Consider the following 72,089-nt stretch of genomic DNA (forward strand, 5'->3'; position numbering starts at 1 on the left):
AGTCAGTATTACCCTCCAAAGGAAATGTGCAGAATATATAACCACCATGCGCAGGAGCTTGACGTGACCAGCCGATTAATTAGAACCGGGCCAGTTCTACCGCCCGTCTGGAGGTGAAGTAAGGGCCGAAGTGGTGTGTTGGGCCAAAGAGACACTGTTCCTGGAACCAGTGCCCTCCAACCACCAGAATCCCGTCTCCACCGACACAGGGCTGGCAACCAGCAATCCGGGTTGAGTGGACGTAATATCCCCGTGTCCACAACGGGGGTTTGAGAGAAACGCCTTAGCGTGACCCAGCACCAACCACGAGGAGGTGGCCCTTCACGGGTGCCACTATAATATATGGCTGTTAACAAATAAATGTATCTTTATTTATTAATGTAAATAGTATAATCGCTATAATATTCTTTGACTTTTCAATTAACTGCTATTAATATTTATAAATGGAATTGTTGTACAATTTTGTTTTATAAATTGTGATGTTTGTGATGTATGCATATAGTAGTGCTATGTACTTATGACGAACATTCATTGGAGTATTGTTTCCTTGGTTTGATAAGGCGTGTATTAATGGTTTCCTGAAATATATTAGCAGCCGTAGTTTGATGGAAAAACCGGTAATGCAATGTTTGCTTTGTTGGTTGAAGTAAAATGTTTTATCTATGGATGGATTTTGGTTTTAAAACCAGAGCAAGTAATAAATGCATGGAATTATTACGACCTAGCTAATATACAAGATGGTTATATACTTATTACAATATGCTGACTTCAGTGTCGCTTAAGTAGTCACAGTTTACGGACAGTATATTTACTAGAAAGGTTATTTGGAATCCACATCACCAATTCGCCTGGTTGAGATTATGTTATTAATAAAAAGTGATTGCAGTTGTTTCTTTACAAAGAAAGTTTAGGTGACAAGTTTCAGAATGTATAAATAAATATTACGTTCAATACATTGCCATTAGAGTGTTGAAGGAGTTAAGTTTTACGCTGCACTCAATAATGTTCTAACTATGGAGCGGCGGACTGTAGCAAATAATCGGTCTGGACCGAATGATCAGTGATCAACAACATGAGCATCGATGAGCAATTTAGAGACTGATGATGTGTTAACCAAGTCCAGCGAGCCTGACCACCCGATCCCGTTCGGTCGCATAAGACAAGCGCGGTTACTGATGGCCACTCAAACTGGCCTATAGTGATGTTCTGTACTTGATTGTTTTGTATACCTGTATGTGGGCTACCCACCGCCCCCTACCTGTATACGCATATTACAATGCATCGAAACTTCTACTTCTCATTAGAGACTAACGGGATCGGGTGGTCAGACTCGCTATCTATAGTTGACACATGTCATAGTATCCTAACTGCATAGATAGACGCTCATGCTGTTAATCCACATGATAATCTGATCCGTCGATATTTTCAGAATGTTCAAAGCTAGAATATCACTTAGAAGTGAATAGCATAGAACTAAACTCACTAACTATTTTAGGGTATTTTGCTGTTTGGATGTATGCCAGGGTTGATGAAGTTGTAGGATTTTGGTAACAGAATAAAGCTGGATTCAAGTGTTGGTTAAATGTCACTAACCTGGATAACTTTTCCCTTGACAGTTAAGTAGGTGTTGGAGAAGTGTTGAGGGCAGGGCATCCCGGTGACGTTGGTAACTGATTACATCTGTAAAATCGAAATCGCATTTGTATTAGGATCTAGAAACGTCATATGTTTATATATTTTATGGTTGTTAATATGAACGAGACAACATATATTAGATGGATTAGGTAAAATACACATGTGTTTATGTATTGTGTCAACCAAGTCAGCAAGCCAGACCACTCGATCCCGTTAGTCGGGTGGGAGAACCTTAAGCCTATAATGATTAAGTCAGAGCTATGATTCAGAGAATCATTTAAGAGAACAACCCGACTACCCGCAGTCAGCGATGAATCGTCGTACCCATATTTGAAGCTACTTGCACCACAAACCCGAGCGTTTGTGATACATGTATATATGTTTGTATATCCGCCTTCTGACACCATGCTTAATTTGTCCCGCTTGGTTTCTTTATACAAGTTCGTCCAGAGTAGGTAGGTAGGTAAGTTATTATTTAACGTCACATCGGCAATATTTCAACCATATCGTGACGAGACACTTGACGTGCAAGAAATAGAATATATATAGAAATAATAAAACCTGTCGACGAGGACGTGAAACAATAAAATATCCATAGTACAACTAAAACTAAGGTACTGAGGAGTTCAAACCCCAGTAAGCACTATTTGGATACAATTTAAAACAAACTATGGATCGCCAACACCAAATTTAGATCCACCAAACTATGGGACAGTTCTGTCAGAAGGTGAATGCTTATTAAATCAGGGAATGAAACGAACAGCAATATCGTACCGACATCTTTGTTACGCTCGATACATCGGTAAAGTTCCGTCGTAACCCCATGACGCAGTAGGAGGCAGCTAAGCTATTTGATAGAATTAAAATGTACAGGGTAAAGTAATATTTTGGTGAAAACTATTGATATATCATTACCAGGAAATATTTGGGGAACAAAGAATAGAAATTATCCAGACCTTGTGATTGCACCGCGAGTGGAAAATAAGCTATTAGCTCTCAACAGCTCTATAATGTACACAAGGAGTTGTCGCTTTGTAAGGGAGCTACAAGCAAAAATCCACATGATATAAATGGCGACTAATTGTACTCCTGCTTTATAATGGGTACTGTGCTCTGATAAGCTATCAAAGCTTCAAAGGATGGTCTGTTTTAACTTCTGCATGAGCGCGCCATGTTTTCAGCAAAATGAATTGTCAACGGTTTTTCATTAATAGAAAGCGTTCAGGAAGCTTCACTCACCACCACCGATTTTTCGATTAAATTGGTGCAAGCTTTGCTCTCTGGATCTGGAACAAGTGAATTATGTTTTTAAATATGTATAACCATTCATAATTACTAACAGAATATATGAAATTATATAGCCAGGGGAAATATTTACCAACAAAATTGTTCGGTGATTAACCGTCTCGTATTGAACGTATCCTAGATCACTGATTCCTCTATATGCAGCCCACTCGTCTGATTGTATACCTTCTATATGCCTCTCAATTAATTAGGAGCAATGTCTAGAGCATCGCGGTGCTCCACAGGGACTAGGAAGAAATCCGGGTTTCTCTGCAAATCCCCAAACGCCAAGTTCCTCCACGATTATATTTGGGATGACCGAATTTGGCCCGTCAATCTCCAACTTGATTACCAATTAGCACTGGATTCCTCTATCGCAACAATGCAGACCTCTGTAAAGAATTATAATAATCGCAAATTGTTTCTCTACTGGTGCCTTTACGCATGCCAGCCGGAATTGTAGTCTGCTGGTATCAGTAAAGTTGCCTAAATGCTTAAATTGCTAGCCTCAAACCACGTTTCCCCTTTCTTAAAGGACTACACAATTATGACCCTTTTTGTTTTTGTTATTGCATTCCGAAGTACGTTACTGGAATTTACGTATGGTGCACAGGTATTTTTAGAGTTGGTTATGGGATCAGAACAGTGACGACGTTACCCAAGATCAAATGGGAATGAGAAGCTTGATCTATAGTCTGACAATATTTAATTGCCAGGAAGTTTTGGAACTAACACAAAGAAATTTTCGCCACTAAATTACTACCACTCTCATCACCAAAGATTATTGGAAGTGCTCCAGAACATCAGTTACGAAATCAGAGTTATCCACAAGGTTGGGTCTCAAGAATAAATCATCACTATCCGAGGGATGGAAAAGTCCCTGCCGCTTTTGTTTCACTCATCAAATGAATCGCGGGATTGATGAATCGCCTCTTATTAGACGTCCTGCACTGTAAATGTCTCTACTATCAATTCTCAATTTAAATAATGATGGAAAAATAGCAGCTTACATGTGGGAAACTAGAAACTTACAAACCATGCAGCATATGCAAGAACAGACAACAATGATCGCGCTTAAATCAGGATCTAATTGACAGTCATGGATTACTAAGTTTCGATTTGATTTAAATCTTTTATCTGGCAGCACAAGCTATAATAAAACAACATACAGAACAATTAAATGTATTCACATTTTAATGCGATCTCCATGATCACAGCAATACTTATTATGAAATCGACAATAAGTTTTTATTATCCCAGTCTCATTCATAAGTAACATAAGCTCAAAACGATAATATTCACTTCGTGGCATCGTCCTTTGTAGCACAGAGGTAACACCAGTGGACTGTATCAAGTCAACAGCACGGTTCAATTCAACCTTAGTTAGATATGTTCATTTTGCATGATAGAATGTTTCCTTGCACATTATAATTAGTTGATACTTATTACTATATATATTCTCTCCCAGTTTCCGGAGCAGCAGAGCAAGAAGGGGTCTGTAGTGCAGGGGAATTGAGGTTAGATCAGTTAATTGGAGTGAAAGAAATGGGCAGCATCGAAATCTTTGATAAAAATCTTTTATGCCAAAAGCTTCGAGAATCCCCTTTAAATGCTTAAAAATGAAATCAATAAGCGCTCTTTTTTGAAATTAATACTCTATTCAAAGCATGGAGTAGGGATACAAAAACTCCAAGTTACGGGCGGAAATCTTTCTCCCAAATTAGGACTGTATAGGCAGATTCGTTGCCTCTGTTCATTAGTACAGGTTGTCAGGCTTTCGATCCATATCAATGTAAAACTCTACGAGGCAACCGCACTTGCATAATGTGCAGTCTGTCAAGTTTTAAAACCTGGCTAAGGCCGCTTCACTATCTGCTTGTCGTCCGCCTAAGTCAGACGACAATGACCTGGACCGTGGTTGAGCTTGGGCTGGAGCTTGAAGAGCTGGGGATACAATCATTTTGAACTTTTAAATTGATAATAACCACTTTGTTCTAGTAATAAAAATCTCCAGGCATCGGTTTGTCTTTCCTCAGCTATGATACACATGTCCCCACAGTATCTCTATCAAGCATGCTGTTGAGAGGTACGGTTTTTAAGAATTGACGCCTGTTGTTCAACGCCACAGCAATGTTAAAATATATAGCAGATGAAATATATACATTATGAGCTTATTGAGTTTTCTTATTGACAAATCTAATGACTTTGATAATTCTGTTGTCTTTAAATTTTGGCATTACTGAGGAGATAATCTATTCAAACTAGAGGCCAATTTGCGTGAGCCTACCATTTGGTTCGGTTTGCCGACATCAAAAGTTCCCTTAGAGAATAACAAAGGGACTCGAACTCAGAAATGCGGTCAGAATAACAGCCGTTATCTCTTTACATCCTCCTCACCATCCGCCGGAAAATAAAATCGCTGAAAATATAACGGTAGCAAGTTCCAGGACTACGCAAATACCAATTGCGCACAATGGCTTTCAGTATATGTATTATGAATTGAGAAATAGTTTTAGTCACGACTACTGGCTGAAATATTGCGCGATGTGGCTTAACTCACTCCTCACTCATATGAATCGTTCTCGTTTCAATTATCACTAACTTCCGAAAACCTCCTGATAAACACTAGATGAGCACGTGTATATATATAAAGCCAAAATTGGCAAATATTATCAGGAAAAACTGTTTCATGGAATGGCCTGGAGTCACGACGACCCAGCACGATACAGTCAGGTGGTTTGCTAGTGGAATATCCTGGGTGACAACTGCGACGTTCCAGGTATGAGACTCTTGCCTCCACCAGTGTCGAATCGGATGCTGGTAATGGTGCTTATTTTGGAAATATCGATTATAGCAACAAAACGCTTTCAAAAATAAAGAAACGTTCATTTTTCAAAGAGGTGCCTGTTTGAGTAAGGCTGAATATCGCCGATGTTCAGGTGGGAGTGAGTTAATATTTAACGTCACGTCAAGCGTATCTCAGCAATACCCTGACGAAAACAGTTTGAAGGAATAAAACCGAATCAATGATGGACGGTAAAGATACTAAGAGTATAATGAATTAATGAATATAAAACTAGCATGTAAAACTAAAACAGTATAAAACGGTCTATGGATCGCCAACAACTTCTGGAGTAGATCACACCATGGAGCCGATATTCCCAAAGGAATATAAGAAATGTTTGGATACACATATAAAGAAAGGATAAAATGGTGATCTCTAAGAGAAAGGTTAGAAATACCAACAAAAGTAACAAATGTAATAGTGAGATTTCCCGGGCGCAGTGGTAGAGTTGGTCAGAAGAAGATGATTTGTTCGTAATATTTTAATAATAAAAGTGCTGTTATTATATTATATATTGTTTATGATAATGTAGGTTATTTATAAAATACCAATATTTTAAACCTATCCTATCTCACAGTTCTCTCTCTGTACGACACTGATGGAACGAATGTAAACTTCTCCCTGAAGAAGACTCTGTCGTAACCACGGTAACGCTTATGAAGAGCAACCTCCTCGTGGTGGGTGGTGGAGGTAACGCCAATGGCTCTTCGCCTGTGTGGACCAGGGTCCGAATAGGTCCACAACACCCATTGCTGAATTCGTAAAGAGGCGACCAAATTACTGGGCAACCGTTTGCATCCCTGTGTCGGCAGGAAGGGAATCTGGTGGTTGAGGATGTGGAACCAGCAATAGTGTTCTATAATCCAGCACCTTCGACCTAACTTTAAGACGGGCGTTATTGAATACGACCCCAATTCTACCAATCGGCTGGTCACGCACTGTACCACAATGCATGGAGATATCTGTACCAAAGCGATGGTATTACTTCAACGCTGCGAACATGTCAAAATATTGTACGCACTATTCTACCAAACTTTCAGAATTAGCCCTCATGAACCCATTGCACAGAAGTGATGGCTCCATGGTATAATCTAAAGTGATGCTGACCTCCGATTTCTGTACGTCTCCAATTGATTGTCATGGACAGAACCATCTGATCTTTAATCTGGTGAGGCAGCTACAGCATTTCATCATCAAATTCAGCACAGGTATAACATCCCCTTATCCTGGTCTTTGCGGCTCGGGACCATACAATATAAGATCGTCCTTGATTGACACTCCACGGTGTGGGTGGGGATGCAGACCACATTACCACAACATGGCACAATACCCGGTTCAAAACGAGAACCTTATGGCGTTGACAATTTCTCCGATCTGACGAGAGTACACCCCGACCTGACTACTGGCCGCTTCCTGATTGGCGGGGCTTGTGACAAACAAACTTTGCAATTGAACCGCTTTTGCAATCTCAAATTTATCGCTGGTATCTGCAGAGGTTGCCAATGTCACAAAGCTCGATCTAAAACTCTCTCCTGATAAAGGCGATATTGCCGGAAACACCAATCCCAATCTTCTCAAAATACAAGTTTATGAAATATCAAGGTCGCTGTCTCAGCACAAAATTATAATTCGTGTAGAGGCGTTATGCAGGACGACTCGGTACCTATCTGACATGACTGAAGAACAAATTGTCAAGGAACTCTCTCAGCAATCCGTCACAGCCGTCAGAGCGATTTGCAGCTTCAAAAGGATGAATTCTTGTTCTAGCCAACGAACACCTATCTCTTCGCGTTCAACGCGACGGCAATTTCCTGACTCTGATTAAGGGCTGGTTATTGTGGCATTGGTGTGGGCGGAGGTGCTAATCCCAATCCACTCCGGTGCTGCAACTGCTAAAGTTTGGACATGGATCCCAGAGTCCTGTATCGTTCCTCTCTATATCATATTTACCGCTGTGGTGACAAGCATAAGGGGCAACGACTGTACTAAAGACAGTGAAGTGCACAAACTGCAGTGGTAACCATATGGCCTCTTCCAAGTTCTGCCAGTATGGAAACGCAGATCCGAGATACTGAAGATAAAACACAAAGAAATATCTCCTTTCACGAAGCAAAGAGAGGGTTGCCAAGTCTAACTGCAGCCCTTCAACCATCACCTACTCTACTGCCGAATGTCTCGTCCTGCCATGTATACTGCAACTATCATGTCAGACCGACCTGACATGGGTCGTCTTCAGCTAACTCAAGCTCAGCACAGCTCAGCTATCTCATTGCATATACCAGCATACCAGGTCGAAAACTTCTGAATCCACAAACACCGGTCGTGCCGGAAACCAGAGACAGAAACTGCGCGGAAAAAAGGCTAGAGACTAAAACAACTCGAACAACCGCCAAACCACGAAACCAAAGGTACACCTCTCCTCAGGGTTCTATCAAGGGTCCTGCTCTTTGGCCACTCGGATATGGAAGTAACTTCGTCTCCACAGACACCAGCAGGTTCATCGACACTTTCTCACGCGTTGCGTGACATGTCTCATGAATCCCACTGAAACTTCATTATCAGTAAGATTTGGGGACTTGAATGAGTTGCAATGAATTACCAGTAATTCAAGACTTCAAATCTGCGTTTTGTCTCCAGGCTCTACCTAAAAAGGACGTACGGGTACGGCGTCATCGGTACGGTTCCTACCGCTCTTTTTCTATATCCGGTGCTTAAAGCTACAGGAGGGCGCCTATCCGCAATTTGAGGGCCAGGAACTTCCCTCCATGGCAGCCACCAATACGCACTTAACACCAACCAGAGCTGTTGTCACTGCTTTCCGACATGGGTTTTGCGCTGTATTTTTCCTCTCCTCCCCTCAGCATTAACCTATCAGGTCTTCGGAAAAAGCTTGTACGAATTCAGCTCCCGAAACCCTGCATAATCATGGGCAGGCTTCAGCTGGCGCTCACCCAACCCTATGGGAAATGGCTGATACAATTATTAAAGGGGAAAGATCCTTAAAGAGTTTCTCCAATAATGCTGGTGTGCGTCTATAACCGATGGATCAAACGCACTATCTCCATCCTGCCACTGGATCATACTCTGCTATCGATCTATATCGCTTACAGATTCTAATCTTTTAAATGAGTTCAGAATGAATCGGTCCACTTGACGACTTTTGCGGAAAGCGACCACTTCCAACAGAATTCTTGCTCCTCTCGACCCCACGGATGAACCACCATCCAACAAGATGGAAGTTTACTAAGACCAGCTGGCCTGTATTCCAAACTTCATGTTCAGAAAAACTTGATGACGGACAACTTCAGGAATGTTCTGACCCCCATGGAACCGGCACCGGGCGTCCTAAATTACCTTCGGAGATAAAGGCTATTCCTGAAGTCCTCTGCAGAGCTGCACATACATGAAGCATGGTTTGATACAAGCTGCAAGCAAGCGCTGGAAAAATACGGAAGAAGGCTGAAAAATATTTCCAGTAACATCCGACAGTGCATAACCTGAATGCGGTAAAATGTGGCAAATGCCAGAGCCAGGCATACCTTCAAAACAAACTGAAGCACTTCCGCTCATGGAGGAAATCGCCAACGTTTAAAGTCCAACACACCCATATCCAGGGTTCGGAACGCGATTCAAAAGATAAAGGGCAAGGATTAAAGTCAGGAGTTCACCACCTGAAAGATGGCATTTCACTTCTAACAAATAAAATCTGAAATTGCAGGCAAACTTGGCGAAACTTTGGCAAACCGCTTTCCTCACTCATCCCAGGTATAACCCTCAGTTCAGGAAATATCCAGAGCCAACAAGAAGAAGCCAGTCAATTTTTAACTCTATTAATGGGAGGATTACAGCAAAGAGCTTGTTTTTCCCTTTCACGCGAATTACGTGCTGCCACAGACCGGCTCGCGACTTACCACGGCGGGGAGCTGGTGAAATCCATTATCAGCTTCTGAAACTACCTCCTGACATGGTGGTAAAGGTGAGTGAGTGAGTTAATGTTTAACGTCACATCAATATCTTTGGCTTCCATATCGACGACGAGGAACGGTTGATATTGAAAATTGAAATATGTGTATATTATAAAAGGCTTTGCCAGCTTGAAGGAACGGTAAAGGCTAACTAGAATATCGCATATTCCGAGATAAAACTAGTAATGAAGCGGGTATACAAAACCATATCAAAATGAGCCAACACAATATAAAAATGAAACACTTAAGATCACCAACAGCTGACGGCTGGTCCACCATACACTAAGGTCAGCATGGGACTTACAGGTACCTTTGCTACCTGCATGGACCCTGATCAGATTTACACCTACATCCCTTCAATACTTCTGGTGATTGTAGGATAATTTAGCCAAAATCTAAATGAACGAAAATGCTACGTTTAAGAGCTTGGTATGTACAGAAATTCTACTTTTTGAAGTTTGGGACTTACGTACCCTCTCAGGAGGACAATAATTTTACCTTCGCTTCAACCCCTTTGAAGGTGCAGCCACCTAACAATCTAAGTTTACTAATCCTAAACTTTGAAATCATTAAAATACATCTATCTACAGAGACATGTTAATCAAGATTCATCAATGAAGTCAATTTCTTTTTAAAAACTAATAACTAAAATGAGAATTTAACAGTAGTAAAAGATCCTTAAGTGTTTGTGTACTGAAATGCTTTATCCTTATGATGGAGAGTTCAGCAAGAATCCGAAAACGGGATAATGCTAGACGGTAAAATATCTCATCCACAAAGGGATACCTAAAATGGAGGATCTTCACCACTGCGCATAAAGTATTTATGGAGTATAACATGTATTGCCAATGCGACATCAAATATATAATGATACCTCTTAAGAAATCCTGGTTACTGGCAGCTAGAGTAAATTGTAAACCGATAGTTTGGTTTAATTTAAATATATAGTTATTGATACCTACTTGGGCATCCGCTACTTCTGCATCAGATCACGGATGTAAGTTCTAATGCAAAAGCCTTGTAATCAAGAGTAAGGAATGTGAAGTGGTGTCACAGATTTGTTGAGTGCTACCTTAGCAGCAAGATCGACCATTGTATTCCCAAATGCCAACGTGGCTGGAATTGTAACCAACAAAGACGATGTCGCACTGTCCCAGTAGCAAGATCATTATATAATTCGATTATTTCAATTAAAGTGGATGTTTGCAAGAGAGAGATTTTTAATAGCCTGAAGGCAAGAAGAGAGTCAGAAAAAATTATATACTGTTTATGTTTGGGATGTAATCTTGAATATATTTAAGAGCTGTTAAGATGGCGCTTTGCTTCTTGCTGTAAATATGGGCGCAGCAATCCGGTATTCTAGAAGATATTGTTCTGGATCAATGACAGTGGCACATGCAGCCGCACCACCATCCATGGACCCATCCGTAAATAACGATTTGTATGTATTATATTTATTTCATCAATTGACTAAGTTCTTGTTTATACTGCCAATTTAATTTGTTTCCTGATTTTTTAAATGCTTGGATTATGAGTGTTAGGTCTAACTTGTGGCTAACCAATTCTCCAAGAGGAGGAAAGTGAACGAAAGGAGATATAATCTCCAAGCTCAATTCCGGCAGCAGCAATAAATGGTTGGAATTCTGTGTCCAAAAGAATGGAATCAGTGAAGAAGATTTCTTGTTGTATAAATCCTCATATAGAGAAGTTGAGAACACAGTTATATGCAGGGGTTAGACTTATTAGCATATAACTTTGTTGCTGTACTATGGAGACAGTTTAATTCGGCGAATTTGTTTTAAGAGGAAGGCTCGTCAGCTTCAACTTCAAGACTGTCAATAGGTACAGTTCAGGAAAGATCCAAGACCTTAGTCTTAGACCTTGATAGTGAATACAGAGATCCAAGCACTTTGAGATTAACACTACAAAGCTCCACCATAAGATGAAGTGGGGAACCATAATCAAAGCTTAGGAACAGGATCAGCGATCTATACAAATTATAGGAGAGTTTGACTAAATGCCTCCCACTTCGAGTTAGAGACCCAACTTTCAAAGAGATCAAAGCTTTCAGACATTTTGTTTTGGGATATTTGATATGAGGTAGAAGATAGCAAGATGATAGTCAAATATGATAATTCTAAGAATTTAACTTCTTTAACTATACTTTAATGGAATTACCCGATAAATGTAAGTCCTGAGTCTTTATATGGGTTTTATACTTACGACAGAAATGGATGCAGTTAGTTTTAGACTTAGAAACTTAAAGAAGCCATTTTGTTCGGACCAATCATTGATTTTATTGAGACAGACTTGCTACTCTCTCAATTGTGCGCATATTTTACCTCGACATGAAACATTAAAATCATCTGACAAATAACGACCCATCAATAGAGTCGTTTAAAACTTGAGATAAAGCTGTTGAGTTTTATACTAAACAACGTTACCGACATTATGCTGCCTTATTGAGTACACCCTGAGTCTTGATCGTAAAATTCGAACAAGGTGGATCCCACTCCCGAACCTGGAAATACCTGTTTGACAAAAACTGTGATATGAAAGGTGGCAAACGGCCTCTCAAATATGTTATTATGATCTGTTAAAATTCCATGTTACCAGAACGGTATCATAAAAGCTTTCTCTATAAGTCAAAAATATAGATACGGTGTATTTTGTTTATTAGTCGAAACCATTCTTCACAAAGTTTCCAGTCTAACAAAATAGTCAATGGAAATACTTCTGTTTTCCCTAAGCTTACATTGGATGGCATCGAAGTAAATCAGTTCATTTGTTTCTAAGTACCATATTAATCTGTTATTGACCATTCGTTCCATGGTCTTACAAAACACAGCTAGTAAGCGATATTGACCTATAGTTAGAAAGGATCACTGTGATCATGACCAGGTTTCGAGTATAGGAGATAACTGACAACATTAAGCCATGATGAAGGAAAATTTCCCGTTGTCCAGATGTAATCGAAGATATTTTATCAAAGTTTCTAAACAGGAATCCAATGCATCTTTAAGTAACTCGTCGCCTGAAAACCAGAGTGTTTCTAAGTCACAAAAGCTTCTTTTCGAGGAATTCGATCTTGAAGTTTAGGACAACAATATCTTTTTCATTTTTTTCAATCGGAATTCTTTCACAAATTTGCACTTGCATGTGACGTATTAAACAGGATCAAGAAATATCAAATTATATGCTCAATCTATTGGAAATAAATAAGAAATCCAAAGAAAAGATGATTTGTTGGAGATGAACGCTTGACAAAAGAAAATCGTGATTTTTCTCAAAACCAAAGTGTTCACAAGTGTCAAAAACACACAGCTAAAGGAAAACTCAACTTTTATTATATTTATATCCGATATTTTGATTGTTATTTCCTTTTTTACCTTGTTATTTTTTTGTCGTTTTAAAACCTGTGCACAACTTTCATAAGAGCTATATTTGATTAGATATAGAAGAAATAAGAACAGAGTTAAAATGTTCCATCTCCATGATGACAATCAGCTTTAAAATTGATTTAATCTCGATGTCCGTGATCAAATTGTGCTTACCCATTGGTCAATTGACAACTTAGAACACTCGAAAATTAACAACAATAGCTGATTTTTTCATGGAGATAGAACAAAGTTTGTGTTTTGAAAAACCCACTTTACAGCTAAGATAGCACTGTAAAAGTTACTAGAGTAATAGATTATGCTCTAAAACCTACCCTGAGCATGCTAACTCTAATTTTGTCAAAGTGGACTTAGAACACTCTGGTTTTCAGGCGACGAACTGATGATAGTGAATATTATCCCAGAACCTGTAGCTTTGATATCATGAGCCTGCCCAAGGCGGTATGCAGCTCATGAATGGAAGAACCTCATTATAGTCCTCCTCATTATCTGAAGCAAAATTGAGTTTCTTTTTTTTTTCTGCGTGTTCTTTAGTTTTGAAATTTCGGTGTAAAATTTGATGAAGATGAATGTTGAGCTAACTTCTCCCAATTTATTTGCTATATCGAGATTTACTGGTTAAGAGTGTGTCACCATCCTTCAGATGATGAACACCAGATCTTGAACCTTACCTTTTATCCTTTGCACCATATTCCAAACTTTGGACATAGGTGTTCGAGAATTAAGTTTGGATACATAGTCCCGCCAAGACTGCCGTTTGTTTTGTTTGAAGGTACGACGTGCCTTCATTCCATAGTATTGAATTTATTCAAGTTATGGACAGTTGGGTGATGGCGAAAATATTTCTCTGCCTTTTTCCTCAGCTTTTCTAGCATGTTTACAATCTAGACTAAACCATGGTTTCCGCACTTGTGGACTCGTAGAGGACTTTGGTATCTAATGATCAACTATATCATTTTAAAGCGTCAGAAAATACCTGAAGAGGATCAGCTACATCACTGAAAAAGAGTTTTCAGTTTTGGTTACACATAGTTTCATACAAGGACCAGTTAGCCTTGGAAAAATTCCATCTTGTGTAAGATGGAGAATCAGCTAAGGTTTATTTCTGAAAGTATAGTTGGGGAAGTGGTCACTTCCACAAAGGTCATTATGGACTGACCAATCAAATTCATTGAAGGTTAGGAGTCTAATGAAACCAAGTCAAAAGAAGAGTAAGTGCCGGTTGCAGGATGGAGGTAGTCTGAGAATCATCATTATATATACAGAGATCATTATCTGAGAGGAAATCTTCTATTATTTTACCTTTAGTGTTAGTGTTTGTACTACCCCCAGATCGAGGTTAGCGTGTTTGGGTCACCCACAATAACACAGGGTTTCCGGAAGTTGATTATAAGAGCGATTGGAGATCAGCAAGATGGTGCTGACGAAGGCGGAATATATAGTGAGACATAATGCCAAAAGCCACGTGAAAAGTAATCCGCACACTGCGGCGGAGGCGGATTGAAGTGTGGAAAGGACTATGGATAATACCCTATCCCAACAAGGTTGAAGGTCCTCCGTGGTGACTGTCACCAGGAGGAGAAAAGATGATATCCAATGAACTGCAGTAAATTAAAATTGTCCCACCTGCTTCAGGTAGAGTTTCTGTAAGCAAGAAAGCTGATGGTTGTAAATCCTGAATCAATAGCTGTAATTCATTTGAAGTTGGTCTTTAGTCCTCTACAATTCCATTATGGACAATACTATTGAAGAAACTATGTCTTTGGTGGGTTGATTGGGGATCTACCCCTTGTATTTTTTTGGGCGACAAGCTATGGAGCCCTGTACTGGATGTTTTTTCAGACACATCTATGTCTTCGAGAGATCAAACTTATTGTAAATTTGGATTTTTGTCTTGTGTCCCTTTTGAGTACTCTTACTTATATGGTATTTTTGACGATTCGTTTATTGGTTTGTTTTTTCTGTTTTGACACTTGCTTCCATTAATTCCAGATGGAAGTTTAGAAGAAGACTTTGATGATGATTGTTCCTGGGGAAGATGGCCGAGATTTAACTTCTAACTCTAGCAGTTGTTGTGGATGTTGATAGAACAGTTTGTGTTGACTGGTCAGGAGAGCAAAGAGCTTCAAGTGCATCAAGAGTCAACCCATGTCAAATTAGTCTGGCATTGTGTTGACAGAAGTGGACACAGTACAGGAGTTACATTTTGATGTGTTCCGGATCTCATGAAAAACTGAAGCATAGGACTCATTTGGTTCTGAGTGTCTGAACAACAAGATTTTTGGCATCAGCATCAAACTAAGATTCCTTGTGAATTTAATTTTATTAATTGCCATTTGTTGTTTCCAGATTGGACATTCTTTTGAAAAAGAGGAATGAGTACCAGAGCAGTTAGTGCATTGTTTGAAGGTGTTATCACAATCTTCAGTAACATGGGTTTTGAGCTGCGCAGTGGCACATGTAGTAATAGAATTTGTGCAGTTCATTTTACACCATGACAATACTTTTGACATTTGAAACATCTCAATGGGTTGGGAATATAAATATCAACGTTGAGATGACAATACCCTACTTTAATTGATTTTGGAGCAGTTGGATAAGAAAAATGGAATAGGTAAGTGTTTGTTGGTTTTAGTCTCAGAGTTTTCCGTGTTGTGAATCGTTTCACAAATGTCACTCCTTGTTCTTTCATTTCAGAGACGATGTCAATTCCACTCATATCTGCAAATAGTTGATCAGTCTCTGGCTTGATTCCTTTGCTTGTGTTCAAAGGTTCATGTGTGGAGATACCGAAACCGGTATTCCAACAAACAGCTGAGAGTTGATTCACATCAAATTTGTTGATTGCGGTTTCCTGCTGCATTCGATGAGGCAAAGAGGCACGAGGAGGCGCAATCGTTTGACATATTAACGGACCCACCTGCAATACCATGTGTACACCCTTTGACACTGCAAAAAGGGGTTTTAATTTTAAAGGAGATTTGTCCAACAGTCTCGAGAACTGTAAAAATCGTAAGCCCGTTATTCACCGGTCAGGGGTAGACGGTCGTTGGTCGTCATCATCACTGTCAATTGACGTTTGTTTTCTAGGTTTTTGGGGTTTGGTAGTCCATAGTAAGCGTAGAAGGTTCATCATTCGAGAGCTCCCCACCCGCCGTGTTGGGTATCATAAAGAACAATGCTCAAAACAAGTGGATATCCGACTTGCAGCACCTAAGGATACTCGGATGATATACTCCAGAAGAAAAACTAAAGATTTCAAGGTTATTCCACTGAATTGGCCCATGAGCCGCCGCCTTCTGGGCATACGACTCTAGAGCAAGGAACAATCGTTCTAGGCTTTAAAGTCAATTCAAAAATTGTGAAATCGTTTTGTTTACCAAAGCCCAAAACAGGATCGATTTAAATAAATCAAATTTGTGCAATAGAAAATAGAAATGCACAAGGGCTTGGCATGACCAGCCGATTGGTTGGGGCCGGGCCCATTCAACCTCCCGTCTAGGTGAAGTAAGGGCCGAAGTGGTGTTAGTGTTGGGCAAAGAAAGGAACTGTTTCCTGGCTCCGAAGTGCCCTCAACCACCAGAATCCCGTCCTCCACCGACACAGGGGCGCAACCCACGGCAAACGGGTTGGTGGACCAGAGAAATATCCCAGGGTCCACAACGGGGTTGAAGGAACCTTAGCGTTACCCAGCACCCACCACGCGAGGGTGGCCCTTCATGGGTACCTCTCCGGACGCAGGCTTGGGGAAACACTCCTAAATATGTTTGATGACATCTGGACATCCGGACGCTTCCCCTTCGTGGCACAATGCCATCATCATCCCTATGCCAAAACCGAGTCGCGACCATGCTGATCCCTCAAACTACTGTCCTATATCACTAACTAGCTGTGTTTGCAAAACCATGGAGCGCATGGTCAACAATCGATTAATCTGGTGCCGGGGACCAATAACCTCCTCCAGTGACCTCCAATGTGGTTTCCGAAAAAAGCGAAGTACCATTGACCATCTGGTGCGTCTGGAAGCATTCATCAAAAATCCATTGTCAACAAACAACATGCACAGTATCTATCTTTTCGACTTAGAAAAGCATATGATACAACATGGAAACATGGTATCCTAAAAGATTTACACGAGTTTGGATTGAGGGGTAGGACTACCTCAATTCATATCTCGGTTTCTAAATAACAGACAATTCCAAGTTCGGGTGGGTTCCACACTGTCTGACTACTTCCACCAAGATCAGGGCGTCCCCAAGGCAGCATCCTGTCTGTCACACTTTTAGCATCAAAATTAACAGCCTCACTAACGTTCTGAACAGTTGCATTGATGGGTCCCTTTTTCGTCGATGACTTCAATATTTCATGTCGTGGTAAGAACATGCATGCAATAGAAAGGCAGCTACAACTCTGCCTTAACAAAATCCAAAATGGGCCAATGAAAATGGTTTTAGGTTTTCAAAATCCAAAACGAATTGTATTCACTTTTGTCGTAAATACAAACCACACAAAGGATCCAGACCTAACTTTAGATGGTGCTCCCATCAAAGTAGTAGAAGAGGCCAAATTCCTTGGACTCATATTCGACCGCCACCTGGCATTCTTACCACACATAAAATATGTGAAAACAAAGTGCCTGAAGGCTTTAGACTTGCTAAAGTAGTTTCAAATACAGAGTGGGGAGGGATCAGACCACCCTCCTTCACTTGTACAGATCATTAGTCCGCAGTAAACTGGATTATGGCTCCATTGTCTGCAGTGGAGCCTGCAAAAGCAATTTAAGAAAAATTAGGCTCTATCCACCACCAGGACTAAGGCTCTGCCTGGGAGCTTTAGGACCTCTCCGGTAGACAGTCTATATGCGGAGGCCAATGAACCTTCCTTGAACAACGCCGCATTAAACTCTCACTGCAGTATATCACTAAATTACGTTCAAATGGGTCCAATCCAGCATACAATTGTGTTTTAACCCGCTCTATGAAAACTTATTTCCTAAACTGCCAAGCCTGGTTCCACCACTTGGAATAAGGATCAAACCAAACATATCTGCAGCTAAAATTGATCTCAACATCATTGCGCCTTACCGACTTCTGTCCTCACCACCATGGCAAATGGGTGAAACCACAGATTGATCTTACCCTCACCAAACTCAAAAGTCTGAAACAAATCCCTTGGTGTTCCAACAGGAATACAACCAGTTACGTTCGAAGTATAACACTCCACAGATCCATCTTCACAGACGGATCAAGGACGATGGCCAAGTTGCCAGCGCTACAGTCATTGGAGCCAAGACTGTCTCCTCTAGGATCCCCGACAACAGTTCCATTTTCACCGCTGAAGCCAAAGCTATCTTCTCAGCTTTGACCTACATTCAACAGCAAAATCAGTCCCAAAACTTCATCGTATTTACAGATTCATTATCCTGCCTTCAAGCACTTCTAAACGTGACTTCAAGTCACCCAATCATCCTGGACATATTAGAACTGTACAACGACCTTTCTACTAGCCAATATGACATCATCCTCTGCTGGTTGCCGGGTCACGTCGGCATAGCAGGTAACACTAAGGCCGATGCTGCAGCAAAGCAGCTCTTGAAAAGCCCTATCCCCACTGCTAATCCCGTACAGTGATTTCAAACCCACTATCAAAAGCTATACTCGGCGCTTGATGCAAAAGGTGGGACACTCAAGTAGGAAGAAAACTCCATGAATTGAAGCCAACAATCGGTTATACCTACTTGGGTTGCCAGTCAAGACGTGATGAAGTAATTTTACGACGATGTCGTATTGGCCACAGTCGGTTTACACATGACTATCTGCTAAAACAGATGGGGATGGACCCCATATGTCTCTCCTGCGATGAGAGCTCTCACCGTCAAGCATATTCTGCTTGACTGTGTGGATTTTACATCTGCAAAGGGACTCGCATTATCACGCAACCAATCTGAAAGATCTGTTTCTCCAGCGTGAGCGCTCATCTGATACTAAACTACCTGAGGGAAGTCGATCTATATCATAAAATGTAACTGTGTAATGTCAATAACGAATGTACCTGCTTTTTCAATCTAGTGCTATGACATTCTCTGTTCTAAAATGACAACGTAATGAATGTATGTCTTTGAAACAGAAACCACTTTGTACTTACAATGTATATGAATGCAGACTTGTTCTCGTCACTATATGGCTGGAATAATGCCGATGTGACGTAAAGCCCAACTCAACTCAACTCATCTGACAAGAAAACCAGCAACCTGTGAAGCTCGGTATCACAAGCCTTTTCTTGAAGCGTCCGCTCGTCACGCTGAATACCTGGGTTCAATTCCTACACAGATGCCATATATGAAGCCCATTTCTGGTGTCCCCGCAGTGATATTGCTGGAATAGTGTTAAGCGGCATAAACCTATACTCACTCACTCACTCCTTAGAGATTCCATTTTAGACGATGGCGTGAGGCGAATGCGCTTCCGAGTCCACATTCCACAATCACGGGACTAGCTATTATGATTTAAACTTATGTGATACCTGAAAAAATACAGGAAGTGGCTTCTGCACCGATTGACATCTTATGCCAAGATGAAGGAGTTGGAACACCTCAGATGCTTGCCATGTTGATAAACGCAAGGAGTTTACCGTATTCTTGCAGGTCATCGATTTCCCGCCCCCTGTCTCTGGTACACAGTGGGAAATAGCGTCATCATAAAATGACTCATATCGTCATTGATCTTATATGAAGCTTTTACGACACATTGAAGTTTATTGGAAACAGGAACAATCTCAATATGCATAATTCCATCAGTTGTTCATGCCGAGTTGATTTATATATCTGCTAACTTACACTTGGAGCTGAGGTACTATCGTCTTTTTGTAGTGGATAGCTCACACATGATAGTATCTATCGCTTGTTTAGGACGAACAGATCTGGCTTCGCGTCAGCTTTGTTGGAACACGCCATGATCTGTATGATACTGACGGTCGGTCGTCGACCCTGATAAACAACACTACCATATGCCAGCCAAGCAATGAGAGCAGATAGAAGTTAGTGATGTCTCAAGATACGTAAAATGAGCTGTTTCCGTTTGGTAAATGCCTATGAAAGTTCACTCTACATACCTACCAACCCGTACCGGTTTGTTTTCAAGGGTATTAGTCATGTGACTGATTATCCTTATAGTTGTCCCTAGTATGGTGACCGGCCTTCGTTGTTGGCGATCTATAGCCCGGTTTTATATTGTGTTGTCTTTTAGTTCTAAGGTTACATGCTTTCGGCCATGCGAATTTACACTTTTCAGAAGGATACTCGAAATACGTGTTCTAGACAGTTCCCAAATATAACATATCAAACATTTCACCATATTCTAAATGTCATTGTGTATGAACAGCTACATGTGTTCTTGGAGCATGTTAACGGTAGTGCAGGAAACTATTACTTGTTCGCGAACATCTGGATTAACAGTGATCCATACAACTACCTCATTTATGTCCATACCTACAACAGTAGCCTCACTGACAACATCAACCTCACTGACGTCAAGGATCACAGCAGACATGTCATGGAATCACATATTAACAACATCAACACCACTGACGTCAACGATCATAGCTACCTCACTGACGCCTACATCGACATCCTACCGAATGGTGTCGATGAGCCACTTCCATTAAGGGAATGGGATGTTCACGGGGCGGGGAACGAAATTTAAGAACACACTACTTTTGTTTTAAAATGTTTTGTATTAGTACATGATTAAATCAAAGCGATATATGTAGTTACAAAATTTCTAAAAACAAATTTCTGGGTTATCTGTTGATCTAGTTTAATTATACATTTGTAAATAGAAATGGTCCTAGTCCTAAGGTTCATTTAACTAACCGAATCCTAACATAACATAAAAAAAAAACACGCTGAAAAGATGGTTAAGTGATATAACGCCTGTGTGAACATAACCCAGTTAGTTGGGTGTAAACCAGCGAGTGGTTAAGTGATGTTACGCCTGTGTGAACATAACCCAGATAGTTGGGTGTAAATCAGCGAGTCGTTAAGTGATGTAACGCCTGTGTCAACATAACCCAGATAGTTGGGTGTAAATCAGCGAATGGTTAAGTGATGTAACGCCTGTGTGAACATAACCCAGTTAATTGGTTTAAATCAGCGAATGGTTAAGTGATGTAACGCGTGTGTCAACATATCACAGTTAGGTGGGTTTAAATCAGCGAATGGTTAAGTGATGTAACGCGTGTGTCAACATAACCCAGTTAATTGGTTTTAAATCAGCGAATGGTTAAGTGATGTAACGGCTGTGTCAACATATCCCAGTCATATCATGGTGGGTGAGCTTAATGTGGGATGAAATCCCGGAGTCATGCAGACTCGTGTAAACCCACAAGGGCGGTGTGGCTATGGCAAACCCAGACAGATAACCGGCGCGCCATTGAAACACGCAGTTACAGGTTTCTGAAATTATGCAGCCAAAACTCTGTACAATAGTTGAGTTGATTTGAGTTGAATTGAAGTTTTACTTCCTATCATAAAAATTAATCTAAGGGGAATATAACACAGATGCACTTGTGTGTTTAATGAACATGATTTCATCGCTGGAAGGGGTATTATTGCTAATTCTCAATAAATATGTATTTGATCGACATAAAAGGCGAATTGATATCAAGTATTTACATCTGAATTGCTCCAGAAACAGTTATATGAGACCATTACATTTAATTCAACGCTAAAATACATGAATATCAAATGCAGTGTGTCTGTAAATGTCCCACTGATTTGATTTCTTAATTATAAAGTTCTGAAAAGCAGTCGTATTATTGCAATGTTAATATAATGATTTTCAGCGTAGTGTGTGCAGGATGTGAGGGCGTGCGAATGCATTGGACTGTTTTGCTAGAAGTTTTCAATCTCTGAAAAGGAACGGGTTCAGTTCTGTCAAAAACATTTGATATTTCACTGAGCATGGGCATCAACTGACCTATTCTCATGTCCCTTTATTTATTTCTTCTCGGGTAGGCGCAATAACAAGGTAACCTGTCCAGGAAATTTAGGTTAAGTTTCACAATGGTTGGTAGGGACGATCTAATATCGTTCAATGACGATATAATAGCCAATTCCCTTCCACTGATTTACTCACCTGAACTTGAAATCAAGGAGGCATGACTCGCGAGGCCACCGCAACTGTTTCATATTTAGATCTATGCTTAAGGATTCCCACAAGGCCGTATGGCGAAAAGGGATGAATTCAACTTTCCAAATTCCCTTCATGTCAGCAATGTTCCAACAGCTCGAGCCTTTGGTGTTTTGAGGTCAACTCGAGCATGCTCCTTTCACCAGGATTTCAAAGAGCGACAAACACAACTCTTGCTCATTCTGTTGTCAAGCTCACAACAGTCAAGGCATCGGTAAAACTTTCGAAATTTTGTGAGCTAATGGTAAAGTGGTTAAAGCCTGTGTGATGGTAACCAAGTTAGATGGGCGTAAACCAGCGAGAGGTTAAGTGAATTAACGCCTGTGTGAACATAACCCAGTCAGGTGGGCGTAAATCAGCGAGTGGTTAAGTGATGCAATGCCTGTGTGTACATAACCCAGTCAGGTGGGCGTAAATCAGCGAATGGTTAAGTGATGCAATGCCTGTGTGTACATAACCCAGATAGTTGGGCGTACATCAGCGAGTGGTTAAGTGATGTAACGCCTGTGTGAACATAGCCCAGTAAGTTGGTTTAAATCAGCGAATGGTTAAGTGATGTAACGCCTGTGTGAACATAACCCAGTTAATTTTTTAAATCAGCGAATGGTTAAGTGATGTAACGCCTGTGTCAACATAACCCAGTTAACTGGTTTAAATCAGCGAATAGTTAGTGATGTAACGCGTGTGTCAACATAACCCAGTTAATTGGTTTAAATCAGCGAATGGTTAAGTGATGTAACGCGTGTGTCAACATAATCCAGTTAATTGGTTTAAATCAGCGAATGGTTAAGTGATGTAAACGTGTGTCAACATAATCCAGTTAATTGGTTTAAATCAGCGGATGGTTAAGTGATGTAACGCGTGTGTCAACATAATCCAGTTAATTGGTTTAAATCAGCGAATGGTTAAGTGATGTAACGCGTGTGTCAACATAATCCAGTTAATTGGTTTTAAATCAGCGAATGGTTAAGTGATGTAACGCGTGTGTCAACATAATCCAGTTAATTGGTTTAAATCAGCGAATGGTTAAGTGATGTAACGCCTGTGTCAACATAATCCAGTTAATTGGTTTAAATCAGCGAATGGTTAAGTGATGTAACGCGTGTGTCAACATAATCCAGTTAATTGGTTTAAATCAGCGAATGGTTAAGTGATGTAACGCGTGTGTCAACATAACCCAGTCATATCATGGCGGGTGAGCTTAATGTGGGAGGAAATCCCGGAGTCATGCAGACTGCAGTGGGTAGCTGTATAGGTAAAGCTGTTGCTTGCTGCATCACGTCAGAGTTTGAACCCCAGGAACCTGTTTAAATGAGCCTTTACACCTCGTCATCGTGTGCACTAGACCAGACCTGTCCTGTTTCTGTTTAACAAACACAGAGGCAAATAACACCCGATATTACTCCTTTACTTCCCAGTGTTGTGAACTTGACTGGTCCTAATTTGTATCTGCAAAACAACACGCACGCATGCACGTACGCACGTTCCCACACAAGGGTTGTATTGCAGATCAATCAGCTGGTGAAAAATACATAGAGAGGAAAGGACGAGTGATAGTGCAAAATATCTTTGCTCGGAATCCTAGGGCATTAGAATATAAGTGTTCATCATATTTGTCAACATTTGTCAGAGACATGTCAGATGCGTCAAAATATGACCAGCTAAGCAGATTATGACCGTGATGACTGTCGACCTAAACAATCGTTTGCCGTATGTCCATGAGAACAGTTGACCTAAACAGATAACATGTCCATAAGGTCTGCGGTACCCGTGAAGAGCCACCTCCTCGTGGTGGGTGCTGGGTAACGCTTAGAGATCTTCAACCCCCGTGTGGACCCGGGGCATATTTTGTCCACCAACCTGTTTGCCGTGGGTTGCGCCCTGTGTCGGTGGAGGACGAGAGTCTGGTGTTTGAGGGTACTGGGACCTGGAACCGTGTTCCTTTTGCCCAACACACCACTTCGCCCGTTACTTCACCCAGACGGGTGGAAGAACTGGCCCGATTCTATCAATCGGCTGGTCATGGCGTGCTCTGTGCATGGTGATTATGTTTGCACTTTAAATTATTATATTTAATTGCCTAGAGTCCTATGCCTAGAAGGCTCATGTGCCAATCTTGTGATAATGACCTCCAAATGGTGTAAATCTCCGGTCTCTTGTCATGGGCCGAGCCAGCCGCACATTAAATTGGTAGATACATGTAGCTGTTGGTGTCGTTTTCTATGGAATATAACACCCCTGTATCCCTGGTGTCGGCATCTTGGATACCCGGTGCTATCTGACACTGTCCTTGTTGACGCTCCGTGGTGGGTGGGGAGCAGGGGTGCTGAATTACTTTCCTTTCACCATGTCTCAAACACAAGCTGGTTCATCTAGAAATAACAAAAAAGGGGCGTCTAAGTGAAATAGATAACTCTATTGAAAATTCTGTAAACGTGGAATCATGGGCTCGTTCCCTGGTCATTGAAGCTACGGATTTTCTGCCGATTAAGCTGAAACCATTTGTTATTTCGAAAGCGATCTCTGGTATTTGTGGCAAGGTTAGAAATGTTACTCGTCTCCGTACTGGTTCACTTCTGGTGGAATGTGCACGGAGACAGCAATCTCTCAATTTTTTATCAATTAAAAATTTTGCAAATGTTGGGGTTGCTGTGTCTGTACACAGAACTCTAAATATACTAGCCCCATAAAGAAACTGTGCACACAGAAAATTCCTTCAGAACTGGAATACAACACAGAAAAGACAACAGGGTGTAGACACTTGATAAGTTGAAGTATCGGGCCACCAAAACATGTCAAAAGAACGTGAACAATATCCGTAACGATGACGTCAGAAGTTCAAAATTGTGTAGGGGTTCACACGTCGAAGTCACAGTCAATAACGGGTATTACCATCATGCGCATGAAGCACAACAGTGCATCGACGACGCATATAGGATACCAAATGAACATTGAAGGCCTGGGGAATGGTTTGGAACGTGGTCACTGCCGTCTGGAACCTGTGTCTGAGATGAGTCTCCCGAATCCATCTGTCCTGTCTTGGCGTCGTTACTCGGGGACGCCCAGAACGTGGGTGGTTGGCGATGCCATTACTGTTTCCATAACGCCTGACCAATGCAGATATCGTGTTACGATGGCATTGGAAATCTGCTGCCACCTGTTGTTGGCTCATGCCTGCTCGAATAATGTCTATGGCTTCATGACTCATGACTTTGAGCAGATGTAAATCTTGGTATGATGTGCATGTGATTTCTCATGTGAATTTGTGAACGTTTGAATGACCAAAGATCAAGTTTTCGACAGTGACAGCAATTTCTGAGTTTCACATGTTGTGTGCAGCTGCACAGGCTGCACGTGCAGTAACACATTACAAGTCCCTAGGCCACCATCAGTGACGTCACGTCGCCTGGGACCTGCATGAGCGTTTGATTGTCTCCAATACTTGCTATGTTCACACCTTTATTTATGTATGAAGACACTGTCTGAATATATTTATATTTTCTGTGTGGACAGTTTCTTTATGTGGCCAGTATACTTGTAGTGGTATCATACGTGACAGGGCCGGCTATCTGTATGATATGAGTGATGAGGACATTGCTGAAGAGCTTGTAGACCAAGGTGTTACGGCCGTGAAACGTTTCACAATCAAGAAACCAGACTCCCGTCCTCCACCGACACAGGGGCGCAACCCACGGCAAACATTGGGCTCCTGTGGACCAAGTATGCCCCCGGGTCAACACGGGGGGGTTGAAGAGCTCTTAGCGTTACCCAGCACCCACTACGAGGCTCTTCACGGGTGCCTATTTGTTAATGAGTGAGTGAGTTTTCGCCGTTTTTAGCAATATTACAGCAATATCACGGCCAGGGACACCATAAATGGGCTTCACACATTGTGCCTATGTGGGGCATCGAACCCGGGGCATGGGCGTGATGAGCATATGCCTTGACCACTAGGCTAACCAACCGCTCCTATGTGTTAATGAGGTTCTGAAGTAGTACAAGTTTCAGAAAACGCTCGTCTAAAGCCAACTAATCCTTAAAGAATAAATAGACCAATGTAGATACAGATGATGCACAACAGGTTCTGCGTTTCAAATTTATTAATAGGGATACATATATAACACGTTCAAACTGAAAAGTTTACAGCTAGAGCAATATATATGTGGTGCATAAACCTGGAAAATGCGTTATATACTTTTAGAAGACATCCGTTATAACACACAGTAAATTGAATAGGTCCTTATAACACACATTAAAATGAAGACGTCCTTTTAAGTACGTAAGCTGAGACACGGAGACATAGAATACCTGTTTAAACAAGACACAAGCCTTGTTATCGTCAGTTAGATGTATGTTATAGCAATGATTAATTATAATAGCATGACTACTTAACTAACGTTATTTAATACCGTGTTGACTAATGGCGGGTCATACATAAGCTTATATTTCACTACTCACGATAAGATCAATAATACATATTACGAGGGAAATGAATAAGGGAACGCATGTGTATATAGAAAAAAATGTTTCATTGACAGTGGACTTTGTGAGAGCAATGTGAAAAGGTCACGCACACTACAATTGAAATGTCAGTATCTGGTGTGCCCCCCCATGCCGCCAGATCACTGCTTCGGGACACTTTCGATCAAATTCCGGATTACAGCCCGGGGAATAGCCTGCCGCTCCTCTTGGAGAGGTTCGAACATGGCGCCACTTGTCTGTGGCTGTACAGTGCGGGATCTGACACGACATCCAAGAACGCCCCAAAGGTGTTCAATGGGGATTAGATCTGGACTTCGATGGCCAGAAATATTCCTGCATACGCGAACAGTATGTACACGGGCGTTATCGTGCTGGAACTCGAAATTCCCACCTGTCCACGCTGGAAGGGAACAACAACTGGCTGCAGCATTTCATCTCTGTATCGCACACCTGTACTCCTTCCATCTAATCGCACTAGATCAGTTCTCCGATCGTAGGTGATACCACCCCACACCATCACTGATCCACCCCCATATCGACTATGCTGTTTTACAGTACATGGATGATGACGTTCATGGAGACGTCGCCACAAACGGATACGACCATCTGCAATGTCCAAATTGAAGCTGGACTCATTGCTGAACATGGTATAGCACCAATGTCGCAAATATCTCACACGATCCTGCCTAGCCCAATCTCTTCTCCGACGTCTGTGTTCTGCAGAAACCTGAATGCCCACAACTTGTCGACGTGATTTTATGCCGGTTGTTTTGAGTCGATTGCTAACTGGACGATTGTTTATTCGTAACTGTGTTATTGCTCTGAAATCAGTGTTTATTTTCGAAGCTGAACTGAACCGGTTTCACAAGGAAATCAACAGCAAAAGACGATCTTCACGTTCGGACGTTTTTTTTTTATTGGCATTACGACCACGTCTTATCTTAATGTCGCCTGTCTGGTTCGTGGCTTTGTAGTGATAGCCCTCGCGCTTAAACTGCGCGGGAAAAATGACCCCTGAGGATGCGTTTGGGGGCAATGTTTTCAATCCGTTATGGCTAAATTGTTCCTTAAACATTTGGAACAACTCCGCCTTTTCACCAAGTAGGCGTTCCCTTATCCATTTCCCTCAGTATATATTCACGGTGTCAATACACATTAAACATTTACATGCTGAACATATAAAGAATACAACGTTACATAGATACCAACACGTAAAGTAGGGGTGACTTAAAGAAGAAGTAGTACTAATGTAGATACAGACAACATAGAGCAACTTTTATTAGGACAAACTTGCTTTGTACTACATTGAATCTTGTTTCTCCTTTGATGGTTAACTTTTAAAGAATTATATTTTCAATAAACAATATCCCCAGACAGTGAATTCTGACTTAACACTGGTTTCCAGTAGGTCATAAAGTGATTGTCTAGGGAATGAACTATGATTTATATATTAAAACATAACGTAACTGTATCACTGTCGGGAGTCAAACTTATTTTCTCCAGTTTATAAAACAAGTAAGTTTTTAAGAAATAAGTTTTCATTTTTGATTATTTTGACACATCTAACCACAATGATGTCTAGTTTAGGGGTTGTCTATGTTTGTTTCCACCATTGACACCTTCATTTAGACAAGTGGAAACTTTCCTCCTTCGTGGCATAATCCCATTATCACCCCTATACCAAAACTTGGCCGGGATCATACGGATCCCTCAAAATACCCTCCTATATCAGTAAATAGCTGTGTTTGTAAAACCATGGAGCCCATGGTCAACAATCGATAAATCTGGAACTTGGAGACCAATAACATCCGTAGTGAGCTCCAATGTGATTTCCAAAAGAACCAAGTATGGCTTGTTTTCGTCAGGATATGGCTGCAATATTGCCGATGTGACGTTAAATATTAACTCACTCACTCACTCCAAAAGAACCAAAGTACCATATTATCAAAATGTATCAAAAATTCCATTGTCAACAATAAACATACTGCATCTATCTTTTTCGACTTAAAAAGGCATATGACACAACGTGGAAACATGGTATCAGCTATCTTTAGGGATTTTCATGGATTCGGATTGAAGACAGATTACCTCGGTTCGTATCTCTTTGACTATGTCCACCAAGACCAGGGCGTCTATCAAGGCAGCTTGCTGTCTGTCACACATTATAGCATCCAAATTAACACCGTCACTAACGTCTTGAACAGTTGTTTTGATGGGTCCCTTTTCGTGGACGATCTCAATATTTCATGCCGTGGTAAGAATATGCACGCAATAGAAAGGCACCTGCAACTCGGCATTAACAAAATCCAAAAAATGGCGAATGAAGGTGGCTAAAAATTTCAAAATCCAACACAAATTGTATTCACTTAAGTCGTAAATATAAAACAGCACAAGGATCCAGACCTATATTTAGATGGTACTAACACCACAGTAGAAGAAGAGGCCAAATTCGAGGGACACATATTAGACTGTCACTTGACATTCTTACCACACATAAAAAAATTGAAAGCAAAAAGCTTGAAGGCTCTTAATTCGCTAAATGTCGTTTCAAATACTGAGTGGGGGCGGGATCAGATTTCCCTCCTTCATGTGTACACATCATAGGTTCGCTCCAAATTAAATGATGGCACAATTGTCTAAGATGGAACCTGCAAAAGCAATTTAGAAAAATCGGATTCTGTCCACCGCCCAGGCCTTAGGCTCTATCTGTCTCTCCGGCAGACATTCTGTATGAGGAGGCTAACGAACCTTCCCTTGAACAACGCAGTATTAAACATTCACTGCAGTATATCACTAAATTACGTTCAAATCAGTCCAATCCTGCATACACTTGTAAAACCCTCTCTATGAAAACCTGTTTCCTAATCTGCCAAGCCTGGTTTCACCACTCGTATCAGAATTGGACCACACATATCTGCAGCTAACACTGATTTCAATAACATAGCACCTTGCCACCCTGGCAGATGGTGAAACCACAGGTCAATCTTACCCTCACCAAACTCAAACAGTGAGAAACAAATCCTTTGGTGTGTCAACAGGAATACAACCATTTATGTTCCAAGTATAACACCCATAGATCCATTTTCACAGACGGGTCCAAGGATGATTGCCAAGTTGCCAGTGTCAGAGTCATTGGATCCAAGATTGTCTCCTCAAGAATTCCTATCAAAAGATCCATTTTCACTTCTTAGGGCAAAGCTATCTTCACAGTATTGACCTATATCAAACAGCAGAATGATTCCAAAAATTTCACTATCTTGCCTACAAGATGTGATTTCAAGTCACCCTTTCGTCGGAGATATTTTAGATCTTTCTAGTGGCCAATGCGACATCGTACTCAGCTGGTTGCCGGGTCACGTCTGCATAGCAGGTAACACAAAGGCCGATGCCGCAGCAAAAGCAACTCTTGACAAGCCCTTATCTCCACTGCTGATCCCGTACATATATTCAAACCCACTATCAAAATTTATACTTGCGACCTCATGCACAAACTACCTGTGGGAAGTTGACATGTATCATAAAATATATGTCATATAACACTTATTAAAGCAATGTTACAAATACACGTTTTTATGATGGACAGTAGAGTAATATGATCGTAACAATTATTTTACGAAAATATCATAATTTAAAGAAACACTTTTCATATTCAAATCGTTCAGTCTGATGGACACTGAACATTGTTGATCTTATACAAATTCAGTCTGAAGGACACTGAACACTGTTGATCGTATACACATTCCAGGATGCATCACTGACAGAGTCATGTGCCACGGCCAGCATCTCGCATCTGACCACGCCCATGGACGGTAACCCGAAGATGAAGGCGTTGCAGGAAGCCTTTCTGAGACACCTGCTGGCACACTCGAATTTCCCGATGTTTTCATAGCTGGCGATGATGTAGTGAGGCTGCCTTGCCATTGCAGTGTGACGACTGAACACGACAGATGAATCTGGAACATATCAAGTGATGTAAATTCTAAAAGTAATAAATAAAGTTTAAGATATACACTCAAAATCCCAACAACATTTATCTCTACTAATTTGTGTGTTTGTGGCTTGTTTCTTTCTACTTAGGAATCTGAACTTCTTCACGATGAACTGGTTTTTTTTTCACTTAGCTACGGTCTTACCACGGTATTGCAATACAAGGCCTTCGGTTCTGTCAGTTTCGTTTTGTTATATGAGATATGATCATAATGCCAAAAAATGACAATAAGAGCCAAACCTTGCATTGTTTAATAACTTGCAAATAATAATCATTTGTACACAGCTGATTGTTATTTCTGGCTTTGTTGAATAACAGGTAGGATAAGGGGAAGGAAAACTGAATTGTCATATGTTGTGATGTTTGATTGCAGGTTTCCTATACACATGTCTGTTTACATTTGCAAAGTTTGTTTCTTCACCTCCCAAGAGTCAGTGAGTGAGTTAATATTTAACGTCACATCGGCAATCACTTCCCAAGAAACGATATAGTTTTGACTGGGCACAATATACTAAGCAGCAATTCTGTTATGTCCATGGAAATTACGAAAAAACCATCAATGAACATTTAAGGACCAATACAAAAGAGAATAACATATTTGTTTGCAAATGTTTTGCTCCTATCTACCGGTGATTCAGTTAAAAACGAACTAAAAATATAGCATAAAAAAAGTTAAGATTTAAAGTCACATTGGGAATATTTCAGCCATATCGTCACTAGTTCTAAACTCATAATACATACATATAATATATAAAACCTTGTCAACGAAGGACAGTTAAATTACTCGACGACCAGAATAATTTATATCGCAAGCAGTTATTTAAACAGAGATAATAAGTATGTGAGTGAGTGAGTGAGTGAGTGAGTTATTATTTAACGTCACATCGGCAATATTTCAGCCATATCGTGACGAGAAATGTTTTATATAAATAATAAATTAAAGTTGCTAAATAATCAGTCATCGAAGGACTGTAAAATAACTAGAGTATCACAGATGGATTCTAAAACTAGCATGAACATGTAAAACTATTTTATTTACGAAGACAATACAATACAAAAACGGGCTATAGATCGCCAACAACTGAAGGTAGATCACCATACTAGGAACCATGGGGACTTACATTACTTTTGCTACCTGCATGGACCCTAGTTGGATTTACACCATCCCTTCAGCCATTGGCGACAGAAGAGAAATCTAGCCATAAATTAAAAACACACTTATTCTACGATTAAAAAGCAGGTACACTTAAATTGACTAAATGTTTTGGGACTTACGTACCCTCTCAGGAGGACAATAATTTTACAATACTTCAACCCCCTTTGAGGATACAGCCACTAACAATCTCAGTTGCTAATCTAAACTACCAATAATAAAATATATATCTATTTACAAATCACTCAACAAATCTAATTTTTTTAAAAATGCAATAATTAAATGAGAACTGACATTATTAAAAAGATCCTTCAGAGTTTTGGATTTGAAATAGATATCCCTTGTGATGGAATATTCGATGCAGTCAAGCAAGACATGCTTGACTGTGATTCTTTCTTCACAAGGGGTGCAAAACGGAGGATCTTCGCCTTTAAGTGAGTGAGTGAGTGAGTTAAGATTTTTAGTCACATCGGCAATATTTCAGCCATATCGTGACTAAAGCAAGTTATAAATATATCAACAATTTAAGAGAAATTATAAAATTCTGCCAACGAAGGACAGTAAAATAACTAGATTATCACAGATATATATGTAAAACTAGTAATTGAATCTAAAACATTTTAACTATGGGGGACAACACAATATAAAAATGGACTATAGATCGCTAACAACTGAAGGTAGATCACCATACTAGGGACCATGGGGACTTACAGTACATTTGCTTCCTGCATGGACCCTAGCTGGATTTACACCATCACTTCAGCCGTCAGCAAGTTTTGACAAATTAGCCATAAGTTAGAATAACACATATTCTACGATTAAAACTAATGGTATATTTAACTTAATTTGAATGTTTTGGGACTTACGTACCCCCACAGGAGGACAATAATTTTCCAGTGCTTCAACCCCCTGTGAGGATACAGCCACTAACAATCTCAGCTGCTCAATTAAACTACACATTATAAAATATTTATCTATTTACAATTCATTCAACAAATCTAATTGTTTTAAAAATGCAATAATTAAATGAGAACTGATATTATTAAAAAGATCCCTCAGAGTTTTGGATTTGAAATAGATATCCCTTGTGATGGAATACTCAACACAATCAAGCAAGACATGCTTGACTGTGATTCGTTCATCACAAGGGATACAAAACGGAGGATCCTCACCTTTTAATAGGTACTCATGCGTATATCTTGTGTGGCCAATACGACATCGTCGTATGATGACCTCTTCAAATCTGGACTGATAACCCAAGTAAGTGTAACCGATAGTTGGTTTTATTGCATGTAATTTATTAATACCTACTTGGGTGTCCCACTTCTTCTGCATTAGATCGCGTATGTATGTTCTAATGCTGGCTTTGTAATCAGAGTATGGAATTAGAAGTGGTGTCACAGATTTGTTGAGTGCTGCCTTAGCAGCAATATCAGCCATCGTGTTCCCAGAAATGATTTTCAGTTTATCAGAGAACAACTGAATCGGATGTGTAACATTAACAAAAAGGTCGGACTGTAATGTGGCATCACACAGTGTCTGAAATAATGCCCAGTTGGCCTTATGAAAATTCCACCTTGTTGCTGGTGGATCATCGGTTGGGTTTATAGCAGAAAGGATTGTGGGGAAATGGTCACTTCCACACAGGTCATCGTGTACCGACCAGTCAAATTCATTATACATATTTGGGTCCGTGAGGGACAGATCAAGTGCAGAATAAGTTCCAGAACCAGGATGTAAATACGTGGCTGATCCATCATTGAAAAGACATAAATTATTATTAAACATGAAGTCTTCAAGGATTCTCCCTTTACTGTTAATATTGGCACTTCCCCACAAAGGGTTATGGACATTAAGATCACCCATTATGATGCAGGGTTTGGGAAGCTGGTCAAATAGATCCTGAAGATCAGACTGCTGAAGAGCAGAAGAAGGAGAAATGTACAAAGAACAAAGAGTAAAGGTTACCTGTAAAGTTAGACGGACAGCAACAGCCTGAAGATTGCTTTTAAGAGGGACAGGGCTATGAATAACAACCTGTCTAACCAAAATAGAAGCGCCACCAGTGGCTCTTTCACCTTGGGGTGAAAACGAATGATATGAATTGTACCGACGTAATTCAAATTTATCTGAACTTTTCAGACAAGTCTCTTGTAGACTAAAAGCCGAAGGTGTAAAATTTTGAGATAATAATTGCAGATCGTTAAAATTGTTCCTAAGGCCTCTGCAATTCCATTGTATTAAGTTCATTAAAATGTTTAGGGAGCTTCCACTGGAGATCGTGAGCGCGCGGAAGCGCCACTCCTACAACCTGTTTGTGAAGGAGTGATCTCCATGTCAAGCGGTTCGAACAGATTTTCAACCGCCACAGAAGGTGTTAAAGGAGAAGGCTCTTCTAAATGATGAAGGGCTCTGGTCTTTCTTCTCAACTTTTTCTTTTCTTTATTTGAGAGTTTAACAACACCCTGAGTATCTGGAGTTAAATCAATATCTGATATTTGTCTGGGTTGGTTCTCCTCAGTCTGGGAGGCTGATGAGCGCTGACAATTCTGTGATGATTGAGTCGTGTCATCCAAGGTTATCTGAGCGTCATTCACCCAAGATATGTCAGTCTGACAAGATGTTGAAATGGATGCAGCTTTTTTGACAGTAGAGGGAACAGTAGAAGATACTGTGGCAGAATAGGTAAGACCTGTTGCTGGTCTTGACTGAGCCTGAACCAATTTCTTTGCTTCAAAGTATGAAATATTATTATTGCACTTCAATTTTAGAATTTTGCACTCATACTCAAATTTTGGACAAGATTTCGATGATGACAGATGCTCACCACTGCAGTTGGCACACTTCATGTCATTAGTACATTCGGTGCTTTCATGAGCCCCACTACAGCGTGAGCACACTGACTTACCTGTGCAAGATCTCGCACCATGTCCAAATTTGGCGAGTGGATTCGGTACATATACCTCCACTCCGATATTACAGTAACCGGCTTTTATGAATTTTGGAAGACTTGTCAAACCAAAAGTGGAAAAATATGTATTTGTTTTGACAAACGTTGACTCTTGTTTCCTGTTAAAACGTTTAACAGAAGTAACACCCTTGTCTTTCAGTTCTGCTACAATCTCATCTTCTGTCATCTCGAACAGACAGCGGGCCCTGTCTCTGATAATACCTCTACATGTGTTGAGAGTTTTATGAACAGAACAACTATCTGGTTGTTTACAAACTGCTTTAAACCCAGAAGATTGACAGACTGTTGCCTACGCAAACATTCAATTAAAAGAGAACCATTTCGTAGACGAGTGACGTTTTTAACCTCTCCTTGTTCGCAGATACCTTGAATACCCTTGGAGACGGGTTTTATATAAAAGGATTGATCCTTAAAGGGTTGCCATCAGAACTGTCAATGACCAAAAACCTTGGCCAGGAGTCTTTAATGAAAGAAGATATCTCTTCGTCGGATGAAGAGGACATGTGACGACGTTTGCTCGTTTTAGAAGAACCAGTGGATTGAGTGGGGTTAGCCATGGTGTAATAGTATAATTCAGCAACCCTGCCCCCTACCCGCCATCGAGTGTCAACAAGGACGATATTGGAGTGGATACCAGACAACAATACCAGGGTTACAGGGATGCCATACTCCAGAAAATACAGACTTGAAAAGCCATGAAATCTTAAAGAATAAGTGCCAGGCTGGTTCGGCCCATGACGCTGTTCTAAAGAACACGGAATTCAGAGGTCCATATAACCAGATTGGCCCATGAGCCACCGCCTTCTGGCATGGGACTCTAGGCAATTAGATACATTCATAATTTATACACTGAAAGTGTAAACGACCAAATACCCAATACTAAAAATGTGCAAAAATAGTAACCGGGCCAGTTCTAACACCCGTCTAGGTGAAGTAAGGGGCGAAGTGGTGTGTTGGGCAAAGGAACAATGTTCCTGGAACCAGTGCCCTCAACCACCAGCCTTCCAGCCTCCCGTCCTCCACCGACACAGGGGCGCAACCCACGGCAAACGGGTTGGTGGACCAAATATCCCCCCGGGTCCACAATGGGGGGCTGAAGGGCGCTTAGCGTTACCCAGCACCCACCACGAGGAGGTGGCCCTCCATGGGTGCCCGCCTTTAAGCAAATATTCATGAGTATATCTAGTATGGCCAATGCGACATCGCCGCATAATGACCTCTTCAAATCTGGACTGACAACCCAAGTAGGTGTAACCAATGTAGGGTTTTATTGCATGTAATTTATTAATACCTGCTTGGGTTTCCCACTTCTTTTGCATCAGATCACGGATGTAAGTTATAATGCTAGCTTTGTAATCAGAGAATGGAATAAGAAGTGGTGTCACAGATTTGTTGAGTGCTGCCTTAGCAGCAATATCAGCCATTGTGTTCCCAGAAATGCCAACGTGGCTGGGTAACCAACAAAAGACGATGTCGCATTGGCCAGTAGCAAGCTCATTGTACAATTCAATAACTTCTAATAAAAGTGGATGATTGCAAGACAGATTTTTAATCACCTGAAGGCAAGAAAGAGTGAGTGAGTGAGTGAGTGAGTGAGTTAAGATTTAAAGTCACATCGGCAATATTTCAGCCATATCGTGACTAAAACTAGTTCTAAATTTATAATTTATAATACATACAGATAATATATAAAACCCTGTCAACGAAGGACAGTAAAATAACTAAAGTATCACAGATGGAGTCTAAAACTAGCATGAACATGTAAAACTATTTGAATTACGAAAACAATACAATATAAAAACGGGCTATAGATCGCCAACAACTGAAGTTAGATCACCATACTAAGGCCCATGGGGACTTACATTACTTTTGCTACCTGCATGGACCCTAGCTGGATTTACACCATCCCTTCAGCCATTGGCGTTGATACTGAGATTTAGCCATACATTAAAAACACAAAAATACTACGATTAAAAACCTGGTACACTTAAACTGACTTGAAATGTTTTGGGACTTACGTACCCTCGCAGGAGGACAATAATTTTACGCTACTTCAACCCCCTTTGAGAGTACAGCCACTAACAGTCTAAGTTACTAATCTAAACTACCAATAATAAAATATATATCTATTTACAAATCAGTTAGCAAGTCTAATTTTTTTAAAAAGGCAATAGTGAGTGAGTTAAGATTTTAAGTCACATCGGCAATATTTCAGCCATATCGTGACTAAAGCAAGTTATAAATATATCAACACTTGAAGTGAAATTATAACCTTCTGCCGACGAAGGACAGTAAAATAACTAGATTATCACAGATATAGATATAAAACTAGTAACTAAATCTAAAACATTTGAACTATCCAAGACGATACAATATAAAAAACAGGCTATTGATCGCCAACAACTAAAGGTAGATCACCATACTAGGGACCATGGGGACTTACAGTACATTTGCTTCCTGCATGGACCCTAGCTGGATTTACACCATCCCTTCAGCCATTGGCGACAGAAGAGAAACCTAGCCATAAATTGAAAGTACACATATTCTACGATTAAAAACCTGGTACACTTAAATTGACGAAATGTTTTGGGACTTACGTACCCTCTCAGGAGGACAATAATTTTACGCTACTTCAACCCCCTTTGAGGGTACAGCCACTAACAATATCAGTTACTAATTTAAACTACCAATAATAAAATATATATCTATTTACAAATCAGTTAGCAAGTCTAATTTTTTTGAAAAGGCAATAATTAAATGAGAACTTATATGACTAAAAAGATCCTTCATAGTTTTTACTTTGAAATAAATATCCCTTGTGATGGAATATTCAACACAGTCAAGCAGGATATGCTTGACCGTGATTCTTTCATCACAAGGGATACAAAACGGAGGATCCTCACCTTTTAATAGGTACTCATGAGTATATCTAGTGTGGCCAATACGACATCGTCGTATGATGACCTCTTCAAATCTGGACTGACAACCCAAGTAAGTGTAACCAATATAGGGTTTTATTTCATGTAATTTATTTATACCTACTTGGGTGTCCCACTTCTTCTGCATCAGATCACGGATGTAGGTTCTAATGCTTGCTTTGATATCAGAGTAAGGAATAAGAAGTGGTGTCACAGATTTGTTGAGTGCTGCCTTTGCAGCAAGATCGGCATTTGTATTCCCAGAAATACCAACGTGACTGGGCAACCAACAGAGGACGATGTCGCATTGGCCAGTTGCAAGATCATTATATAATTCTATAATTTCTATTAAAAGCGGATGTTTACAAGAAATATTTTTAATCGCCTGAAGGCAAGACAGAGAGTCAGAAATGATTATGTATTGTTTATATTTAGGGTGTCTATTTATATATTTAAGAGCTGTTAGGATTGCGTTTGCTTCAGCTGTGAAAATTGAACTGTCATTGGGTAATCTGAAAGATATTGTTTTGGACCCAATGACAGTGGCACAAGCAACCGCGCCACCATCCTTGGACCCATCTGTAAATAAGGATTTATATGTATTATATTTACTTTTTAATTGATTATATTCTTGTTTATATTGTAAGTCATTAGTTTCCGATATTTTAAATTTAGTGAGTGTTAGGTCGACTTGTGGCCTAACCAATTGCCAAGGAGGAGAAGAAAGAAGACGGGAAGGAGATATATTCTCCAACTCAATGCCAGCAGCTGAAATATATTGTTGGATTCTTATCCCAAGAGGTGGAACAAGTGAAGGTTTTTTATTATACAAATCCTCATAAAGAGGATTAAAAAACGCAAGTGTGAGCAGGATTGGATTCATTAGAATATAACTTTGTGATATATTGTAGAGACAATTTGATACGGCGAAGTTTTAAAGATGGCTCATCGGCCTCAACGTAGAGACTGTCAATGGGAGAGGTTCTGAAAGACCCAAGACAAAGTCTTAGACCCTGGTGATGGATAGAATCAAGTAGTTTGAGGTTGCTTTTACAGGCCCCACCATATACGATAGAGCCGTAATCAAGCTTCGAGCCGACAAGTGATCTGTAAAGGTGTAGGAGCGTAGCTTGATCCCCTCCCCACCTTGAATTAGACACGACTTTCAATAAATCGAGTGCCTTCAGGCATTTAGTTTTTAGGGGATTTAATATGCGGAAGAAAGGTTAAATGGGAGTCAAAAATCAGACCCAAAAATTTGGCCTCTTTTACAACCTTGATGGGTGTGCCATTTAAAAACAGTTCTGGGTCTTTATGAGGCTTATATTTTCTACAGAAGTGTAAACAATTAGTTTTTGATTTTGAAAATTTAAAGCCGTTTTCAAGACACCATTTATTTATTTATTTAAACACAACTGCAGTTGCCGTTCAATAGTATGCATATTCTTACCGCGACAAGAAATGTTAAAATCATCCACAAAAAGTGATCCATCAATGGAATCGTTTAAAACTTTGGATAAGCTGTTGATCTTAATGCTAAATAAAGTGACAGACAAAATACTGCCTTGTGGGACACCCTGATCCTGATTGTAATGGTCAGACAGGGTTGAACCCACTCGGACTTGAAATTGCCTGTCTTTAAAAAAAACTGTGATATAAAAGAGGTAAACGACCCTTAAACCAAAAATCATGCAAATCCTTTAAAATGCCATGCTTCCAGGTGGTATCGTACGCTTTCTCGAGATCAAAGAATAGCGATACTGCATGTTGTTTATTGACTATTGCATTTTGACAAAGGATTCTAATCGTACCAAATGATCAATGGTACTACGATTTTTCCTGAAACCACATTGAATATTTGTTATGAGATTATTGGTTTCAAGATACCATGTTAATCTATTATTTACTATCCGTTCCATGGTTTTACAGACGCAACTCGTTAAAGAGATTGGTCTGTAATTAGACGGATCAGAATGATCCTGGCCAGGCTTTGGTATAGGGACTAATATGGCTTTACGCCACGAAGTTGGGAAATTCCCTGAAGTCCATATTGTATCAAAAATATTTAGAAGTGTTTCCAAACATGATTCAGGTAAATGTTTCAAGAGCTGATAGTGTATATTATCAGCCCCTGTTGCTGTATCATGAGCTTGCTCAAGGGCAGTACGTAACTCATGCATTGAAAATAATTCATTATAGTCCTCTCCATTGTCTGATGTAAAATTTATTCTTTTCTTCTCCTGTTGTTTCTGATGTTTCTGAAACTCAGGGACATAATTGGATGAAGACGAATGTTTGGCGAGAGTTTCACCAAGCTTATTGGCAATGTCAGCCTTATCAGTTAACAAATTATCACCGTCCTTTAAATGATGAACGGTAGATTTGGAACCTTTGCCCTTTATTCTTTGTATCATGTTCCACACCTTTGACATCGGTGTGCGCGAATTTATCTTGGAAATATAGTTTCGCCAAGACTGACACTTATTCTGTTTAAAAGCGCGTCGCGCCTTGGCATTTAACATTTTGAATTTATCTAAATTATGGACAGTAGGATGTCGGCGAAAATATTTTTCTGCTTTCTTCCTACATTTTCTGGCCTGTTTACATTCGTTATTGAACCATGGTTTACGAATATGTGGAACTGCAGAGGACTGAGGAATTGATCTGTCAGCAATGCCATTAAGGATATCAGAAAACGACTGAATAGGATCTTCACTGTTCCTAAAACGATCATGAGTTATGTGTTCAGCACACAGAGTCTCATATAATGACCAGTCAGCTCTGCCGAAGTTCCTTCTTGATAAAGGTGGATCATCATCAGGGCTGATTGTTTTGAGAATGGTGGGGAAGTGATCACTCCCACACAGATCACCATGGACAATCCATTCGAATTCATTATACAAGGTTGAATCGGTGAGTGACAGATCCAGGGAAGAATATGTTCCCGTAGCTGGATGTAGATAAGTGGCTGAGTCGTCATTGAAAATACATAAATTGTTATCGGAAATGAATTCCTCAAGGATTTTACCTTTAGTATTAGTATGGTTACTTCCCCAAAGCGGGTTGTGTCCGTTAAGATCGCCCATAATGAGGCAGCTTCGGAAGCTGATCATATAAATTGTTGAGATCGGATTGACGAATATCAGAAGATGGAGGGATATATAAGCTGCACAGCGTCAATGCAATGTGCAGGGTGATACGAACAGCTACAGTTTGAAGATTTGTATTAAGATGGACAGGGCTATGTATAACACCCTGTCGTACCAAAATGGAAGGACCTCCTGTCGCTTTATCTCCAGGCGGTGAAAAAGAGTGATAATCATTGTACTGTCTCAGATTAAAGTTGTCAGTATTTTTTAGATAAGTCTCTTGAAGACATAGTGCTGACGGTTGAAGATCTTGTATTAGTAAGTGGATTTCATTGAAGTTATGTTTCAGTCCTCTGCAATTCCATTGCATTAAAGGAGACAACTGAGTCATGGTGGCTCAATTGGTGATCTCCCTCGAGTATGTGAGGAGGAACTATTCCTCCGCTTGTCCTGTGAGGACAGAGTGACCTCCATATCTAGAGGTCCAAAAGGGTTCTCTAGTGGAACCTCTGAAGGTGAAGGAACGCTAGCTGTCTGTTTCTTACTGAATTTGTTCCCTTTCTGTTTTGATGAATGAACAGTGTCAGGCTGTTGGTTAGAAGTCTGTGATGATGTTTCAGGCTGATGTTCAGTCTGTGATCCAGATGTAGACTGTGTGATACGTGATTTCTGTGGTGCGACTGAAATTGAAGTAATGGGCTTGTCTGACTTGACCCATGTCAAGTCAGTCTGGCATGTAACAGAGGATGTTGTCACTGTGCGGGTGACTGCAGCTGAGTAGGTAATATTTAGTGGAGTTGAGGTTTCATTACCAAGTTATTTTTTTGGCTTCAAAGTAAGATATATTCTGTTCACACTTTAGTCTCATTATGTTTGATTCCTTCTGCCACACAGGGCATGATTTAGACGACGCACCATGAGGACCGAGACAATTTGCACATTTAAAATCTTTGTTGCAGTCTGTGTTCTCGTGACTTTCACCACGAGGGCATACCGCTGAGCCACGACAGGAATTTGACCCATGTCCGAACTTTTGACATTTATAACATCGCAAGGGACTAGGGACGTACACGTCTACCCCGATGTTAAAATACCCTGCCTTGATTGATGGCGGTAAGGATGTACGGTCAAACGTTATGAGATAGGTATTTGTTTTTACAACAGTACCCTCTTTTTTTAACGGTGAAACGTTTCACAGCAGTAACACCCTGATCTTGTAGTTCCTCTGCAATATCGTCTTCTGACAGACAGCGAGCTCGATCTCGAATAATGCCACGACAGGAATTGAGAGTTCTGTGCACGGACACAGCAACCTCGATATTGGCAAATGTTTTGATTGATAACAGATTGAGTGATTGCTGTCTCCGTGCACATTCCACCAGAAGGGAACCATTACGGAGACGGGTGACATTTTTCACTTCCCCACAAATCCCAGATACTGCCTTGGAAATAGCAAAAGGGTTTAATTTGATGGGAAGAAAATCAACAGCTTCAACTACCAGGAAACGAGGCCAAGAATCAGCATTAGAATGAACAGTTCTAGAAGAGTCATCAACAGTTTCTATGCGTCTCTTCTTTTCATTTCTTGATGAACCAGATGATTGGGGATTCATAATGTAAGCAAAAATGGTTCAGCATCCCTGCTCCCTACCCACCACGGAGTGTCAACAAGGACAAAGTCTAACTGCATTGGGTCTCCAAAATGCAAACACCAGGGATACAGGGATGTTATACTCCAGCAAATATGACTTGAATAGCTACATTTGTTTACTTAATTCATTGTCAGGCTGGTCCTGCCCATAACAACTATTTAGAAACATATAGTAATCAGCGGTCAACATCACCAGATTGGCCCATGAGCCACCCCCTTCTGGCATAGGACTCTATGCAAATAGATATAATAATATATTTGTGAAATACAACATTCAATATCAACATTATATAAATGTACATTGATATAAATTTGAATGATTCCATGCGCAGGGCACGGCGTGACCAGCCGATTGGTAGAACCGGGCCAGTTCTACCACCCGTCTAGGTGAAGTAAGGGCCGAAGTGGTGTGTTGGGCAACAAGAACACGGTTCCAGGATCCTATTGCCCTCAACCACCAGAATCCCGTCCTCCACCGACACAGGGGCGCAACCCACGGCAAACGGGTTGGTGGACCAAATATCCCCCCGGGTCCACAACGGGGGTCGAAGGGCGCTTAGCGTGACCCGGCACCCACCACGAGGAGGTGGCCCTTCATGGGTGCCTAAAAAGGCAATGATTAAATGAGAACTTATATTACTAAAAAGATCCTTCATAGTTTTTACTTTGAAATAAATATCCCTTGTGATGGAATATTCAACACAGTCAAGCAGGATATGCTTGACCGTGATTCTTTCATCACAAGGGATACAAAACGGAGGATCCTCACCTTTTAACAGGTATTCATGAGTATATCTGGTGTGACCAATACGACATCGTCGTATGATGACCTCTTCAAATCTGGACTGACAACCCAAGTAGGTGTAACCGATAGTGGGTTTTATTGCATGTAATTTATTGATACCTACTTGGGCATCCCATTTCTTTTGCATCAGATCACGGATGTAAGTTCTAATGCTTGCTTTGTAATCAGAGTATGGGATCAGAAGTGGTGTCACAGATTTGTTGAGTGCTGCCTTGGCAACAAAATCGGCCATTGTATTACCAGAAATGCCAACGTGGCTGGGTAACCAACAGAGGACGATGTCGTATTGGCCAGTTGCAAGATCATTATATAATTCTATAATTTCTATTAAAAGCGGATGTTTACAAGAAATATTTTTAATCACCTGAAGGCAAGAAAGAGAGTCAGAAAATATTATATATTGTTTATATTTAGGGTGTCTATTTATATATTTAAGAGCTGTTAGTATTGCGTTTGCTTCTGCTGTGAAAATTGAACTGTCATTGGGTAATCTGGAAGATATTGTTTTGGAACCAATGACAGTGGCACAAGCAACCGCGCCACCATCCTTGGACCCATCTGTAAATAAGGATTTATATGTATTATATTTACTTTTTAATTGATTATATTCTTGTTTATATTGCAATTCATTAGTTTCTGCTTTCTTAAACTTAGTCAGTGTGAGGTCGACCTGTGGCCTAACCAATTGCCAAGGAGGAGAAGAAAGAAGACGGGAAGGAGATATATTTTCCAGCTCAATGCCGGCAGCAGTAATGAATGGCTTAATCCTGAGCCCAAGAGGCGGAACAAGAGAAGATTTCTTGTTGTACAAGTCCTCATAAAGAGGATTAAAGATGCAGTGAAACGCAGGATTAGACTCGTTAGAATATAGCTTGGTAATATACTGTAATGCTAATTTTATACGGCGTTGCGTAAGAGAAGGCTCATCTGCCTCGACGTAAAGACTGTCAACAGGAGATGTTCTGAAGGACCCAAGACAAAGTCTCAGACCTTGGTTGTAGACTGAATCTAAGAGTGAGTGAGTGAGTGAGTGAGTTTAGTTTTACGCCGCACTCAGCAATATTCCAGCTATAAGGCGGCGGTCTATAAATAATCGAGTCTGGACCAGACAATCCAGTGATCAACAGCATGAGCATCGATCTGCGCAATTGGGAACCGATGACATGTGGCAACCAAGTCAGCGAAACTGACCACCCGATCCCGTTAGTCGCCTCTTACGACAAGATAGTCGCCTTTTTATGGCAAGCACATTGGTTGCTGAAGACCTATTCTACCCCGGATCTTCACGAGTCACTGAATCTAAGAGTTTTAAGTTGCTTTTACAGGCTCAACCATATACGATGGAGCCATAATCAAGCTTCGAGCGGACAAGTGATCTGTAAAGGTGTAGTAGCGTAGCTTGATTCCCTCCCCACCTTGAATTAGACACGACTTTCAATAAATCGAGTGCCTTCAGGCATTTAGTTTTTAGGGATTTAATATGCGGCAGAAAGGTTAAATGGGAGTCGAAAATCAGACCCAAGAACTTGGCCTCTTTGACAACCTTGATGGGAGTGCCATTTATAAACAGTTCTGGGTCTTTATGAGGCTTATATTTTCTACAGAAGTGTAGACAATTAGTTTTTGATTTAGAAAATTTAAAGCCGTTTTCAAGACACCATTTATTTATTTTATTTAAATACAACTGCAGTTGCCGTTCAATAGTATGCATATTCTTACCGCGACAAGAAATGTTAAAATCATCCACAAAAAGTGATCCATCAATGGAATCGTTTAAAACCTTGGATAAACTGTTGATCTTAATGCTAAATAAAGTGACAGACAAAATACTGCCTTGTGGGACACCCTGATCCTGATTATAATGGTCAGACAGGGTTGAACCCACTCGGACTTGAAATTGTCTGTCTTTTAAAAACTGTGATATAAAAAGAGGTAAACAACCCCTTAAACCAAAGTCATGTAAATCCCTTAAAATGCCATGCTTCCAGGTCGTATCATAAGCTTTCTCAAGATCAAAGAAAATTGATACAGCATGTTGTTTTTTTACGATTGCATTTTTAACAAAGGATTCTAATCGTACCAAATGATCAATGGTACTACGATTTTTCCTGAAACCACATTGAATATTGGTTATAAGGTTATTGGTTTCAAGATACCAAGTTAATCTATTATTCACCATACGTTCCATGGTTTTACAAACACAGCTAGTTAGAGAGATCGGTCTGTAATTAGACGGATCTGTATGATCCTTGCCAGGTTTTGGTATTGGGACTACAATGGCATTACGCCATGAAGGAGGAAATTCTCCAGACGTCCATATTTGGTCAAATATATCTAAAAGTGTAGGCACCCATGAAGGGCCACCTCCTCGTGGTGGGTGCTGGGTCACGCTAAGCGCCCTTCAACCCCGTTGTGGACCCGGGGGTATATTTGGTCCACCAATCCGTTTGCCGTGGGTTGCGCCCCTGTGTCGGTGGAGGAAGGTAGTCTGGTGGTTGAGGGCACTGGTTCCAGGAACAGTGTTCCTTTGCCCAACACACCACTTCGGCCCTAACTTCACCTAGACGGGTGGTTAAACTGGCCCGGTTCAATCAATCGGCTGGTCACGCCAAGCCCTGTGCATGGCGAATATTTTTGCACATTTAAATTATAAATTGGTCTTGGATATTTTGATCTATTGTATGTAAATTATTGCTTACTTTAAACTGCCTAGAGTCCTATGCCAGAAGGCGGTGGCTCATGGGCCAATCTGGCAATGTTGACCTCCACATTCAATATGTGTCCAGTTACTTGTCATGGGCAGAACCACCCTGGCATTTGATTTGGTACACAAATATTGCTATATGTGTCATATTTGCTGGTGTATAACATCCCTGTATCCCTGGTGTCGGCATCTTGGAGATCCAGTGCTATTTGACATCGTCCTTGTTGACACTCCATGGTGGGTGGGGAGCAGGGATGCTGAATTATTTTCCTTTCATTATGGCATCCCCACAAGCTGGTTCATCTCGTCACGAAAAGAAGAGACGTCTTGACGAAATAGATCATTCCCGGAACACATTCAGAGAAATGTTGACTCATGGGCTCGGTTTCTTGTGATAGAAGCTGCGGATTTTCTTCCTCTCAAACTCAATCCTTTTGCCATTTCAAAGGCTATTTCTGGTATTTGCGGAGAGGTGAAAATGTTACTCGTCTCCGTAGTGGCTCACTTTTGGTCGAATGTTTAAGGCAACAACAATCTGAAAATCTATTGTCTATCAAAACATTTGCAAATGTAGAGGTTGGTGTCTCCATACACAGGACATTAAACTCTTGCCGTGGCATCATTCGCGACAGGGCACGTTGCCTCGCTGATATGTCTGAGGAGGACATTGCTTTAGAATTACAGGATCAGGGCGTTTCAGCAGTGAAACGGTTCACCTTTAAGAAAGAGGGCATTGTTACTAAAACCAATACATATCTCTTGACCTTTTCTCGCTCTTCACTTCCAGCATCTATAAAAGCAGGCTATTTCAATATTGGGGTGGATGTGTATGTCCCCAATCCACTCCGGTGTTATAAATGTCAACAGTTTGGTCATGGGAATTACTCATGCCGTAATCCTGCAGTATGTTATCGCTGTGGAGATCACCATGACCGCACCGGCTGCGAGAATGATCCCAAGTGTGTCAACTGTAAGGAGACGCATCCTGCTTCTTCTAGGTCATGCCCGGTATATCAAAGGGAATCTAAGATAATGAAAATAAAATGTGAACAAAACCTTTCCTATTTTGAAGCCAAAAACCTTTTCACCAGTCAATCTTCAACTCCATCAAACATCACATATTCCGCTGCAGTTAAACGCTCTGTAGCAATGTCCTCAGCTGCATAGTCAGACTGACTTGACCTGGGTCAAGTCAGACAAACCTAATGTTTTCTTCTAACAAACCTTCTTCCCCACCAAAAAACCTACTGCCTCATCAACTATGTCCACGTCTGAGTCTCAGACAGAAATTCAGTCTGAGTCATCACAGATGACTGCTCCGCAATTAGCCACATCACAGCCTGACACTGATTTAGTGAAAAGAAGAAAAGGAAAAAATTGAATAGGAAAAGAAATACCTGTCGTACCTTTACCTTTAGAGGTTCCTTTACAGAACACTTTTGGGCCTCTAGACATGGAGGTCACCCTGTATTCACAGGATAAGCAGAGGGCTTACCCCTCACATTCTCGTGAAAGATCGCCAATTGAGCCACCATGAGTCAATTGGCCAATATAATTCAATGGAACTGCAGAGGGCTTAAACATAACTTCAACGAGATACAATTACTCATACAAGATCATCACCCGTCAGCATTCTGTCTCCAAGAGACATATCTTAAAAAATACAGATACTTTTAATCTGAGACAGTATAATGCTTATCATTCTTTTCTCCTCCGGGGATCGTGCAACTGGAGGCGCTTCTATTTTGATACATCACAGCGTTATTCATAGCCCTGTCACTCTAAATACGGATCTTCAAACGGTTGCTGTTCGCCTGACTCTGCACGTTGCCCTGACACTGTGCAGCTTATATATCCCTCCCTCTTCTAATATCCGTCAGACAGATCTTCAAAATCTGTACGATCAACTCCCTAAGCCATGTGTTATCATGGGCGATCTTAACGGACACAACCCACTTTGGGGAGGTGTCCATACCAACACTAAAGGTAAAATCCTTGAGGAATTTATTTCCGATAATAATTTATGTATTTTTAATGATGACTCAGCCACTTATTTACATCCAGCTACGGGAACATATTCTTCCCTGGATTTATCACTTGCTGACTCCATCTTGTACAATGAATTCGAATGGATGGTACATGATGATCTATGTGGGAGTGATCACTTCACCTGCCATTCTCAAGACAATCAGCCCTGGTGATGATCCACCTTTATCGAGAAGAAACTTCGCCAGGGCTGATTGGTCATTATATGAGACATTATGTGCTGATCACTTAAAACATGATGTTTTGCGAACAGTGAAGATCCGATACAGTTGTTTTCCGATTTACTCAATGACATTGCTGACCAAACTATACCTAAGTCCTCTGCAGTTCCACATATTCGCAAGCCATGGTTTGATAATGAATGTAAACAGGCCAGAAAGAGCAGGAAGAAAGCTGAAAATATTTTCGGCGACATCCTACTGTCCATAATTTGAATAAAGTAAAGATTTTAAATGCCAAGGCTCGACGTACATTTTAAACAGAATAAGCGTCAGTCTTGGAGGAAATATGTTTCTAAAATAAATTCACGCACATCGATTTCAAAGGTGTGGAACATGATCCAAAGAATTAAGGGCAAAGGTTCCAAATCTACTGTTCACCATCTGAAGCATGGTGACAATATATTAACTGGTAAGTCTGACATTGCCAATAAGCTTGGTGAAACACTCGCCAAACACTCTTCTTCGTCAAATTACGTCCCTGAATTTCAACATTATCAGAAACAACAGGAGAAGAAGAGAATAAATTTTAACTCGGACAATGGCGAAGACTATAATGAATTATTTTCATTACATGAGCTCACACTGCCCTTGAGCAAGCTCATGACACAGCAACAGGAGCTGATAATATACACTATCAGCTCTTGAAGCATTTACCGGAATCATGTTTGGAAACTCTTCTAAATATTTTTGACACAATATGGACTTCAGGGAATTTCCCACCTTCGTGGCGTAATGCCATTGTAGTCCCCAATACTAAAGCCTGGCCGGGATCATACTGATCCGTCTAATTACAGACCAATCTCTTTAACGAGTTGTGTCTGTAAAACCATGGAACGAATAGTAAATAATCGATTAACATGGTATCTTGAAACCAATAATCTCATAACAAATATTCAATGTGGTTTCAGGAAAAATCGTAGTACCATTGATCATTTGGTACGATTAGAATCCTTTGTCAAAAATGCAATAGTCAATAAACAACATGCAGTATCGCTATTCTTTGATCTCGAGAAAGCGTACGATACCACCTGGAAGCATGGCATTTTAAAGGATTTACATGATTTTTGGTTTAAGGGGTCGTTTACCTCTTTTTATATCACAGTTTTTAAAAGACAGACAATTTCAAGTCCGAGTGGGTTCAACCCTGTCTGACCATTACAATCAGGATCAGGGTGTCCCACAAGGCAGTATTTTGTCTGTCACTTTATTCAGCATTAAGATCAACAGTTTATCCAAGGTTTTAAACGATTCCATTGATGGATCACTTTTTGTGGATGATTTTAATATTTCTTGTCGCGGTAAGAATATGCATACTATTGAACGGCAACTGCAGTTGTGTTTAAATAAAATAAATAAATGGTGTCTTGAAAACGGCTTTAAATTTTCTAAATCAAAAACTAATTGTCTACACTTCTGTAGAAAATATAAGCCTCATAAAGACCCAGAACTGTTTTTAAATGGCACTCCCATCAAGGTTGTAAAAGAGGCCAAGTTCTTAGGTCTCATTTTCGACTCCCATTTAACTTTTCTTCCGCATATCAAATCTCTAAAAACTAAATGCCTGAAGGCACTCGATTTATTGAAAGTCGTGTCTAATTCAAGGTGGGGAGGGGATCAAGCTACACTACTACACCTTTACAGATCACTTGTCCGCTCGAAGAAGCTTGATTATGGCTCCATCGTATATGGTTGAGCCTGTAAAAGCAACTTAAAACTCTTAGATTCAGTCCACCATCAAGGTCTGAGACTTTGTCTTGGGTCCTTCAGAACATCTCCTGTTGACAGTCTCTACGTCGAGGCAGATGAGCCTTCTCTTACCCAACGCCGTATAAAATTATCATTACAGTATATTACCAAGCTATATTCTAACGAGTCTAATCCTGCGTTTCACTGCATCTTTAATCCTCTTTATGAGGACTTGTACAACAAGAAATCTTCTCTTGTTCCGCCTCTTGGGCTCAGGATTAAGCCATTCATTACTGCTGCCGGCATTGAGCTGGAAAATATATCTCCTTCCCGTCTTTTTCTCTTCTCCTCCTTGGCAATTGGTTAGGCCACAGGTCGACCTGACACTGACTAAGTTTAAGAAAGCAGAAACTAATGAATTGCAATATAAACAAGAATATAATCAATTAAAAGTAAATATAATACATATAAATCCTTATTTACAGATGGGTCCAAGGATGGTGGCGCGGTTGCTTGTGCCACTGTCATTGGGTCCAAAACAATATCTTCCAGATTACCCAATGACAGTACAATTTTCACAGCAGAAGCAAAACGCAATACTAACAGCTCTTAAATATATAAATAGACACCCTAAATATAAACAATATATAATATTTTCTGACTCTCTTTCTTGCCTTCAGGTGATTAAAAATATTTCTTGTAAACATCCGCTTTTAATAGAAATTATAGAATTATATAATGATCTTGCAACTGGCCAATACGACATCGTCCTCTGTTGGTTACCCAGCCACGTTGGCATTTCTGGTAATACAATGGCCGATTTTGTTGCCAAGGCAGCACTCAACAAATCTGTGACACCACTTCTGATCCCATACTCTGATTACAAAGCAAGCATTAGAACCTACATCCGTGATCTGATGCAAAAGAAGTGGGATGCCCAAGTAGGTATCAATAAATTACATGCAATAAAACCTACTATCGGTTACACCTACTTGGGTTGTCAGTCCAGATTTGAAGAGGTCATCATACGACGATGTCGTATTGGTCACACAAGATATACTCATGAATACCTGTTAAAAGGTGAGGATCCTCCGTTTGTATCCCTTGTGATGAAAGAATCACGGTCAAGCATATCCTGCTTGACTGTGTTGAATATTCCATCACAAGGATATTTATTTCAAAGTAAAACTATGAAGGATCTTTTTAGTAATATAAGTTCTCATTTAATTATTGCCTTTTTAAAACAATTAGACTTGCTAACTGATTTGTAAATAGATATATATTTTATTATTGGTAGTTTAGATTAGTAACTGAGATTGTTAGTGGCTGTAATGTTCTCAAGGGGTACATGTTTCATGCTAGTTTTAGACTCCATCTGTGATACTTTAGTTATTTTACTGTCCTTCGTTGACAGGGTTTTATATCTTATATGTATGTATTATAAATTATAAATTTAGAACTAGTTTTAGTCACGATATGGCTGAAATATTGCCGATGTGACTTTAAATCTTAACTCACTCACTCACTCTAAAAGTGTAATCAGACATGGTTCAGGCAAGTGTTTCAGTAGCTGGTAATGTATATTGTCATCACCCGCTGCAGTGTCATGAGCTTGCTCAAGAACAGTATGTAGCTCATGTAATGAAAACACTTCATTATAATCTTCACCGTTATGTGATTCGAAATTAAGCTTTGTCTTTTCCTGTTGTTTCTGATATCTCTGAAACTCAGGGACATAATTTGCCGATGATGAATGTTTAGCAAGGGTTTCGCCAATTTTATTTGCGATGTCAGATATGTCAGTTAGCAAGTTATCACCATCTTTAAGATGGTGCACAGCTGATTTTGAACCTTTGCCTTTTATTCGCTGAACCATGTTCCAAACCTTAGACATTGGCGTGCGTGAATTAATTTTGGAGACATAATTTCTCCAAGATTGTCGTTTGTTTTGTTTAAAGGTACGACGCGCCTTTGCATTAAGTATTTCAAATGTATTTAAGTTGTTGACAGTTGGATGATGGCGGAAATAACGCTCTGCCTTTTTCCTCGCTTTTCTGGCTTGTCTACAATCTGTATTAAACCATGGTTTTCGTACATGTGGAGTCGTAGAGGACTTGGTTATACACTCATCAGCTATATGCTTTAAAATGTCAGCAAAAGTTTGAATGGGATCAGTTATATCACTGAAATATTCAGGTCGCAGTTTCGATGTACATAAAGTTTCATATAAAGACCAGTTAGCCTTCGAAAAGTTCCATCTTGTGTACGATGGAGAATCAGATGGAGTTATTTCTGAAAGGATAGTTAGGAAGTGGTCACTTCCACAAAGGTCATCATGAACAGTGAGTGAGTGAGTGAGTTAAGATTTTAAGTCACATCGGCAATATTTCAGCCATATTGTGACTAAAGCAAGTTATAAATATATCAACAATTTAAGTGAAATTATAAAATTCTGCCAACGAAGGACAGTAAAGCAACTAGATTATCACAGATATAAATGTAAAACTAGTAATTGAATCTAAAACATTTTAACTATGGGGACAACACAATATAAAAATGGGCTATAGATCGCTAACAACTGAAGGTAGATCACCATACTAGGGACCATGGGGACTTACAGTACATTTGCTTCCTGCATGGACCCTAGCTGGATTTACACCATCCCTTCAGCCGTCAGCAAGTTTTGACAAATTAGCCATAAGTTAAAATAACACATATTCTACGATTAAAACTAATGATATATTTAAATTAAGTTTGAATGCTTTGGGACTTACGTACCCTCTCAGGAGGACAATAATTTTACGCTACTTCAACCCCCTTTGAGGGTACAGCCACTAACAATCTCAGTTACTAATTTAAACTACCAATAATAAAATATATATCTATTTACAAATCAGTTAGCAAGTCTAATTTTTTAAAAGGCAATAATTAAATGAGAACTTATATTACTAAAAAGATCCTTCATAGTTTTTACTTTGAAATAAATATCCCTTTGTGATGGAATATTCAACACAGTCAAGCAGGACATGCTTGACCGTGATTTTTCATCACAAGGGATACAAAACTGGAGGATCCTCACCTTTTAATAGGTACTCATGAGTATATCGTGTGTGGCCAATACGACATCGTCGTATGATGACCTCTTCAAATCTGGACTGACAACCCAAGTAGGTGTAACCAATATAGGGTTTTATTTCATGTAATTTATTTATACCTACTTGGGTGTCCCACTTCTTCTGCATCAGATCACGGATGTAGTTCTAATGCTTGCTTTGTAATCCGAGTAAGGAATAAGAAGTGGTGTCACAGATTTGTTGAGTGCTGCCTTTGCAGCAAGATCGGCCATTGTATTCCCAGAAATACCAACGTGACTGGGTAACCAACAGAGGACAATGTCGCATTGGCCAGTTGCAAGATCATTATATAATTCTATAATTTCTATTAAAAGTGGATGTTTACAAGAAATATTTTTAATCGCCAAGAAGACAAGAAAGAGAATCTGAAAAGATGATATATTGTTTATATTTACGGTGTTTATTAATATATTTAAGAGCTGTTAATATGGCGTTTGCTTCTGCTGTAAAAATAGAGCTGTTATCTGGTAAACGAAGATATTGTTCTGGATCAATGACAGTGGCACATGCCACCGCGCCACCATCCTTGATCCATCTGTAAATAAGGATTTATATGTATTATATTGACTTTTTAATTGATGATATTCTTGTTTATATTGTAATTCATTAGTTTCTGCTTTTAAATGCTGTTAATGTTAGGTCAACTTGTGGCTAACCAATTGCTGCCAAGGCGGATAAAGAAAGAAGACGGGAAGGAGCTATATTTTCCAGCTCAATGCCGGCAGCAGAAAGAAATGGTTTAATTCTTAAACCAAGAGGCGGAACAAGAGAAGGCTTTTGTTGTACAACTCCTCATAAGAAGGATTGAAAACACAGTTAAATGCAGGATTAGACTCTCGTTAGAATAGAGTTTTGTTATATACTGTAAAGAGAGTTTGATACGACGTTGGGTAAGGGGATGCCCATCAGCCTCAACATAGAGACTATCAATAGGAGAAGTTCTAAAGACCCAAGACAAAGTCTCAGACCTTGATGGTGGACTGAATCAAGAGTTTTTAAGTTGCTTTACAGGCTCCACCATATACGATGGAGCCATAATCAAGCTTCGAGCGGACAAGTGATCTGTAAAGGTGTAGGAGCGCAGCTTGATCCCTCCCCACCTTGAATTAGACACGACTTTCAATAAATCGAGTGCCTTCAGGCATTTTAGTTTTAGGATTTGATATGCGGAAGAAAAGTTAAATGGGAGTCGAAAAATGAGACCTAAGAACTTGGCCTCCTTAACAACCTTGATGGGAGTGCCATTTAAAAACAGTTCCGGGTCTTTATGTGGTTTATATTTACGGCAGAAGTGTATGCAATTAGTTTTTGATTTAGAAAATTTAAAGCCGTTTTCGAGACACCATTTATGTATTTTATTTAAACACAACTGTAGTTGCCGTTCAATAGTATGCATATTCTTACCGCGACAAGAAATGTTAAAATCATCCACAAAAAAGTGATCCATCAATTGAATCGTTTAAAACCTTGGATAAGCTGTTAATCTTAATGCTAAATAAAGTGATAGACAAAATACTGCCTTTGTGGGACACCCTGATCCTGATTGTAATGATCAGACAGGGTAGAACCCACACGAACTTGAAATTGCCTGTCCGTTAAAAAACTGTGATATAAAAAGAGGCAAACGGCTCCTCAAACCAAAAATCATGTAAATCCTTCCAAAATGCCATGCTTCCAGGTGGTATCGTACGCTTTCTCGAGATCAAAGAATATCGATACTGCATGTTGTTTATAAATACTATTGCATTTTGACAAAGGATTCTAATCGTACCAAATGATCAATGGTACTACGATTTTCCTGAAACCACATTGAATATTTGTTATAAGGTTGTTGGTTTTAAGATACCAGGTTAATCTATTATTTACCATCTGTTCCATGGTTTTACAGACGCAACTCGTTAAAGAGATTGGTCTGTAATTTGATGGATCAGTATGATCCCGGCCAGGTTTTGGAATAGGGACTACAATGGCATTACGCCACGAAGGTGGGGAAATTCCCTGAAGTCCATATTGTGTCAAAAAAAAATATTCAAAAGTGTTTCCAAACATGATTCAGGTAAATGTTTCAAGAGCTGATAGTGTATATTATCAGCTCCTGCTGCTGTATCATGAGCTTGCTCAAGGGCGGTATGTAGCTCATGTAGTGAAAACAATTCGTTATAGTCTTCGCCATTGAGTTAAAGTTAATTCTTTTTCTTCTCCTGTTGTTTCTGGTGTTTCTGAAATTCAGGAACATAATTCGATGAAGATGAATGTTTGGCGAGAGTTTCGCCAAGCTTGTTCACAATATCGGTTTTATTAGTTAATATATTGTCACCATCCTTCAGATGGTGAACAGTAGATTTGGAACCTTTGCCCTTAATTCTTTTGATCATGTTCCACACCTTTGAAATCGGTGTGCGTGAATTTATCTTTAGAAACATATTTCCTCCAAGACTGACGCTTATTCTGTTTAAATGTACGTCGAGCCTTGGCATTTAAAATTTGACTTTATTTAAGTTATGAATAGTAGGATGTCGCCGAAAATATTTTTCAGCTTTCTTCCTGTTCTTCTGGCCTGTTTACATGCATTATCAAACCATGGCTTACGAATATGTGGAACTGCAGAGGACTTTGGTATAGTTTGGTCAGCAATGCCATTGAGCATATCTGAAAACAACTGTATAGGATCTTCACTGTTCGCAAATGCATCATGTTGTAAGTTGTCAGTACACAGTGTCTCATATAATGACCAATCAGCCCTGGCAAAGTTCCTTCTTGATAAAGGTGGATCATCACCAGGGTCGATTGTTTTGAGAATAGTGGGAAAGTGGTCACTGCCACATAGGTCATCATGGACCATCCACTCAAATTCATTATATAAAATGGAGTCAACAAGTGATAGATCCAGGGAAGAATATGTTCCCGTAGCTGGATGTAAATAAGTGGCTGAATCGTCATTTAAGATGCATAAATTATTGTCAGAAATGAATTCCTCAAGTATTTTACCTTTAGTATTAGTATGAGCACTTCCCCAAAGCGGGTTGTGTCCATTAAGATCACCCATGATGAGACATGGCTTCGGAAAGTTGATCATATAAATTTTTGAAGATCTGACTGTCGAATGTCAGAAGAAGGAGGGATATACAAGCCGCACAGAGTCAGTGCAATGTGCAGAGTTAAACGAACAGCCTACAGTCTGAAGACTGGTATGAAGAGATACTGGGCTAGTGAATGAATAATACCCTGCCGTACTAAATAGAAGCACCTCCAGCTGCTCTTTTCTCCTGAGGGGAAAAGGAATGGTAATCAGTATACTGTCTCAGATTAAAGTTATCAGTACTTTTTAGAAAAGTCTCTTGAAGACATAATGCTGTTGGTTTACAATCTTGTATCAACAAGTGAATCTCATTGAAGTTATTTTTCAATCCTCTGCAATTCCACTGCATGAAAGTCGACAACTGAGTCATGGTGGCTCAATTGGCGATCGTTCCCGTGGATGTGAGGAGGAACTATCTCCTCCGCCTGTCTTGTGTAGACAGGGTAACCTCCATATCTAGAGGCCCAAAGAGTTTTCTAGAGGAACTCCTGAAGTTGAAGGGACGATGGGGATTTTCTGTTTAATTTCTTTCTTTCCCGATTTTGGGATTGACATTTAAAGGGTGAGAAGAAGACGACGGTTGAAATGAATTGCCAGACAGACTGTCTGTTTGGCATCCGGACGTAGATATAGTGACCGGGGTCGGAGTGACTGCTGCCAAAGTTAAAGTGGCTGACACAACAGGTTTCTCTGACTTAACCCAAGTCAAGTCAGTCTGACATGCAATTGAGGACGTCGCTACAGTTCGTGTAACTGCAGCAGAATAACTGACAGTCGACGGAGTCGATGTTTGGCATGAGAATAGTTTTTTGGCCTCAAAGTATGAAACATTTTTCTCACACTTGAGCCTCATGATTTTGGACTCCTTTTGCCACACAGGGCATGACCTTGAGGAAGCAGGATGTTGGCCATCACAGTTCACGCACTTGTGATCTTTTGACAATCTGTATCCTCGTGGTGGCCTGCACAGCGGGGACACACCGAGAGTTGCGACAAGACTGTGATCCATGGCCGAACTTCTGATTATTTATAACACCTGGAGTGGATTGCTGACATACACCTCCACTCCAATGTTGAAATATCCGCTTTAATTGAGGTGGGAATACGAGAATGAGCAAAACGTCAAGAGATAGGTATTGAGGTGTTAACGATAGCACCATCTCTCTTGACGGCAAAACGTTTTACTGCTGTTACCGCTTGTTCATTTAGTTCTGTAGCAATGTCCTCTCCGTCATGTCAGCAAGACATCTCGCTCTGTCACGAACGATGCCGCGACACGAATTTAAAGTTCTGTGCACCGACACAGCAACCTCAATATTTTGCAAATGTTGTGATTGACAAAAGATTCAGATTAAGCTGCCTCCGTGCACAATCGATCAGAAGCGAGCCACTACGCAGGCGGGTGACATTCGTCACTTCCCACAAATTCCAGAAATTGCTTTGGATATAGCAAATGGATTCAATTTTAACGGTTGTTTATCTTTCCTTCGATTACAAGGAATCGAGCCCATGAGTCAACATTATTAGGCTGATGGACGTTAGATTGATCAATGGCATCTATTCGTCTCTCTTTCTCGTTACGATTTGAACCAGGTTGTTTTGGATCCATAATGGAAAGTAATCATTCGGCACCCTGCTCCCCATCCACCACGGAATGTCAACAAGGACAGTGTCATACAGCACCAGATCCCCCGAGATGCTGACACCAGGGATACAAGGGTGTTATACTCCAGAGAATATGACACATGAATAGCTGCATTTATCTACCAACTTAATGCCAGACTGGTTCTGCCCATGACAAGAAATTGAGACATACATCATTCAGAGGTCAACATCACCAGATTGGCTCCATGAGCCACCGCCTCTGGCATAGGACTCTAGGCAAACATATATTATATAAGGTGAAAACAAACATTCACTATCACAAATGCACAATAATGTACAGTAATTGCAATGAGAAAGTGTCCATGCACAGGGCACGGCGTGACCAGCCGATTGATAGAACCGGGCCAGTCATCATGAACAGACCAATCAAATTCATTCAAGAGGTTAGAATCTGCAAGAGACAAATCCAGAGAAGAATAAGTGCCAGTTGCAGGATGCAGATAAGTGCTTGAATCATCATTAAATATGCACAGGTCATTATTGGATATGAAATCTTCAATTAGTTTGCCTTTAGTGCTAGTGTTAGTACTGCCCCAGAGTGGGTTGTGACCGTTTAAATCACCCATAATAACACATGGTTTCGGGAGTTGATCATAGAGTGATTGAAGATCAGTCAGCTGAAGGTTCGATGAAGGCGGAATATACAGAGAGCATAACGTAAATGCTACGCCCAGAGTAAGTCGCACTGCAACAGCTTGGAGATTAGTGTTAAGTATAACAGGACTGTGAATAACATCCTGTCGTATAAGGATAGTAGAACCTCCAGTGGCTCTATCACCTGGAGGGGAAAAATAATGATGCGGTTCAAACTGACGTAAGTTAAAATTATCTGTCTGTTTCAGATACGTCTCTTGCAGACAGAACGCTGATGGTGTTAAATCCTGGATTAATAGATATATTTCATTAAAATTTGTCCGTAGTCCTCTACAGTTCCACTGCACGATATGTTTAGATAGACCTATCTTTTAGGTGGATTAATGGGGGATCTACCCCGCACCGTTTTCGAGGGCGACAAGCTATGTGCCCTAGAATGGACGTTTTCGGACACGTCCATGTCCTCAAGTGATCCGTATTTGTTAAATAATTTAATTTTATCATCTGACCCTTTTGGGGCTCTGCCACTTTGTTTTTTCCAAGAATCTGGCTTCGGTTTGTTTTTGCTTTTGATGATTTGCTGAACGTTTCTGGTAGATTGAGTTATTTGAGATGCCTGAGAAGGTGTAGCACGTTCAGAAGATGGTTCTGATTGGGTTTGGGCCGTGCCAGGAAGACTTAGTGGTTCCACAGTTTGTGTAGACATTGCAGGTGATAAGATCTCAGGAGACTCGGTTTTGAGCCATGTCAAGTTCGTCTGACAGCTGGCAGAGGACTTGGTTACTGTAGGAGGTGTATCAGGCGGTGATTGTGCTATGGAAGCATAGGTTTCCTTGGTCTCAGATCTTATGACAAGCTTTTTTGCATCAGAGAAACTAATGTTTTGAGTAAATTTGATCTTATTGATCTCCATATGCTGTTTCCAGATTGGACAATCTTTGGAAAAGGATGAGTGAGTGCCTGTGCAGTTGGTACATTTCTTAAGGTACTCTCACAATCTTCTGTTGTATGTGTCTTCTCACCACAGTGAGCACACACAACAGACAATGTGCAAGTACGAACACCATGACCAAACTTCTGGCATTTAAAAGACCTCAGAGGATTTGGTATGTAGGTGTCAACAGTAATGTTACAGTATCCTGCCTTTATTGATCTGGGAGCATTGGGAGAAGAAAATGAAAACAGGTAAGTGTTCGTCTGAATGGTTTCCTGGTTTTTCCGAGTTGTAAAACGCTTAACGTAAGTGACTCCTTGATCCTTCATTTCTGAAACAATGTCAAGTTCGGACATGTCAGTGAACAATCGATCGCGGTCTCTAACGATTCCTTTGCTGGTGTTAAGGGATCGATGAGGAGAGACTGATACCGGAATGCCGACGAATGTTTCGGTAGACATCAGGTTAGTTGCCTGGTGCCTTTTACTGCACTCAATGAGCAATGACCCTGAACGCAAAAGTTTAATCACCGGCTATGCCTTGTATGCCTTGTATGCCTTTTTGTTACAGCAAAAGGATTTAACTTTAGTCTTGTGTTATCTGGAGTCTCCATCACTAAGAAACGTGGCCAGTAGTCAATTGATTTGGGCTGTCTATGGTCAACATCATCAGGATCAGTATCAAGAGGACGTTGTTTTTTTTTTTTATGGGGGTTTCATAAGCCATGGTTAGTGTTTTAAAGATTCATCATCCGAGCTCCCAACCCACCAAGGATTATCATAAAGACAATGCTAAAAACAAGTGGGTCTCCAACTTGCAGCACCAACGATACTCGGATGATATACTCAAGCAGAAAAACTAAAATAATAATTTTTCCACCGGATTGGCCCATGAGCCACCACCTTCTGCGCATAAGACTCTAGGCAAATTACAAAATTGAAGTGACTCATTTGGGTGAGTGAGTGAGTTAAAGTTTAACGTCACATCGGCAATATTTCAGCCATATCGTGACGAGAACAATTAATTTTATGCATAATAAGCAAGGGCAAACTATAAAAACCTGTCAACGAAGGACAGTAAAATAACTAGATTATCACAGATTCGAATTTAAAACTAGCAATCAAATCTAAAACAGTCTAACTATAGGACAATACAAGGTAAAAACCGGCTATATATTGCCAACAACGGAAGGTAGATCACCATACTAGGGACCATGGGGACTTACAGTACATTGGCTTCCTGCATGGACCCTAGCTGGATTTACACCATCCCCTCAGCTATTAGCAATGTTAGATAATCTAGCCATAAATTAAACGAACATATATTCTACGATTAAAAGAGTAGTAAGTTGAAATATACTTTGAATGTTTTGGGACTTACATACCCTCTCAGGAGGACAATAATTTTACGCTACTTCAACCCCCTTTGAGGGCACTGCCACTCACAATCTAAGTTACTAATCAAATCTACCAATAATTAAAATACATCTATGTAAAGAACATATTAATCAAAATTCATTCATTAAATCAATTTCTTTTAAAAAGCCAATAATTAAATGATAATTAACATTTGTAAAAAGATCCTTCATTGTTTTTACATTGAAATATTTATCCCTTATGATGGAGAATTCAACACAGTCAAGCAGGACATGCTTGACCGTGGTTCTCTCATCACAAAGGGATACAAAACGGAGGATCCTCACCTTTCAATAGGTATTTGTGAGTATAACGCGTATGGCCAATGCGACATCGTCATATAATGACCTCCTCAAATCTGGACTGACAACCCAAGTAGGTATAACCAATGTAGGGTTTTATTTCATGTAATTTATTAATACCTACGTGGGTGTCCCACTTCTTCTGCATCAGATCACGGATGTAAGTTCTAATGCCAGCTTTATAATCAGAATATGGAATAAGAAGTGGTGTCACAGATTTGTTGAGTGGCGCCTTGGCAACAAGATCAGCCATTGTGTTCCCAGAAATGCCAACGTGGCTGGGCAACCAACAAAAGACGATGTCGCATTGGCCAGTAGCAAGTTCATTATATAATTCGATTATTTCAATTAAAAGTGGATGTTTGCAAGATAGATTTTTAATAGCCTGAAGGCAAGAAAGTGAGTCAGAAAAGATTATATATTGTTTATGTTTAGGATGTCTTTGAATATATTTCAGAGCTGTTAAGATGGCGTTTGCTTCTGCGGTAAATATAGAGCTGTTATTGGGTATTCTAGAAGATATTGTTCTGGATCCAATGACAGTGGCATGTGCGCCACCGTCCTTGGACCCATCCGTAAATAAGGATTTGTATGTATTATATTTATTTCGTAGTTGACTAAATTCTTGCTTATACTGTAAGTCATTTGTTTCTGATTTTTTAAATGTAGTTAATGTTAGGTCAACGTGTGGTTTAACCAATTGCCAAGGAGGAGAAGAAAAAAGACGTGAATGAGATATATTCTCCAACTCAATGCCGGCAGCAGAGATATATGGTTGGGCAGTTTTTTTATTGTACAAATCCTCATAAAGAGGGTGAAAAACGCAGTTGTGAGCAGGATTGGAATCATTAGAAGATAATTTTGTGACATATTGTAAAGACAATTTGATACGGCGAAGTGTTAAAGATGGCTCATCGGCCTCAACATAAAGACTGTCAATGGGAGAGGTTCTAAAGGATCCAAGACAAAGTCTTAGACCTTGGTGGTGGACAGAATCTAATAGATTTAAGTTACTTTTGCAGGCTCCACCATACACGATCGAACCATAATCAAGTTTGGAACGAATTAGTGCTCTGTATAAGTGAAGGAGGGTCGACTGATCACCTCCCCACTTAGCATTGGAGACGACTTTTAATATATCTAATGCCTTCAGACATTTTGCCTTAAGATATTTAATATGAGGTAAAAACGTAAGATGATGGTCAAATATGATACCCAAAAATTTAGCCTCCTTAACTACTTTAATGGGAGTACCCGATAGATGTAAATATGGGTCCGTGTGTGGTTTATATTTACGACAGAAATGGATGCAGTTAGTTTTAGATTTAGAAAACTTAAAGCCATTTCGTTTGGACCAATCTTTAATTTTATTAAGACAGAGCTGCAACTGTCTCTCAATCGTGTGGATATTTTTACCCCGACATGAGACATTAAAATCATCAACAAATAATGACCCATCAACAGAGTCATTTAACACTTTCGATAAACTATTTATTTTGATACTGAACAACGTTACAGATAATATGCTACCTTGCGGGACACCTTGATCTTGTTCATACAATTCAGACAAGGTGGAACCCACACGCACCTGGAAATGTCGATCTGTTAAAAACTGTGATATGAAATTAGGCAAACGGCCTCTCAGACCCATTTCATGAAGATCATTCAAAATTCCATGTTTCCAGGTGGTATCATAAGCTTTTTCGAGATAAAAAAATATAGATACAGCATGTTGTTTATTTACGATAGCATTCTTAACAAACGTTTCTAATCTAACTAAATGGTCAATGGTACTTCTGTTTTTCCTAAACCCACACTGGATATTTGTAATAAGATTATTAGTTTCTAAGTACCATACAAGTCTGTTATTGACCATTCTTTCCATGGTCTTGCAAACGCAACTAGTAAGCGATATTGGCCTATAGTTGGAAGGATCAGTATGATCACAGCCTGGTTTTGGAATAGGAATAATGACAGCATTCCCCAACGAGCAAGGGAAATTACCCGTTGTCCATATTTGATCAAAAATATTTAACAGGGTTTCTAAACAAGAATCAGGTAAATGTTTAAGTAACTGATAATGAATACCATCAGCACCCGTAGCAGTATCATGAGCTTGCCCTAAGGCAGTGTGTAGTTCATGAATGGAAAAAAACCTCATTATAGTCCTCACCATTATCAGACGTAAAATTGATTTTCATTTTTTCAGCTTGTTGTTTAAATTTTTGAAATTTTTGTGTATAATTTGATGATGAGGAATGTTGAGCTAAAGTTTCTCCTAATTTATTAGCTATATCAGATTTATCAGTTAATATGGTGTTTCCATTTTTAAGATGATGAACACCAGATTTTGATCCTTTACCTTTTATCCTTTGCACCATATTCCATATTTTGGACATAGGTGTTCGTGAATAAATTTTGGAAACATAGTCTCGCCAAGACTGACGTTTAGTTTGCCTTTATTATTTTGAATTTATTTCAGTTATGGACAGTTGGATGAGTTGAGTTGAGTTGAGTTGGGCTTTACGTCACATCGGCATTATTCCAGCCATATAGTGACGAGAACAAGTCTGCATTAATATACATTGTAAGTACAAAGTGGTTTCGTTTCAAAGACATACATTCATTACGTTGTCATTTTAGAACAGAGAATGTCATAGCACTAGATTGAAAAGCAGGTACATTCGTTATTGACATTACACAGTTACATTTTATGATATAGATCGACTTCCCTCAGGTAGTTTAGTATCAGATGAGCGCTCACGCTGGAGAACAGATCTTTCAGATTGGTTTGCGTGATAATGCGAGTCCCTTGCAGATGTAAAATCCACACAGTCAAGCAGAATATGCTTGACGGTGAGAACCTCATCGCAGGAGAGACATATGGGGTCCATCCCCATCTGTTTTAGCAGATAGTCATGTGTAAACCGACTGTGGCCAATACGACATCGTCGTAAAATTACTTCATCACGTCTTGACTGGCAACCCAAGTAGGTATAACCGATTGTTGGCTTCAATTCATGGAGTTTGTTTCTTCCTACTTGAGTGTCCCACCTTTTTTGCATCAAGTGCCGAGTATAGCTTTTGATAGTGGGTTTGAAATCACTGTACGGGATTAGCAGTGGAGATAGGGGCTTTTCAAGAGCTGCTTTTGCTGCAGCATCGGCCTTAGTGTTACCTGCTATGCCGACGTGACCCGGCAACCAGCAGAGGATGATGTCATATTGGCTAGTAGAAAGGTCGTTGTACAGTTCTAATATGTCCAGGATGATTGGGTGACTTGAAGTCACGTTTAGAAGTGCTTGAAGGCAGGATAATGAATCTGTAAATACGATGAAGTTTTTGGACTGATTTTGCTGTTGAATGTAGGTCAGAGCTGAGAAGATAGCTTTGGCTTCAGCGGTGAAAATGGAACTGTTGTCGGGGATCCTAGAAGAGACAGTCTTGGCTCCAATGACTGTAGCGCTGGCAACTTGGCCATCGTCCTTGGATCCGTCTGTGAAGATGGATCTGTGAGTGCTTTACTTCGAACGTAACTGGTTGTATTCCTGTTGGAACACCAAGGGATTTGTTTCAGACTTTTTGAGTTTGGTGAGGGTAAGATCGACTTGTGGTTTCACCATTTGCCATGGTGGTGAGGACAGAAGTCGGTAAGGCGCAATGATGTTGAGATCAATTTTAGCTGCAGTTATGTGTGGTTTGATCCTGATTCCAAGTGGTGGAACCAGGCTTGGCAGTTTAGGAAATACGTTTTCATAGAGCGGGTTGAAAACACAATTGTATGCTGGATTGGACTCATTTGAACGTAATTTAGTGATATACTGCAGTGAGAGTTTAATGCGGCGTTGTTCAAGGGAAGGTTCATTGGCCTCCGCATATAGAGTGAGTGAGTGAGTGAGTTATTATTTAACGTCACATCGGCAATATTTCAGCCATATCGTGACGAGAACATTCGATATTAGAATGAAATATATGTATATTATAAAAAACCTGCCGACGAAGGGCAGTAAAACAACTAGAATATCACATATACAGATAAAACTAGTAATAGAGTCTAAAACATTTTAACCACAGGGGACAACACAATATAAAAATGGGCTATAGATCACCAACAACTGAAAGTAGGTCACCATACTAGGGTCCATGGGGACTTACAGTACCTTTGCTACCTGCATGGACCCTAGTCGGATTTACACCATCCCTTCAACCGCTGGTGATTGTAGGATAATTTAGCCAAAATCTAAATGAACGAAAATACTACGTTTAAAAACTTGGTATGTGAAAATTCTACTGTTGAAGTTTTGGGACTTACATACCCTCTCAGGAGGACAATAATTTTACGCTACTTCAACCCCCTTTGAGGGTACAGCCACTAACAATCTAAGTTACTAATCTAAACTACCAATCATTAAAATACATCTATCTACAGAACATGTTAATCAGAATTCATCAATGAAGTCAATTTCTTTTAAAAACCAATAACTAAATGAGAATTAACAGTAGTAAAAGATCCTTAAGTGTTTTACACTGAAATACTTATCCTTATGATGGAGAATTCAACACAGTCAAGCAGGATATGCTTGACCGTAACTCTCTCATCACAAGGGATACAAAACGGAGGATCTTCACCTTTTAGCAAGTATTTATGAGTATAACGCGTATGGCCAATGCGACATCGTCGCATAATGACCTCTTGAAATCTGGACTGGCAAACCAAGTAGGTATAACCAATGGTTGGTTTAATTGCATGTAATTTATTGATACCTACTTGGGCATCCCACTTCTTCTGCATAAGATCACGGATGTAAGTTCTAATGCAAGCCTTGTAATCAGAGAAAGGAATTAGAAGTGGTGTCACAGATTTGTTGAGTGCTGCCTTAGCAGCAAGATCGGCCATTGTATTCCCAGAAATGCCAACGTGGCTGGGTAACCAACAGAAGACGATGTCGCATTGGCCAGTAGCAAGATCATTATATAATTCGATTATTTCAATTAAAAGTGGATGTTTGCAAGAGAGATTTTTAATAGCCTGAAGGCAAGAAAGAGAGTCAGAAAAAAGTATATACTGTTTATGTTTGGGATGTCTTTGAATATATTTAAGAGCTGTTAAGATGGCGTTTGCTTCTGCTGTAAATATAGAGCTGTAATCCGGTATTCTAGAAGATATTGTTCTGGACCCAATGACAGTGGCACATGCAACCGCGCCACCATCCTTGGACCCATCCGTAAATAAGGATTTGTATGAATTATATTTATTTCGTAATTGACTAAATTCTTGTTTATACTGTAATTCATTTGTTTCTGATTTTTTAAATGTAGTTAATGTTAGGTCAACTTGTGGCCTAACCAATTGCCAAGGAGGAGAAGAAAGTAGACGAAAAGGAGATATATTCTCCAGCTCAATTCCGGCAGCAGCAATAAATGGTTGAATTCTGTGTCCAAGAGGCGGAACAAGGGAAGATTTCTTGTTGTATAAATCCTCATAGAGGGGATTGAAGACACAGTTATATGCAGGGTTAGACTTATTAGCATATAACTTGGTTATGTGTACTGTAACGACAGTTTAATTCGGCGTTGTTTTAGGGAAGGCTCGTCAGCTTCAACGTAAAGACTGTCAATAGGTGAAGTTCGGAAAGATCCAAGACATAGTCTTAGACCTTGATGGTGAATAGAATCAAGCACTTTGAGATTACTTTTACAAGCTCCACCATAGATGATGGAACCATAATCAAGCTTGGAACGGATCAGCGATCTATACAAGTGTAGGAGGGTTGACTGATCACCTCCCACTTAGAGTTAGAGACAACTTTCAAGAGATCCAAAGCTTTCAGACATTTTGTTTTAAGATATTTGATATGAGGTAGGAATGTAAGATGATGGTCAAATATGATACCTAAGAATTTAGCTTCTTTAACTACTTTAATGGGAGTACCCGATAAATGTAAGTCTGGGTCTTTATGTGGTTTATACTTACGACAGAAATGGATGCAGTTAGTTTTAGACTTAGAAAACTTAAAGCCATTTTGTTCGGACCAATCATTGATTTTATTGAGACAGACTTGCAACTGTCTCTCAATTGTGCGCATATTTTTACCTCGACATGAAACATTAAAATCATCGACAAATAACGACCCATCAATAGAGTCGTTTAAAACTTGAGATAAGCTGTTGATTTTTATACTAAACAACGTTACCGACAATATGCTGCCTTGTGTCCGCATATAGACTGTCTACCGGAGAGGTCCTAAAAGCTCCCAGGCAGAGCCTTAGTCCTTGGTGGTGGATAGAGTCTAATTTTTCTAAATTGCTTTTGCAGGCTCCACCGTAGACAATGGAGCCATAATCTAGTTTACTGCGGACAAATGATCTGTACAGGTGAAGGAGGGTGGTCTGATCCCCTCCCCACTCTGTATTTGAAACTACTTTTAGCAAGTCTAAAGCCTTCAGGCACTTTGTTTTCAAATATGTTATGTGTGGTAAGAATGTCAGGTGGCGGTCGAATATGAGTCCAAGGAATTTGGCCTCTTCTACTACTTTGATGGGAGTACCATCTAAAGTTAGGTCTGGATCCTTGTGTGGTTTGTATTTACGACAAAAGTGAATACAATTCGTTTTGGATTTTGAAAACTTAAAACCATTTTCATTGGCCCATTTTTGGATTTTGTTGAGGCAGAGTTGTAGCTGCCTTTCTATTGCGTGCATGTTCTTACCACGACATGGAATATTGAAGTCATCCACTGAAAGGGACCCATCAACGCAACTGTTCAGAACGTTAGTGAGGCTGTTAATTTTGATGCTAAAAAGTGTGACAGACAGGAAGCTGCCTGATCTTGGTGGAAGTAGTCAGACAGTGAGGAACCCACCCGAACTTGGAATTGTCTGTTATTTAGAAACCGAGATATGAATTGAGGTAGTCTACCCCTCAATCCAAACTCGTGTAAATCTTTTAGGATACCATGTTTCCATGTTGTATCATATGCTTTTTCTAAGTCGAAAAAGATAGATACTGCATGTTGTTTGTTGACAATGGAGTTTTTGATGAATGCTTCCAGACGCACCAGATGGTCAGTGGTACTTCGGTTTTTTCGGAAACCACATTGGAGGTTATTGGTCTCCAAGTACCAGATTAATCGATTGTTGACCATGCACTCCATGGTTTTGCAAACGCAGCTAGTTAGTGATATAGGACGGTAGTTTGAGGGGTCAGTATGGTCGCGACCGGGTTTTGGTATAGGGATGATGATGGCTTTGTGCCACGAAGGGGGGAAGTGTCCGGATGTCCAGATGTCATCAAATATATTTAGGAGTGTTTCCAAGCCTATGTCAGGGAGGTGTTTCAGAAGCTGATAATGGATTTCATCAGCTCCTGCCGCAGTGTCGTGAGCCTGTCCTAGGGCAGTACGTAATTCATGGAGGGAAAACGTTTCGTTGTAATCTTCCCCATTATCAGAGTTAAAATTGACTGGTTTCTTTTCTTGTTGGGTTTGATATTTCTGGGACTGAGGGTTATAATTTGATGAGGAGGAGAGGTTTGCCAAAGTTTCGCCAAGTTTGTTTGCAATTTCAGATTTATTTGTTAGAAGGGAGTCGCCATCTTTCAGGTGGTGAACTCCTGATTTTGACCCTTGCCCTTGATCTTTTTGAATCATGTTCCACACCTTGGACATGGGTGTGCGGGAGTTGATTTTTGACACATATTTCCTCCATGAGCGGCGTTTAGTTTGTTTGAAGGTACGTTTTGCCCTGGCATTTGTCATTTTAACAGCATTCAGGTTATGCACTGTAGGATGTTGTCGGAAATATTTTTCCGCCTTCTTTCTATTTTTCCTAGCTTGTTTGCAGTTTGTATCAAACCATGGTTTGCGTATGTGCGGGTTTGCAGAGGACTTGGGAATACTTTTGTCTCCGATGGCATTTAGGACGTCTGAAAATAGTTCCATGGGGTCAGGAACATTCCTGAAGTTGTCTTGCTTAAGTTTTTCTGAACATAGGGTTTGGAATAAAGGCCAGTTGGCCTTAGTAAAATTCCATCTTGTTGATGGTGGTTCATCCGTGGGGTTGATAGGAGTAAGAATTGTTGGGAAGTGGTCGCTTCCACAAAGGTCGTCATGGACCGACCATTCGAACTCATTTAAAAGATTAGAATCTGTAAGTGATAGATCGAGAGCAGAGTATGATCCAGTGGCAGGATGGAGGTAGGTGTTTGATCCATCGTTGAAGATGCATACATCATTATTGGAGAGAAACTCTTCAAGGATCTTTCCCTTACTATTTGTATCATTACTCCCTCATAGGGGGTTATGGCCGTTGAAGTCGCCCATGATTATGCAGGGCTTTGGGAGTTGATCGTATAAGTTCTGAAGATCTGATAGGCGGACAGTTGAGGTGGGAGGGAGATAGAGGGAACATAGTGTAAACCCTATGTTCAGAGTTATGCGGACAGCAACAGTTTGTAGGTTGGTGTTAAGTGGGACAGGGCTATGGAGGGTGTCCTGCCTCACCAGGATAGAAGTGCCTCCTGTAGCTTTTACACCGGGAGGAGAAAAGGAGTGGTAGGAACTGTACCGACGGATGTCAAATTTATCGGTCCTTTTTAGGTAGGTTTCTTGGAGACAAAACGCAGATGGTTTGAAGTCTTGAATCAATAGCTGTAATTCATTATAATTATTCTTAAGTCCTCTGCAATTCCATTGGATAATGTTTTGTGGGTTCATGGTGCTTCCACTGGTGACATGTCACGTGAACGTGAGGAAGCGTTTGATGAACTCCTATTGGTGTCTGGTGGAGATGGAGTTACCTCCATATCCAGAGGGCCAAAGGAGTTATGGACCTCGATGGGGACCTCTGACAGAGAGGTGGCCTTTGGTTTTGTGTTTGGCGGTTGTTCGAGTTGCTTTAGTCTCTCTAGCCTCTTTTTTTCCCTTTTTCTGCGCGCAGTTTCTGTCTCTGGTTTTGGCATTTGCTCTGGTGTTTGTGATTCAGAGGTTTTGACTTTTGGCGTTGGAGATGGAGTTGCTGAGATAGGCTGAGTTGTGTTGAGTTCAGTTGGCTGAGAAGACGTGACCCATGTCAGGTCGGTCTGACATGAGATGGTTGCAGTAGTGATGGTAGGACGGGGGACAGCAGCAGAGTAGGTGATGGTTGAAGGGGCTGCAGTTAGACTTGCAACCCTCTTCTTTGCTTCGTGAAAGGAGATGTTTTCTTTGTGTTTAATCTTCAGTATCTCGGATTCGCGTTTCCATACTGGGCAGAACTTGGAAGAGGCCATATGGTTACCACCGCAGTTTGTGCACTTCACTTCCTTAGTACAGTCGTTGCCCTCATGCTTGTCACCACAGCGGTAACAGACAGCAGAGGAACGACAGGACTTGGATCCATGTCCAAACTTTTGGCAGTTGTAGCACCGGAGTGGATTGGGGACATACACCTCCACACCAATGCTACAATAACCAGCTCTAATCGAGTCAGGAATGTTTGCTCGCGCGAACGTGAAGAGATAGGTGTTCGTTCGTTGAACAACACCATCCTTTTTGAAGGTAAATCGTTTGACGGCTGTGACGGATTGCTGAGAGAGTTCCTTGACAATTTGTTCTTCAGTCATGTCAGACAGGCATCGAGCTCTGTCCCGTACAATGCCTCTGCACGAATTAAGGGTTTTGTGTGCTGAGACAGCGACCATGATATTTACAAATTCTTGTATTTTGAGAAGATTTAAAGATTGGTATTTCCGGGTACATTCTATCAGGAGAGAGCCAGATCGGAGCTTTGTGACATTGGCAACCTCTCCGCATACCAGCGGTACCTTTGGAGATTGCAAAAGGGTTCAATTGCAAAGGTTGCTTGTCACAAGCCTCAATAATCAGGAAGCGTGGCCAGTAGTCAGGTCGGGGGGGGGCGTACTCTCGTAAGACGAGGAATTGTCGGTATCCATATGTCTTCGTTTTGAACCGGGGTATTGGGAAGCCATGTCGTGGGTAATGTGGTTCGGCATCCCCTCTCCCCACCCACCGTGGAGTGTCAACAAGGACGATCTTATATTGCAGCGGATCTCCAAGCTGCAAAGACCAGGGATAAGGGGATGTTATACTCCAGCGAATTTGACATGAAATGCTGTAGCTGCCTACCAGATTAAAGGTCAGGATGGTTCTGTCCATGACAATCAATTGGAGACGTACAGAAATCGGAGGTCAGCATCACCAGATTGGCCCATGAGCCACCGCCTTCTGTGCATGGGTCTGCGAGGCTAATTTGTTTCGTAGAATAGTTGTTAACATTTTGAACATGGTCAAAAGTGTTATGTAATACCACGTTTTGTATAGACATTCCATGCACAGGGCAAGGCGTGACCAGCCGATTGGTAGAATCGGGCCTATTCTACCACCCGTCTAGGCAAAGTTAGGGTCGAAGTGGTGTGTTGGATTAGTGAACACTATTGCCGGTTCCGTCATCCTCAACCACCAGACTCCCTTCCTCTGCCGACACAGGGATGCAAACGGGTTGCCCAATTTGGTCGCCTCTTACGACCAGCAATGGGGTGCTGTGGACCTATTCGACCCCGGGTCCACACAGGGGTGAAGAGCCATTGGCGTTACCCAGCACCCACCACGGGGAGGTTGCTCTTCAAGGGGTGCCGAGAAGGTACCAAGCAGTGATTGTTGTCAATGATGGAAATACAAAGTGTTGACGTTGATGCCATCTTGATGATTCAAATAAACAGAAAAAACGTTGTAAAATGTTGTGCTGGCAGACTCATTGTCTATAGCCGTCTGGATTTTCACCTGTCTGTCATTGACATGACATGAAATAACTGCTCTTAAACTAATGGAATATTTCTTTTTTTTTCTTTTTCTTTTTTTTTTGCGGGGGGGGGACTATGCTAGGGGTACCGTAATGGCGATAATCCGCTTTCCTCAACATGGGAGTTCACTTAGATGTTC

Source organism: Haliotis rubra, unplaced genomic scaffold (assembly GCF_003918875.1).
Source record: "Haliotis rubra isolate DU_JTF1 unplaced genomic scaffold, ASM391887v1 Scf757, whole genome shotgun sequence".
Classification (NCBI taxonomy): Eukaryota; Metazoa; Mollusca; class Gastropoda; order Lepetellida; family Haliotidae; genus Haliotis; species Haliotis rubra.